The sequence below is a fragment of the Strongylocentrotus purpuratus genome, unplaced genomic scaffold (assembly GCF_000002235.5).
Source record: "Strongylocentrotus purpuratus isolate Spur 01 unplaced genomic scaffold, Spur_5.0 spur5_scaffold_20, whole genome shotgun sequence".
NCBI lineage: Eukaryota > Metazoa > Echinodermata > Echinoidea > Camarodonta > Strongylocentrotidae > Strongylocentrotus > Strongylocentrotus purpuratus.
Genome location: NW_022145606.1, coordinates 3,289,460 through 3,355,009, shown reverse-complemented (window position 1 = coordinate 3,355,009; position 65,550 = coordinate 3,289,460). Strand labels below are relative to the sequence as shown.

The window sequence follows — 65,550 nt, the reverse complement described above, 5'->3', positions numbered from 1 at the left end:
AAGGGAAAGGGGAAAAGGAGAGAAAGGGAAAGAAAGAAGAGGAAGAAGAAATGAAAATGGGGAAAAGAAGGTCAGGGAACCGAAAGGGCCTTGCCTCGATCCCCCATCAAAAAAATAAGAGAGAAGTCAAATAATGAGGTGTCAAAATTTGCTCATCTGATCGTAATAAAATTGCCTAAAACCCCGGAGCTCCTGGGGGCTCCGCCCCCTGGACCCCAAACCAATTTGGGATCTGCCAGTGTCGCAAATATCAAAATATGCTCATCTGACGGTAATTAAATGCCTATACCCTCTGAGATTCCAACCCTTGACCCGGCCCCGCCGTCCCCCCCCCCCCCCCTAGATCCACGCCAATTTATGCTACGCTCTACCTTTCGTAAATACCACCCCCAGGCAGAGATCCAGGATTTCTTATGGGGGCCTAAATTTTAAATAATGCGAGCCAAATATTGGTACGTAATGGTGACCAGCTAGCTAGCATTGGCGTAATGAGCAAACAAGTTTTTTTTTTTTTTTTGGGGGGGGGGGGGGGCAGACAAAAAAAAAAGTCTGCATCACCTCCCCCTCCCCCCCCCCCCCCCTTCTTACATCCATGCCCCGCTGAACGTTTTTCAAAGTGGGTGGGGTGAGGCTAAAGTATTTACAATCAGGTAGAGCGTAGCGAAATGGGCGTGGGGTCAAGGGGCAGAGCCACCCAAAGCTCAGGGGGTATGGGCATATTATGGTCAAATGAGCATATTTTGATACATTATTCATGACACTGGCAGGTCACTAATGGGCGTGGCGTCCAGAGGGGCTGAGCCCCCAGAAGCTCAGGGGTTTTACAGGCGCGGATCCAGGATTTTCCAAAGGGGGGGGGGGGGGGCCGGAATTCTTTTTCTTCAACTCAACATACCAATACTGACAAGGTCATATTAGAAGCACCATACCAGTACCTACAAGCAGGGGCGTCGCTAGACCTTTTTCAGTGGAGGGGGGGGGGGGGGTGTAGAGGCCACCGATTACCGAAAAAAAGAAGCCACCAATTACCAACAAAATATATTAATGCCAAAGTCCAAATGTCTACAAATTTAACCCTATAAACCCGTGGCCAGGAGTTTAATTATTTTTCAGTTCCCCCTCCCGCGCTTTGACAATTCATTACATTATTAAAGAAAGAAGACGATTCGTTGTACCGTTCTGGACTCTTAATCCTTGTCTGAATTAATTTCCCCCTCCCTCTTAATCCTTGTCTGCATTCAGGTCCCCCTCCTGCGCGAAGCGCGTAAGCTTTGACGTTTCTTCACATGTACCGTGTTTACACAGTGATCCGTCTCGAGGGTTGAAGCCTCCTTTTTTTCTGCTGTGTAAACACGATCACATTTGCGCGCTTTAGAGGCTTCAACCCCCTCGCGGCTTCAACCCGGCTTCAATCCTCGAGGCGGATCACTGTGTAAACACGGTAATAATTACTCTTAATCTTGTCTGAATTCAGTCTCCCCCCCCCCCCCGCCCGCGCGAAGCGCAGAAGATTTGACCTTTCATTAATAATTATTAGAGACAGAAGGCGATTTGTTGGACCATTCTCGACTCTAATTACTTGACCGAATTCAGTTTTCACCCTTCCGTGCCACCTCCCGCGTTTTGACATTTCATAGTTAAATTAAATTATTAGAGAAAGAAGATGATTCGTTGTTCCATTCTCGGCTCTTAATCCTTGTCTGAATTCAGTCCTCCCCCCCCTCCCGCGGAAGCTTAACGTTTCATTAAATTATTAGAGTAAGTAGACGAATTGTTGCATCGTTCTCGACTCTTATAAGCTTAATCCTTGTCTGAATTGAGTTCCCCCCCCCCCCGTCCATGCGAAGCGCGGAAGCTTTGACGGTTCATTAAATTATTAGAGAAAGAAGACGATTCGTTGTACCGTTCTCGACTTGTCAGAATTTAAAAAAATGTTTCTTTGTCTGCTCCATTTTCTTCCTATGTCCTCTTACTGCCCCTACCGCCCCTGGCTACGCGCCTGCTTTAAAGGGAAAATGAAACAATCATGATTGTGATAGCACACAATTAGGTTAGTAGAATGAAAAGGAAAAAAAAGAGATTTATTACTGTACACCAACCATGGATAAATCACGGCCTGGAGCGTCATATCATAGTTTTGTGTGATTGGGCGAGGGGGCGTAGCGACCAAGCGAGATTTTGCAATGTTGAATGCTGAAATTATGCATTCTAGAAAATCCCTAAGCCCCATATGTACGTTCTTTCCGCTTTATTTCTTTCTAGCTATATGTTTAAATTTACCGGGGGACGTGTCCCCCTAACGGGCCCCCTCGCCGCCCCTGTCCATGATTACTACCAACATGAGTTCAAATACAAGCACAAGCGAGTTGGTATGAGCTGAAGCCAAATGAAGGGCAAAATAAGAGTTGTGAAGCGGCTCCTTTACCGTTATTTTAAAATTTGTCTGTTTAGTATAATTATAGCTTCTATTTAAAAGACATCCAACATTTTGTGCCCTTTTCAAATTTCTCACTAAAGAGTGATGACCTTTGTAGCGCAGGGGATGTTTTTAACGTTTAACTTTAAATCCACGGCTCGAGATTTTATGCGGCCGGCCCCCTCTTTTCAATAACGTTTCCCAAACCCTCTGGAATGACCCCAAATCTCCCGATTACAGTTTTTTCCCTTATTTGTCGTTACTGTCACTTTCTATTTCCTTGTCTTCCCCTTTCTCACCCGACTTTTCTCTCCCCCACCCACTCAGTGTTATCTATAGGGTACGCACAGGGGTGGATATAGGGGGGGGGGGGTTCGGCGGTTTAACCCCCCCCCCCTTGGGTGGCCAAGTGGAAAAAAAGAAGGGGAAACAAGAAGAAGAAAAAAGAAGAAAAAAAAGGGAAAAAAGTAAAACAGTAAAACGGCGCGATTTTTGGAAAATCCTGGGTCCGCCACTGGATCAACCCCGCCCCTCTCCCCTTGGCAAAAAGCTAGGTCTGCCCCTGACGCGCATGCACGTCCCCTCTCTTTGAAAGCACCCCTCTATCTCCGGTGTGTCAGTACAGGCCGGATTTTTGTGTATTACGGGCCGGACTTCATTGCGTGAGTGGAAGGGAGGGGGTTTCTTCTTTTTCTTTTCTCCTTTTTCTCTTTGTTTCTTTTCTCTTCTCTTTTCTCTTCTCCTTTTTTTCCTCTTCTCCTTTCTTTTTTTCTCTTTTTTTTTCTCTTCTTTCCTTCCCTTGTTTTTGCGCCGCCAATAGGGCGGGCCGCGGCCGTTTCGGCCCCTTTCTGGATCCGCTACTGGTTTTAGGCATTAAATTGCCGTCAGATGAGCATATTTTGATACCTTATTTGTGCCACTGGCAGGATACTAATTGGCGTGAGGTCCAGTGGCCGCAGCCTCCGGAAGCTCAGGGGTTTTAGGCATTAAATTACGGTCAGATGAGCATATTTTTATGCTCGAGGCCCTCGAGTCCCGCCGTTCCGCGGGCCCTGACATGTAGGCCTCTAAATAAGCATATTTCTTGCCTGACTGTAAGTTTAGGAATCTGTCATTTTCCAACAAACTCATAAACAAGTATAATTTACTAAAAAGTGAGGAAAAAGTGAGGAAAATTATGTAATTTCAGCAACATTTGTAAATCACCGGTATTTAGCGGTAATTGGGGTGGGGGCAACTGCCCCTTGTTGGCAATAAAAATCGCAACTGATCTCCCCTCTTTCCCTTTCCCCTTCAATTCCTTCCCTCTCTTTTAGGCTTGATAGGAGAGGGAAGGCAAAGGCCTTTCGCCCCCCCCCCCCCCCGATCCACACGTTGTTGGCGGGATTAATCGCAACAGATCTCCCCTTCTTTTCTTCTTCCTCTTTTTAGTTCCCTTTTAGCTCTCCTCTTTCCCTTTCCCTTCCTTCTCTCTTTTTTGGGGGCGGAGGCGGGGGAGGGGGAGAGACAAGGGCCTTTTGCTCCCCCCCTCCCCCCGATTCACAACTTGTTGGCGGGGAAATTGCAACTGATATCCCCCTTCTTTTCTTTTCTATTTCCTCTTAATTTCCTTCCCTTTATCTCTTCGTTTCCTGTTTTCTTTTCCTTCCTTCTGTCTTATTTGTTTTGATGGGGGAGACAAGGCCCTTTCACCCCCCCCCATCTCCTTCTTTTCCCCCTTTTCTTTTCTTCTTCCTCTTCTTTCTTTCCCTTTCTCTCCTTTTTCCCTTTCACTTCTTTCCTTCTTTCTCTCTCTCTCTCTCTCTCTCTCTCTTTGTTGTTGTTGGGGGGGGGGGGGGGTCGCTCGGCCCCCTGGATCCGCGCCTGCCCACCCCCCCCCCACCTACTTATAGAAACGTTCATCAGGGCCTGCATGTGCACTACCTCCAGCTAGCTAGCTAGCTCCAAACAAGAATGTACGTACTAGCCGCTGATTATGATGCGCACATGTGTCAACTTATCTCGTGGCTGCACGAGATAATAAGTCGTGGCCTCGAGATAATAATTCGTAGCTTCGAGATACTAAGTCGTAGCTTCGAGATACTAAGTCGTAGCTTCGAGATACAAAGTCGTAGCTTCGAGATACTAAGTCGTAGCTTCGAGATACTAAGTCGTGGCCACGAGATACTAAGTCGTGGCCACGAGATACTAAGTCGTAGCTTCGAGATACTAAGTCGTAGCTTCGAGATAAAAAATAATTTCTCACATCGTTTTATGTCCCCTTAGGGGCTCCGTAATATTGTATACCATTATACTTGTTATTTTATTATTTTATATATATATATATATATATTGTAACATAACTAGCCCAGTATAGTAAGACGTAGAGGGCGTTATAGTTAATTGTGAAATATATATGTGTACATCGTGAGATGTCAGTCAGTTAGCGTTTAGCTGTCGTAGGGACAGGTTCTATATAGTTGTGATCTGTGAGTCAATGTTGAGCTGTCGTTGCGACAGGTACAAGAAACTATATAAAGTTACCCAAACTGCCAACACTCTGTAAGTGTTATTTCTTTAGTCCTGTCAGATATTCAGTGATTTCGGGAGTAAGTGGATGACAGCTAATCCACGTTTTTCTTACGCGATATACTTTTGTGAGAGCCCACTGAGAGAGATAATTGATTGTCAAGAGCGTGCATGGACCGGGTTTTGACAGACTGCAAGGCAGAACGCTACCCCGACAGAGCCCGGTTACGCCACAATATATCTGGGCAGAGGCGGTGGAGCCGGGAGTGCAGGGGGGGGGGGGGTGGGGGGCACAGTGCCCCTCCATTTTTACAAGTATCCCTAAAGTGCCCTTTTTACACTGTTAGAACAAGTATTACAATTTTTAATCAAGTTGGTTAAAATTTTAATCAACCACGGATTACCAGGTGAATCACACAATTGTTGGTTAAACTTTAACCAACAGCCTGTTGATTAAAATTTACCCTGTGGTTGATTAACATTTTTAATCAATTATTGGTTAAAAAAATTGCTCAATGTTGGTTAAAATGGTGTTGATTAAACTTTAACCATTTGTTGATTAAAACTTTAATCTTTTGTTGGTTATTTATGATTTGTTCGGGGCTGATTCACATGTTGTTGGTTAAATTTACATGGGTCGTTGGTTAAAATTGTAACCATTGTAGGTTAATTCTTTTTTGATTCACACGATGTTGGTTAAACTTTAGTGGGTTGTTGGTTACAGTTATAACCACTGTTGGTTAAACTTACGGGGGTTTGGAGGTCTTATCCTCGTGTTTGCAGGTAAGAAATTGTTTAATATGATTATCATCAATGCTAAGATTGGAAGGAAGAAGTGAAATAAGGTTCTTGCTCAAATTAAAAACGCTTTGTGTCCCGGCCCGTATGTAAGTGTAACGGATGACCTACCCAAATTGCATGCATGAAGACGTTTCACTTTATGATGACATCTTATTATATATAAAATTGTTTTAAAAAATTAGATACAATTAGATTTAGAAAATGAGATTATTATTCATGCATGCAATTTGGGTAGGTGATCCGTAATAGGCCTACACTTCTCCTTCTTTAATTGGGTCTGCCTCCTTCACGGTTGAAGATTCTTGCAGATTGATGAGTGTGTGTGTGTGTGTGTGTGCTTACGTTAGCCAGGTGCAGTGCAAGTAAAATGTTACTTATTGGTTGAGCTACGTACAGCCTAGGGGACACAAATCGTTTTTGATTTGAGCAAGAACCTTATTTCACTTACAATCTTAGAATTGATGATGATAATATTAAAATAATTTCTTACCTGAAAACACGGAGATAAGACCGTCCAAACCCCTATTTCTCAGGTCCTCGCGACAACCTCCATTGTTAATTTTGTCGCACGCGTAAACTGCATGTACTTTGCATGTACTTTATTTGTATGTCGAGCGATCGCTAGCTACGCGCTTCGATATCGTTCCGTTGGGTCACGTGACCAGTACTTTAATCAACATTGATTAAACTTTAACCGGAAGGGGGCTATCATTACTGTCGGAATTTTGTTTTTAATCCATGATGGGTTACAATTTTTGCAAACGACTTGGACTTAACCAACATAGGTTAAAAGGAATAATTTTGATCAACACTGTTTTTAACCAACGCAAGATTAAAAGTAAATTTTAATCAACACTACATTTTTAACCATGGTTGAGCGTTTTTTAATCAACAATTTTTTAACCCGCAGTTTTTTAATACTTGTTTTAACAGTGTACATAGAAAAACGTGCCTCCTTTTACTTCAGATAAATGCCCCTAATTGGGTGCCCACATTCTTTCATAAGTGCTAGCTCTTACCACCTTCACTAAGTGCCCCCTTCACGAATGATAATTGCCGCTATCCAAATCTGAAAGGTGCCCGTTTTTACTTTAAAAAGTGTCATTTTCTTTTGTTTTAATTAAGTGCCCCTTCCCTTCTGATAATGCCTCTTTTCATTTGACACGTGCCCCTTATCTTATAAAAGGTGCACTTTTTGCTTATGATAAATGCTCATTTTCTTTTTTTTAATAAGTGCCCCTTTCCATCCTCAAACGTGCCCTTATTCATTTCAGGTGATAATTGTCCCTTTTTCATGCCACTTACCACCTCTGATAATGCCTCTTCACCTGTTATATTTGCCTATTAATTTAATCAGGTGTTTTCAGACACCTAAGAATGACTAATTTTTCACGCCTGGAAATCACGGATGCCCAGCTTATATCAAGAATCCGTTTGAGTCACGAGATCATCACCGCGGAACTTATTGCAACTTTGATTACCATTTAAACAGATGTTTTAAGACTCCTAATAATTACTAATTGTTCACACCTAAATATCACGGATTCACAGTTTATAGATTAGTAATCAGTTTTAGCCACGTGATCATCACCAAGAAAGTTATGGTAACTTTGACTACCATTTAAATAGGTGTTTTAAGACACCTAAGAATTACTAATTTTTCACACCTGAAAATCACGGATGCCCAGCTTATATCAAGAATCCGTTTGAGTCACGAGATCATCACCGCGGAACTTATTGCAACTTTGATTACCATTTAAACAGATGTTTTAAGACTCCTAATAATTACTAATTGTTCACACCTAAATAACGGATTCACAGCTTAGATTAGTAATCAGTTTTAGCCACGTGATCATCACCAAGAAAATTATGGTAACTTTGACTACCATTTAAATAGGTGTTTTAAGACACCTAAGAATTACTAATTTTTCACACCTGAAAATCACGGATGCCCAGCTTATATCAAGAATCCGTTTGAGTCACGAGATCATCACCGCGGAACTTATGGCAACTTTGACTACCATTTAAAAAGGTGTTTTAAGACACCTAATACTAACTAATTTTTCACACCTAAATAACGGATTCACAGCTTAGATTAGTAATCAGTTTTAGCCACGTGTGTGTGTGTGTAGGGGAAAGTGGGGCATAATGGAACACTTAATTTCAAACTTGCAATATGACGTCATCAACGACACAAAACAGTAAAAATAACAGTTTCAGATAGATGTTGTATGCACTTTATTATGTCAACGAAAAACCGACAAAAACCACGGTAAAATTGCAGAGAAACTCGAAACGAATTTTACAAAAGAAAAATCCAACTTGCCCCATCCCTGGGGCATAATGGCACTCCCCCTGGGGCAAAATGGATCTACGGATCCGTATTGCCCCATCAGAACCCTAACGTTCTATATTGAGTAATGTACCTAAAGTAACTTTAAGCAAACTTGGTGGGCAGAGCTGCATAATGAAAGCCTATAGTAGTTTCAAACATTTATAGGGCAAAACTGGAAAGGTAATCGTAATAAAGCCTGGTTTAAAAGTAGAAAATGTAGACTTGTAAAATGTGCACTACACTCTCAATTTCTTAGACTGGAATCTGGGTCACATTTTCGTTCTGATACAACCACTAGTCACGTAAACCAATTGCTAGGCACATACTTTGAATTCAGCTAACTTATACATCTAAAACTGACTGGGAAACTAGAACAACTATCGATTCGTTTTATGAACCAACTACTTTCAGAATGGAACATGAAACATTGGTAAACAGGCCCCTATAAAAAGGGCGAAAACAGTATTTTTTTAATTTTTGTGAATTATTTTACAAGACAAAACAAAATTAGTAATGTTGATTTTTATTCCCTTTATGCATTTGTTGTCTCTGTGCTATAATGTCAGGCGCGGATCCAGGATTTCTTAGGGGAGGGGGCCCAACTTTTTTTTTTTTTGCTCCCGAAAATTTGAAAATCGCGCCGGCCGAAAATTCGCTCAGTGGGGGGGGGGGGGGGGGGGGGGGGGGGGGGGGGGGGGGGGGGGGGGGGGGGCACATTTTTTTTTTTTTTTTTTTGATCCTCAAAACAATTTCAATTTGCACCCCCCCCCCCCTTGAGCGCCAGGGGGGGGGGGGCCCAACCCCCCAAAAAGGTAAAAATCATGTGATTTTACATGAATTTTTTCTCAAGGGGGGGGGGGGAGGGGCCAGGGCCCCCCGGGCCCCCCAATGGATCCGCCACTGTATAATGTCACCATAATTAAAGCACCTACTGGCTCAACAATGAATGATATTTGGAAATAAAGAGTGGAGAACGTTTAACTTATACAAATACAACAAGAAAATCCAAATATAATGATAAAAATACATATATGCATACAAACAAGTGCACACGCACATTCACTCAACCATTCAGTCTTTAGGACCAACAGGGACACCATAACATGTGAGTGGTTTACTTTTTTACATTTTTATTTGAAGCCGTAAACCCTTCATTTGCTTAAGTCAAGCTTTCACAAGATATGTTATTTTCAATTGGGGCAAAACGGAACCCTGTTCCATTTTGTCCCGTACCTATATGGTCTATTTTGCCCCAATGACATATTTTTTAATAAAAGTTTGCGTAGAAAATACCTGAAGCATAGTTGGCAAGCAAACAGGCGAGTCTAACGTTGATATCTTTATGATTAATATATACAAATATTTGATTAGAATCGATACCAAAATTACCAAATTTCAGCCATATGAACATCCCCTTACTTTAGATCATGAGGCTGTAATTTTTTGGATGGGATCTTACTCCGATGTGCCTCGCTGTAACCGGATGAAAATTCAGTGCTGAAATTATTTTGGCATCTTCTCTTCTTCAAAGAATTTGCACAGAGGGCGACCTTTTTTAACATATGCTAATTTCAAAGTTCCATTTTGCCCCCCGGGTCCGTTATGCCCCACATTCCCCTATTGGGTTTTTACAGACGTGTATCAATCAGATATAATTATTTACGTCTAGGGACCAACCTTTAAACGTCACCATGCGAAAGACGTGACTCAGTTTCGAACCTGCGTCCTCGCCTAAATCAGTTTGTAACATCCACTGTTAGCTGGGTTACAGGCGCACGCCACAACGCCTAGTTATCATCACCAAGAAAGTTAAGGTAACTTTGAAACCATTTAAAAAGGTGTTATAAGACACCTAATAATGCCAAATTTTTCACACCTAAAAATCACGGATGCCCAGCTTAGATTAATAATCCGTTTGAGTCACGCGATCATTACCACGGAACTTATGGCAACCTTGACTACCATTTAAAAAGGTGTTTTAAGACACCTAAAAATTACTAATTTTTCACACCTAAATATCACGGAGTCACAGCCTAGATTAGTAATCAGTTTTAGCCACGTGATCATCACCAAGAAAGTTATGGTAACTTTGAAACCATTTAAAAAGATGTTTTAAGACATCTAATAATTACTAATTTTTCACACCTAAAAATCACGGATGTCGAGCTTAGATTAATGATCCGTTTGTGTCACGAAATAATCACCCCGGAACTTATGGCAACTTTGCCTATCATTTAAAAAGGTGTTTTAAGACACCTACGAATTACAAATGAAATGGGCCAGTTAATGGGTTGGAGACAACAAGTTCCAATATAAATGAAAACAAAAGAAGCTCGGATATACAGTTGAAATCCAGTTTAATAACTATATAAGTCAGCCGAAGCTCCAATCGTTACAAACGAAGAGTAATTATTTTAGAAACATTTTAAATATAAGCTGCTTCTCTCAGAGGCTGGGCGGCCCTATTGACAGTAAACTAGCAACACATCCTAAACATGATAACGGAATGAAATATATTCAACTTAACTCAACTAAACTAACCTCAAAATCCCGCACATGGCATTTAAATACTCCGGCACCCGAAGAGGCTTATACATGATATACCCAGCCAACCAGGAGGACCCTTACACAGCCAACCAATTACAATACGGGATATATAAAGTTACCCTTAGGTCATCCGACCAATTAAGAGAGGAGTTATACCTTTAATTAATTATAACCAATGACAAAGCATAATAGAAAAAGAGTGATTTGAACTAGTCACCGACAAAAATGGGAGGAGTCTATCTCTTCGCGAGAATGTCGCGTCCCCGGAAAAAAACAGTCTATTGTCTAACGTGTTATCGGAAATGAACACTTGTACACCTTGATGCAGAAATTCATTTCCAACGTGCTTATCGAAATGAACACTTTAATCTAATGCAAGAATTCAAAAACAGGGGTTGTTTACCCGATCCCGGCATACTATTGGAAACATAATTGATGCTATTTGAAGTTTAGGTGTATACCAAGTCAAACCAATAATCGTACAATTAATCAACCCAGCCCGGCTCTTCTATGGCTCTAGCGCCCCCTTTAGGTCAATGAGTTGCCCAAATCAGCGTACCACTACAATTATGTTTCACACCTGAATATCACGGATTCACAGCTTAGATTATTAATCTCCAGCTTGAGCCACGTGATCATCACCAAGAAAGTTATGGTAACTTTGAAACCATTCAAAAGAGGTGTGTAAGACACCTCAGAATTACTAATTTAATACAACCAGAGATTCACGGACAGAACAATCAGACGATTAGCCGGTGTAAGTAACGTGATTATTACCACCAACCTTGGATAACCTGTGAAACCAATCGATAAAGGTGCTTAAAAGACCAAATAATTACTTATTTATCACCACCATCGGTCAACCGATAACAAATTCGTTGCTTGGTTAAGTGGTTATTTGGTCATAAACACTTGATTTACAGAGGTTAGTGGAATCACGTTACTCCAGTCGCATGATAAATTGGTTGTTTTTTAGGTGAGATGAAAACGTGAACAGGAGTACCTTTACAAAAAATGAAGGCACGAGTTGATAACGTTTGAATCTAGTTCAAAAGGCACCATACTTTAAAATCATTTAGAATACACTACCAAAAGAGGTTATTTTTTAGTGTTCTGTTTATTGGGATGGCAGTGACAACTCGAGATAATAATGCTGAAATGTAATTCATTTCTCCGGGTCCCTGGTTCGTCTGCGGTACATACACATGATGAGGGTGGCCATCAAACAAACTCCCAACAAGAGGACAACGCCAAGAAAAATGAAGACTGTTTTCATGCTCTGTGTGCGATCATGGATGGTTCCTGGATGTGAGACAGATGGAGGGAAGGAGAGAGAGAGAGAGAAATAAATTACATACTGCTCTCCTTGCATTTCGACCGAAATTTCTTGAGACAGATTAAAATACTTATTGCATGATAGACCTAAAAATAAATTCTGGGCTGTTTTAGAAATTGTATTATATTAGTACTTTACAGTACCGCACATGTCGTTCCTTTTTTCACGAAGTGACGGTAATCAGGAAATTCGCAGGCGCTTGTTCAGAAACCTATCCTAAATTTCACCCGTAACTCCGGTGTGGAGATACCCTACTAAAACATACCCAAAATGAAGTAAATATTCATTAAATATTAAAATAAAGATCATGAATTAAAAGTCGTTATTTGTATTACCTGTTTGTATAAGTTTTTTTCCGGATAAACGTTGATATTAGTATACACTTTTTTACCTCGGCTAAATGTTTGCTTTTACTAAATGGAAAAATTACGGCGGGGGGTTAGATGAAATGGACATAATGAAAATAGCAGAAGTGATAATTGATAATTGATAATTCATGCTTCTTATCCTTCGTGTGCTTGACCTATAATCTTACAATCGCTTGGCAGACTGAGTCCAAAGTTTGACTTGTTTCACATTTGTATTATAGGCAATGGCGTGCTTGCAACCTATTTTGAAAAATTACGGTGGGTGAACTTTCAAAAGTCAATGAGACATGAGGGTTCCAATGAAAGAGCTAGTGATAACGTACGTCGGGGTGGACGTGCTTTTCGTATAAACAAAAAATGAATTTTTAACGATTTAAAAAAAAACGTCCATAGGCTAACATGTTAGGCTGCTGACTCTGACGATAGGGGGCGTTGTGAAATGAGACTAAACGGAGCAATTTGACCGTTTTTCCATGAAAAAAAAGACATAAAACAGGCTATAAAAAAAACTGTCAACACTTAAATGACATTTGTATTGCTTTGTGACAATTTCCATTCACCTAAAATGTAATTAAATTTATTATATAGTTGGGAGAATTAAGGAATCGATCAGATCAGTTTTTTTCAATTTGTACCATGAATAATGGTCCGTTTTTACTCAAATTTTCAGATTATCTATAATTGTACATCTAGCATTGAAGTCACTACCTTAGCACCACTATCTCTCATCTGGACAATGTTACCAAGTCCCTTTTAACCTCACAAATTTCGAACCACAATAACATCGAATTATGTCACTATGACGATGACGTAAACAAGAAAATACCTAGTAAAAGGATTTCCTGTTTTCACGAAGTGACGGCTAAGTACGCGCCGAGCTTACAGCCGGCCGTCACTTTGCGAAATTCTCGTCCGCTCATTTTCTGCTTTTATTTGTTTCACGAAGTGACGGGAGTGAAAATTTCGCAATTTGGAACAGTCACAGACCATGAAAAGGTGAGCTTGTTATAGTTTTTGTTTAGGTAAAGAAATGTGATACACTCTTTTGAGTCATTCTGATTCTTTGTAAGCCATAATATGTCCATGAGCGCAGAAATATATATAAAATGCACCGCCGTTCCACACATCGCCCCATATATTTTAATTTGCATGTAAGTGAATAAAGGAGTGAAGTTTGTGATGCAAAACTGAAACGACCAAATCATGTCTGAACAAACATACATCTAGACTAAATACCTTAAGTGGAGGGTCTTTCTTATCTCATTTCACATCAAGTATTGTTTTAATAAGTGTTTTTTTTTTTTTACATCTGCTAAATAAAAGCTAAGAATAAGAACGAACTTTTAAGCTTAACGAAAGTTAAACTTAGAGTTTAGACCCTACTTTTGTTTTAGTTTTAGTTTTACTTGTACTTTTAGTATTAGTAGTTTAGCTAAATATACATTTTATTTAGAGTCTATGGGTGGTATTCCGGTAGCGCGTACTAAGTTAGCGCGTACTTAGTTCACACTTTTATGGAGTGCCTGTTGCAAACTAATTTACCCTGTACAGATTATTTTAATCCTTCAATGAAAAGTGTCCAAAAAATTAATTTTGCAATGAAATAGGAAGAAAAAGATAATATGAGTATGAACTGAATTTCAACAAAGTCTTTGGTAGATTATCTTTGTCATGAATATTGAAGGAGGAAGATGAAACCTAGCATTCCATAGAAGTGTGAACTAAAATTCTTGTTTAGTCTGGACTTAGTCCCGGCTTAACTTATGAGAATACCACCCTATAACTCTAGATCATCATTTCATAATTATCAATTTATGTCAGCCACTAGTCAGTAATCCAGACGTGAGTAGATCAGGATCTAGACAAAACTGAGTCACTGTGACTTTACTTGTAAAGGTGTGCTTGGGGTGTAAGCAGCTTCAGGGCTCCAAGGCTAACATGGCCAAGGACAAGGGGAGTATGAGCTGAGATGGCATGGGATATTTAGACGAGCCTGTTTAACTGAAAGGGAATTCACTGAGTTGCCTTTGAAGCAAAAAAGGGACATGAATGAACAGTTATTAAACAAAATGAAATTCAAATAGTCTACGGTCCTACCCTGAAAATGACTAAATGGCACCATCCGAAAATGGGATACTTTTGTTTGGAGACTGAAGTAATCTCATGAGTAGTCTACCAGTTGGGGAACAATGTCCACACGTTTAGCTTATTTTCTTCCATTGTCTGTACTCAAGGTGTTTTAACGGCAGCACTTTAGTATCCTTGGTCACTTACCCTATACAATAATTTGTTTAAACAATTGTTCTTGATACCAGCAAATGTTGCCCAACTCCACTCCGTGTTTTAAGGAATTTTCCAAGCAAGCACTATACCAGATGGTGTACATGTCACAAAATTGCACAGTAGAATATACAGGAATAACCTACACTTCATGCAGTGGTAATGATTATGATGATGTTTTTGCTTTCACTTAGTTTCAGATGCAGTAGATACATTTTGCGCTTTTATGAAGGAAGCACTTGGACTGGTACATCTACTTTTCAACAATGTTGCAGGCCAGATACAAATCCAGGTGAGAATAGTTGTTATGGTCTGTGCAATAAAATCACACATTAGCAGCATATAGAGAGTTATGATTAATCATGACCGGTCTGTATAATGCCATCCATTGGTTTACGCTCATTACCGAACTTGCGATCGATAAAAATCAGTGAAATTCACTGCTATTATATATGATTGCTACTTAAGCAATTAAATATTAACAGGGAAATATAGATATGGAGTATGTAATGCACTTAGCAGACATAGTACAAAGCTGGACAGAAACGTGTTTCTAATTTTGGCGAAGGCTATATATGTACATGAACATGACCATTGGTATATAATATTTTCAGCTAAAGCCTAAGTCTTGATCATGTTGTATGACAAGTACCAAGCACACTCACTGCGTATGTGAATTGGGGGTGGTAGTTGTTTGGTAGGGGCAATTGAAAACGTCTGTTTGGGGTCAGTTATGCCTAGTAATTAATTTGATGTACAAAATATAATACTAGATTTATTTCTTTTCCTCTGCTTGCAAAAAAAGAAGGAACATAACTTGTACTGTCATTATTTATTTTATTCTACAAAATTGGTGACCTCAAAGTGGGTGCGGTATGGAATTGTTGAAGCAATTCACTAAATACAGTCAGAGCTGCAGATGTGACTTGGCATGGTGACATCAAAGTAGTTCATATGGCTTCGATGGCGTTTATGATGATGAGCTACTGTCTATGCTTGGGAAGAAGTCAAAAGGTATCTTCTTCCCTTCTTGATCGTTTCCCAATAGTTGACATTTTAGATATTCCTAATTAATTGTTGTTAATGTTTAGGTCTCTTAGTTTAAAGGTAATACAAAGTTTTGGTATGGGGTCATGGATTTGGTTCTAATGCACATATTGGAAGCGTATGCCATCTTACAATATTCAGTGATCGTTGTCGCGGTTGAAATCGAGTCTAAAATTATGAAATTGTAAATAATAAACTCTTTATGTTGTATAGCTCCCTCTCAAGGTCAAGATATTAGTTAAGCTATAAAACAAAGTTTCTTGACTAAAATCGACCGATTAGCTATTCGCGTTTTGGAAATTATATATCACAACTACTTATTCTGAGATTTTCATGGTCGCAGCTACCATTGTACGGCCGTAGGCGCTATTTAAGGTTTATCAAAATTTACCGGGAGCACCGGTAAATCTTTATATTCAATTTTTCTCGAAAGCAGAAGTGTTTTAGGGCCTGAATTTTCTAGTGCTTATAATACATCAACAGGGGCATTCAAATATATAACAATTGTTAAGAATCACTATCCACCCAATTTTCAAAATTTTCCAAAGCTTTGTAATACCTTTAAGGGAATGAGTGGTCGTATCGAGATCACCATCTAATTTTTTTTTAAATCCTTAACAAAAATTGCTAATACTAAGATTATACCAATTAAAGTATCTAATTTAAGGCCCTCTCTAAAATTTGGTACCAAAACTACACAAAATAATTTCACCTTATCATAAATATAATGCACTGTAAAGTTTTCCCTTTCATAATTGACATTCTGATAATAATAAATTAAATTAATAATAAATTGATTTTGACTTTTTTATTATGATTTTCCAATCTCTTATTTTCTTGTGCTTTCAAGCAGTCTAGATCAAGAATCTTCACTGCTTCAACCATTATCGCTTGGATGACATACGTGTGAAGAAACTTGAAGAACTTTTGTTGAAGAGCATGCTTAAGAAACTAGAATCAATCATATTGATCGTTGAGGCAATGCTCCAATGTTTCAATACCTAAATCTCTCTTTTATACTGTAAAAGAGTAATCATTTTGAATATCATAAATATAGAAAACTACACTCATAATTGTAATTGTGTGTAGAATTCAGTAATCGCAATGAAATGGATTGATTTAAAGTGAACTGGTAACTGTGTCCATGATTTCTGAAACAATGAACTGAATGGTCGAACCTGTGTCAGTTTTCTGTTACAGTATAGAGGGCGCTGTTATGCTGACGCCTACACTTATATTTTTACTCAGACTTTTTGATTTTTTTTTCACCTAGAATTTTACTTTTTCGTCAAATGTGTTACGACTTTGCATAGCTATTTGGGCAGAAACCAACGTTAAGAAAACCCCATAAACATACCTTACCCATCTGGCTATGCATTTTCCAACCAAAACATTTAATTCTTTTGAATATAAAAAATGTATTTCTATTCATATATTGTATAAGTCTAATATATAATTTTATTGCAAATATGGTAATACAATTCGAATTTCTGTACATGTACCAAGCAATTTGCCAAGGTCGTTGAAGCACAATTATATATCATATGTACAAAAGAATTCCAATTTTACTACCATAATGCTACCATGCATAATGTTTTACGTGTAATTTTACTTTGTCACTGATGTATACTTTGTAAAAGAAACTGCAATTCGGCTCTCGGGCCGCGAATGTTTTTTAATGAAATAAACCATTTTAAATTAAATTAAAAAAAATTAAAATATTGTAATGAACTCCAGCAAACATAAATCTTTGATATTCAAATGTTTAGCTCAGAACAGCTATTTATCAGGTAGGCCTACCTCATTTTTAGAAATCATTAATGCATATTAGAGTTTTTAATTTCAGTTCTATCATTTCCATGAGTTCTCATATCGTATCTTTGTATTGAAGAATTTGTTTATTTCTTTTAAATGTTTATATTTATATTTCCACAATTTGTTTTTTCTGTCAAAGCACAATGTTACTAGTTCACATTTAATGGTTTTATTTTTACTTCTCTAGTTATTCTCATCGTAATTGTATTTAGTACTTCAAACTATCATATAATCATAAAATATAATGTTGCCTTTTAAATGTATCTGTATGGTGAGAAGTAAAATTATGTAGTCAAAATGATATTTCCATGTTTATCATGCATTGTTCAGCTGATAATTGTTTAGTCAAAGATTACGTGTTTGCCTGGGTGAAGATAACCTTTTAGCATTGGTAAACTTTTGCAGATGCTCCCAGGCCTTGTCTCACCCCCGCTTGATCGATCCGCTCCCTCCCCGCTAAAGCCTCGCTCTGTCGCTCCATCGTTTTGCATAAATTTCACCCCATGCCATTTTGTCCCCCCCCCCGTAAGAAATTCCTGGATCCGCCACTGATGCCCATACCCTTTGAGCTTTAGGGGGTCCGCCCCTTGACCCCGCCGGGGCTTTGCCCCTAGACCCCACTTTGAAAAACGTTCAGCGGGGTCTGCATGTAAGAGTGGGGATGATGCGGATTTTTTGTGTCAGCCCCAAAAGGTTTTTGCTCATTACGCCACTGGGCATACATACATGGAAGTTTGGTCAAATCTTTTCTCCTTTTTCTCGTCATAATTCGAATTTTCGGGTATTTAAAGAGCAATTGTTAGCGGACATTTTCTACCATGCTATTCTTCTTCCAAACTGACTTAAATGTATTTAGAAAGAGTAAGCTCACACATTAACTTTCACCGAATTTTCAACCTTAATACCTGCTATGTATCCTGAAAGGACGTAGCCCAACCCTAGCATTAACTTATAGACGCTAGAGCCATCGGGGAAATTCTCAGGTCGAACTACCAAGGCCAGGAGGGGCTCCATGGTCATGTTCCCGGTAAAGAGCCCCACTCCGATCATAAACGAAGTCATCAACAGGTAAATGTAGGTTGCTTGGAAAGTTTGCAGGAAGCAAAACAGGCTGGCTGTGACGAGACCGGTGAGGTGGGCCTGCGGGCACCAGTCAGGGTGGTATCTGAGTACGATGGACACGAGGATTGAGGCTACAAGCCCACCGGTACCACCGGCGGTGGCGAGGAAAGTTGATTGAGCCAGGCTGAGGCCTTGGGATAGACCATATGAAACGTTAAAGACAGCCCATCCGCCCGTTGCAAGGAACAGTGTCAACTCGATTTGGAGGTATAGGAACGTAAACAAGGGTTCTTCCACTAAGATGTATACATGCAGACTTGTCAAAACTGACTGAAAGGTACTTAGTCCGCCATTGCTTGCTTGTTCGTCAATCAGTGCTAAGGTTTCTTGGTCACAGTCGGACTCTGGTAGATTCTGATCTTCTGGATCATGATCTGACATGGCACGGTTCTGCAGCAATGGAGGATCGCGCTCATACAACCTTTCAGAAGTGGCGTTTGGATCCTCCGTACTAGCAGTACCTTCATCCGAAGATGTAAGCGTTACGTTTTCAGAAAGGCTGTTCGACGCCATCTGATGACGGGTTCTGGGTTCCTTGAAGGTCAGACATACAGGAAATAGGTTGAGGACAAGCCCTCCTAAAACGAGCAAAGTGCCTGAGTATCCATACGCCTCTACCAGCTTCTCAGCGATCGGTGGCATTATCATGGATCCAAAGGGAATACCTAAAACAGTCACGCAACTGAAGAAGGCAAATTGGTCTGTACCTCCGTAGTACTGAAAGATGAGGATGGTGGCGTGAAGATTGATTAACGAGCAGGAAAATCCTGGAAAAAAGAATGGGATAGAATGAGGTATAGACTGTGTATAGGTAAACCTTGAGTACCTTAGTAAGAAAATGGGGGGGGGGGGGGCGGGGGGATTATCTCTTATTTTCGCAGCATTTTTATTCAAGTGCGACGAGCACGAGAATGTTCTCAATATAAATAATTTGAACACGATTTTCTATATTAAAAAAAAATGACATCAATATCCGAGTTTTTTTCTATGGATGGACTATGGCTCCCACGAGAAGATTTCGTACTTGGTACTAGGTTGGGTAAACCCTTTGGCAGCTCACTCAGGAAGCTATACTGGGATGGCAGGTGGGCGAGTAACTGCAAGGAGTGTCATGAAATGCTGGAATGGTGTGTGGACATACATAGGCTTACATACAAAAAGGGGTTGTAGAAGTTGGAACTATTTTAATCCCGCGAGCGATTGGCCCTTGGTAACATTTGGCTTGGGTACTTAGTTGCCCATGCGTTCAGCTGCCCGCATAGTTATGAGGTTACAGTTGCCCGAATATTGTAATATCGAATTAACCGGGGCTGGGTTGCAGTTCCGCATGTCGTATCTTATACGCCTATATTCATAAGACACGAATTCTATAATAATTTGTCTTTGTTATCAGGTCTGTTGATCACACCTGATAATCGTTTTAACATGGATATGATTTCGAACTCAATAACAGATAAATCAATGCAAGGCCGACACAAGAGGGGATATCAGAAGGTAGAGACACTCCTTTCCATTTGTGTCTCAAACGGTTTAAAGTATATGCATGCATAATCCCCACACTCCCCTTCCCTTTGTCGTTACAAAATGCTAAATTGATTTGAACATCAGTCAGAATGTTCATAATGCTAACTATGCATGTTGTACTATCACGACGTTGAATATAGAATTAAGGTTTCTTATTTTGAATTCAGCGTGATCCTCCTTGCATACGTCTTATATATTTCATGCGCTCAATTTGTAATTTTTAAATTGTTTTGTCATTATTTAAATGGTCCTTTATGACTTTATGGTGCAAATTATAAGGCACGCTATAACTTGCAAGGAAAAGGCGCTGCATCAAGTACTATTTGTGAACTAGGTGTACCGCACCCCTGAATTCCTTCTAACGATATCCCTTGACATTCTAGTAGACCGACAGCCCACGAGACCGGCAAAGTCTTGTGAACTTGTGAGACCGACACGTTGGTCCCACCCTGGGCCTTCGGTCATGCCGGTTTCGTGGTTCAAGAGATAACTTTTCAGACAGCTCTTGAAACCGAAATTGGCGGTCTTGTAGGTTGTCGGTCTTTTCAATTTGCGGGCTCATGGGGTCCTCAAATTATTGCTGACGCCCCTGTATCCACCCATACTCGTACCTGACAGGAAAAACAGAAAGGAGAGCGATATGACATTCCTTGAAAAGAAAGACAACACCAGTGCAAGTCCGGCACACAATCCACCGCAAGATGTCAGCAACCTCTGGTTTCCTCCAGACTTTAGAATCAGCATTGCAATGGGCGCTTGGGCGAAAGAAGAAAAAAATAACCACAAATAGTAATTTGACACCTTCCCCTAAATCCAATGGGGAAAAGTGAAAGGATGGGTAAGGGATTAAAGCGAAAAAACCTACGGGCCATCTGTTGCATTCATCGGCAAAGCTACGGGGTAACAGGGGTACTTGTAAATTAACATGCCCTTGCTTAGGTCTACATCTTAGGCTGTACTCATCATACATGATGGGGCCTTTAGGGAGAGATCTAAGGTTCATGAGGTTTGGTTATAATTCCTCTGCACCCGGCCAAAGGCATGAATGGTAAAGCCGTACGATTGTCAATTACTGACGGATTTATCAGGTGGGGGTACACCAGCTCGTTAACCCCCAAATACGAAACGCGGTGGACCTTAGGTACATAACAAACGAAATTAACAAAAGACTTAACTCCGTTTCGTTGACAATCAGCCGTAGACGAAAGACTTCATTCATGGCGGATTGTCAACGAAACGGATTTAAATCTATTGTCAATTCTGCTTTTTGCTACGGCAGGCAGCCAGTGAAAACGAATTTGTTTGCTAAAATTATGAAAATGTAAGGGCTACTTTAAACAAACAGAACTTTGTCATTCCTTGCTCATTTTTTCTGATTGAGGTGTCATATGAAAGGGCTCTTTGAAATTCAGATGCCGCCCTCCAAACGACTTTTCGGTTTCCTCTCTTCAAATCGATTTTAATCACTTATGCATGAAATATGCATCATAATGAGTTGCATCAAATGAAAGAGGAGGATCTAAGCTTTCCAAATATGTGTCATTTATCAATTATAATTGTAATGAAGTTATGATAAAACATAGATAATTCTCGGTTTCGTTTTATCTGGAACTCACTGTATACCATGCTCTTAATCGTGGCCTGTTCCGTTATGTTATTCGTTGTTTTCCTTCTATCATTTTCTCATTCTGTCTTTCCTTATATTATTCTTTGTTTCTTCCTTCTATCACTTTCTCTTATGTTATTCTTTGTTTTAATCATTCTACCATTTTCTCTTTCTGTCTTTCCTTATGTTATTCTTTGTTTCTTCCTTCTATTCTCATGTTATTCTTTGTTTTTTCCTTCCATAACCTTTTCTTATGTATTTCTTTGTTTTAATCATTCTATCACTTTCTCTTTCTGTCTTTCCTTATGTTATTCTTTGTTTCTTCCTTCTATCACCTTCTCTTATGTTATTCTTTGTTTTTATAATTCTATAGCTTTCTCCTATATTATTCTTTGTTTTAATCATACTATCATTTTCTCTTTCTGTCTTTCCTTTTGTTATTCTTTGTTTCTTCCTTCTATACTTATGTTATTTTTTTCCTTCTATCACCTTTTCTTATTAAATTCTTTGTTTAAATCATTCTATCACTTTCTCTTTATGTCTTTCTTATTTTATTCTTTGTTTATTCCTTCTATCAACTTCTCTTATGTTATTCTTTGTTTTAATCATTCTTTCATTTTCTCTTTCTGTCTTTCATTATGTTATTCTTTGTTTCTTCCTTCTATTCTTATGTTATTCTTTGTTTTTTCCTTCCATAACCTTTTCGTATGTATTTCTTTGTTTAAATCATTCTATCACTTTCTCTTTCTGTCTTTCCTTATGTTATTTTTTGTTTCTTCCTTCTATCACCTTCTCTTATGTTATTCTTTGTTTTTATAATTCTATAGCTTTCTCCTATGTTATTCTTTGTTTTAATCATACTATCATTTTCTCTTTCTGTCTTTCCTTCTGTTATTCTTTGTTTCTTCCTTTTATACTTATGTTATTCTTTTTTTTCCTTCTATCACCTTTTCTTATTAAATTCTTTGTTTTAATCATTATATCACTTTCTCTTTCTGTCTTTCCTTATTTTATTCTTTGTTTCTTCTTTCTATCAACTTCTCTTATTTTATTCTTTGTTTTAACCATCCTTTCATTTTCTCTTTCTGTCTTTCTTTATGTTATTATTTGTTTCTTCCTTCTATTCTTATGATATTCTTTGTTTTTTCTTTCATAACCTTTTCTTATGTATTTGCAATGACGAATATCGTCATTGCCTTGTTTTCGTTCACGTTCTTCCAAATGAATATTCTTCTTCTTCTTCCCAGGAAATCGCATTCGTTTTGCACGTAGTGTTTGTTATTCCTAGTTAGGTGCTTTCCTCATGTCCATTTCCGTTCAAATTGCATAGGCATAGTCTCTAGCATCTCATCAAGGTCACCTATTTTTTCGATTTTCGAAATCACTCATGCATAACCATCCAGGCGCCATTTTGTCCGTTTCTGGTCCATTTTTAGGCCTTTCTTTCTTCCTTCCTATCTCTACTATCCTAGATCCTACAAACTTCTAATAAATTCCTCTAGATAGTCTAAGAGATGTTCTTTCATCTGCGACGCATAACCTGCCCTTCAAAATGCCATCTTCGTACTCAAAATTCAAATCCGAAACCGACTCCATCAAAAATCTCTCAAATTCTTGAAAAATTGACCCGTATAAATCTAAAACTGCCATAACTTTATCATATAAATTCAGTTTTGTTTTAAAATCTCACCGTATCCTTATCCATAATTGCACATAGCCATGCCAAATTTCATGCTCCAATGGCTATGCAAAACATAAATAGCGCCCTCTAAATTTCTGGGAATTGGCTTTCTTTCTGTGGCCGTATCTCCATTATGGCTTGGCAGACCCGTACTCTTTTTTGGATTTAGATACCCGAAGATATCCCCTTTCAAGCCATATACGAAATTATATACCCTATCTTTGACCAAATTTGAGAAAATTGCTCTCCAAATTCGTCATTTTCAAGAAAATTGCAAAATAACTTCAACTTGCTCTAAAATTGCGATCATTATACCTACAACAATGAAACTTAGCAGACACGTGTATCAATACACGTGACAACTGTCCGCCAAGTTTGGTAAATTTCAATGACCTCAGCGCAAAGTTATCGCTAAAAATGATGAACTTACTATGCATTCGGTATAGCCACAATCAGGGTGCAACTATTCTACGTACAGTGTTACGCATCTCTCCTGAAAACACAAAGTCATCTAATCAAATGTCTTGTGGCCTGAAATGTTGGACCATATGAGTTCTTCATCAGGCAGCAACTTTCGTTCGAATTTCTTTTGTGTTGGTGGTGTGAGAAAGGTAATAGAGAGCCAAAAATGCCTCTTTTTGGCTGTTACTCATTTGCACTTCAAAAATGTGTCTTTTTCATAAGGTGTTACTGTGGAATTACACAAGATTTGCCATATCCTTTTATGCCATCTTATAGTCCTTTTTATCTTCCCTCAGTATTTTTTACGGCTTGAGAATTGACTCAAGAATTGCCATACAGTGGTTATTTCTGTGAAGAGAGACGAGCGTAACGCTTTTTTTAAAAAAACAGCTATGTGCATAATTTTGCCTCTATATTTCATATATTTTAGCACTATATTAATAGGTTATTGGTTATATTTTCTGAGTAACATGTTGTCCTATCATCAGAAACAAAAAATTAAACAAAGATACAAACGTTACAAAAATATATGCCCACATTCTGATCATAAATTGTGTCCGGAATTTCCTGTAGTGTCCGTAACGGTGTAATTCCTGCTATGTGAAAATGTTTTCAAAGTTCTTATATACTTTGATTTGTGCAACTACCCCCGGGGACTAGCTGTGGTATAATAATATTCAGCTAAGCATAACAGTTTTTTGTTGCAATTTAATGAATGGCATTTGTAGTGTCCGTAACGTATGTAGTGTCCGTAACACAAGTGTGTGATGGTGTTAATGGTGTAAAAATACAGCGCGATAACTAAATACTACTAATTTGTAATTCAAATTTGATTTGATACAGTTGCTCTTCTCAATGAATCAAAACAATTCTCTTTCCATGGGAGGTTTTCTCCTGGATATGATATTTCGCAAACTAAAAACCTATTTTTCATGAATTTAATTTTAAAGATAAAAAAAAAATTGACTTACAAGTAATTTAATATCTATATTTTATTTCAACAATATCAGTTAGATGTAATAAAGTATGAAATTAAATGCATCATTGTGTTTTAGCTTCAATGTTGAGGGTAGAAAAGAGTAGGAGCCAGTGTTACGGACACTACAGATCTGTGTTACGGACACTACAGGAGGAGTAATATCAAGGCCTGGAAGCCAAACTATACCTCCTTTTCTGGATAACAGTGTTCTAAAATAAATTTTAACAATGTTAAAGCTGTCTATGACATCAAATATGTATGATGCATGAGAAAATACAATATTTTAATCATTTAATTGCCTACCTACAAAATGTATAAGTCACTACATTGTAGTTTATGTCCACACCCACATACACAATTTGGCACACACCAGTACATGTATGACTAGTATCTGCTGAAGACTATGGAAACATACCTTCTTTTGAGGACACCCCCTTTGAGGAGATTTACATATAAATTATGAAATATATCATCGTCTTCGTTTTTGCTCACAATTTCTCTTGATAAAGTAAGCTACCTATTTGATAGAGAGAGAGGAAAAAAAAATAGACTGAGGTCGCTTTTGACTTCTTTACAGACATTTTTATATACATCTGAGGATTTTATGAATACTGGTTTAATTGCCACCACCAATAATGATCACCGAACATCTGAGGATTATCGAATAAACGTATCAGAAATGGTTATTGCGTACACCATAATTTTGTATATAGATTAATTATCACTGTTTTTCGGCGTACACTGTCTAAGGTTTTACAAGTATACCACTTAGTTGGTTGGATTACTCTTCATAAAGTACACACTGTGGTCTTTTTATGACCCCAATTTTTCCAACGCTATTTTAGCGAGCTCCTAAAAATGGGTTCTAAACATACTGAATATATCCTGCAGCACGGACGATAAAAGGACACAGTGGGAACTTTCTTTTCCAAACATATTGTTTTTTCGGCCTCACTGAACAAATCTTGTAAGGTCCTATGAGTTACTTCTCAAAATAATGAAGTACATCATATTTTTGCATTTTCAAGGGTTTCCATGCTAATGTCTAATAAGAGGCTCACCTTAATTATGCTACAGTACATGATATACAGTATTATCCTCTTTTTTCTGTTCTTCCTTATTTTATTGTATTAATTTCTGATTCTTATCCTTTTCTTTATTCTTCTTTTTCTTTTATTAAGTAGTTATCTTTTTATTCTCTTCTTCCTTCTTTCAATCTTTCTTCATGCTTTCCTTCTTTATATCATTTTTTAATGTCTTCTTTCATCTTCCTTAATTGTCTAAATAGTTATGCTTCTTTCATGTTCTTATGACTAAATTAGGCTTCTTTCAAATGTTTTAAGTGAGCAAAGAAGATGGAGAAGAAAAAAAAAAACACTACAATTGGGCCACCCCTAGAACTAAATAGAACAACTTGTGTTGTCTGTTTGTCAGATTTTTCTGCTTCTATTGAAAGGGTGGACTTCCTAAGTCCTATCCAAGAGACTTGGTAATGAGGATTTAAAAAGATACCCTCTGTTGGCCTCAAGATATTATGCAGCAACAACAATGATGGCAGAAAAAAAAGCAAATGGATTACTTATATATTGCATCAAAGAATAGCATGTATATGTATAAAATGTAGTGTCCGTAACAATGGGTAACATCCTATAGGATTTTGTACATAAGTTATTTTGGACAACTTATGATATGAAACGAGCCTTCCTAGCAACTTGATTTGTTTTTATATGTATACAGATGGGACTAAAGTTTGTAATTTGTCTCATTTATCAATGTTTGGTTGGCTTTTTAAAAAGTTTCAGGTTTTGAAAAAATGTAATTTATCAGATTTGACCTTGTGTTACCTCTGATGTGTATACTGCGTCTAATTTATGGACTGAAGTGAGTGTGAATTGTTTTATTTTGTACAAATGGCCATTGGCCAAGAAATCCCCCAAAGAAGTGCAAAATATTTGATAGTTTCCTCAAGGATGTTGCAGGGTATTAACCCCAGGGTATTGATGAACAATTTGGGGTTGATGAAACTGCTCTATTGCATACTTTATTTTTGGACCCAAGTGCAAATGGTTTTGCACCCTGATTGTGGCTATACCGGTTACGTAATAGCGTGTTAAATGCGTGCAGTACATTGCGCGCAGATGACAATAGTGTCAAACTGACCGCAATGAAGTGCCCTTTCGGATGATACCAAGTATGATACATGTTCACACACAAAATTGTGAGTTAATCGCATTTTAGACACCATATTATACTGTTTATGATAATGTTAGTATAGACGACCGTTAGTGCCAATTCGCCCGTCATTGCACGCATATCGTTGTGCCACGATTGCAGGTCTAGTTTTTTGTTTAAATCATTCTATCATTTTCTCTGTGTGTCTTTCCTTATGTTATTCTTTGTTTCGGGGGTTCACCCCGTTTTACTACGACCTATAGGTTTCTCATTGCACCGTGACTGCCGTGTCCAATTTGTTGACAGTTTACAAATCTGCGTTGTCTCACTTTCATCCCGTTTCGTCCACGGTGGCCTGAAACGTGGTTGCCGTGGCCGCCGGGAACATACGTTTTATGAATAGGGGCCCAGGATTCTGTAAAAGGGGCAAACTACAGCTCGGAAAAGTTTTCGAAGAGCAAACTAATATAGGAATTGTGATGTCAGTCACACCCACCATCACTACATACCTTGCATGCAATATATGTTAGCATTGTTGACAAAATTTGACTGTGCTGTTTGGTACTGCCGTAATTGCAATGACGATCTTCGGCATTGCTTTGTTTTCGTTCACATTCTGTCCCATTAATTGCAATGACCTGTCTCCAAGATTTTGCAATAGAGCTAGGATGTCGTCAAGGAGATCCCCTGTCAGCTCTTATCTTTCTATTATGCGCCAAAATACTAGGTCTTTTGTTTAGAAATTCCGATTCCATTTTGGGTTTGAGCTTAACTAATAGACATCTTAAAATAATTCAATATGCAGATGATACTCTCTTAACATTGAACGGGTCGGTAATGTAATTAAACAGTGCATTAAGCATTTTAGACAAAGATAATACAATGTCTGGTTTAAAAGTTAATATACAAAAGACACATGCGATATAGATTGGAGGATATATAAACAAGAAAGATGGTGTTCTTTTGAATAGAAATTTAAATTGGGTGTTGATGATTATTGCAGATATTTAGGTACATACTTTTGTACGGATTCGCCCAAATTGGTAATTCACAATTGTATTGAAAAATTGAAAGAAATCAAAAGTCAAATTACATCGTTGTTATAGTGCGGTATGGTATGTAATCCCGTATAATTTTTGTGCCAAAGTTGATTTTTTGGCTGTTTTGGCTTTGCAATTTGCAATCTTTCTTGCCTAAAGTAAACTGCAAGATTTAAAATTATATATGGGAAACAATTATTTTCGGGAACTGGCAGGTAAAACAAAGAACCTTTTTTTTAAAAGAAATGTCCATGGCCTATTGTACGCTCTTGTCCATGCATTAAAGGGATCCGGTAACTTTGTCTCAGATTCTGAAACAAAATCCGGTATTTAGCTCATGCTACAATAATAATGATAAACCTTTAGGTCATTCAGGAACTCCATGACTTTTACAAGCCGATCGCCTGTCTGATTATCAAGATATTTATGATTGAAATTACAAATTTTGAAAACCGTTCGCCGAACGGTTTTCATAACACTACAGTCTATCGTGGAAAACGAGTATGGTAAAACCGGTCACTCAAAGATTTTTACTTTGTTGAGGCACTTTTTGATCATTTTGAAGCGCGATTTTTTAGGGCTTCAATATTACACCATATCACAGATACTGATAATACGTAGGGCCGCGTATATCAGATTTAACATTGTTAAAAAATCCCTTTAAGATTACATTTGATTTTATTTTATTTCTGCATTTTTTTCCAAATATAACATAACTGAATAACAAAGAACATATAAGTGTAAGATATAATACAACATAAACAAACAATAATTTCTTCAAGTCAATTTTTTTTTTTTACATAATATATGTACATATAATAACTAAACTTAATATTTACATAACATATCATTAATCTAAAGTATTAATCCGAACTATTCTGTTGGAAAGGTGCAGGAGACCGTAATCATAAACAAAGCTTGGCAAGGATGGCGGCCTCAAAAAAAAAAAAAAAAAAAACCTTAAGGTAAAACTTAAAATGAAAAGTGTTTAAACAATCTTTGTGTATGAGTTGGTGAGCGTGTTGTGCAAGTTTGTGTGTGTATATATATATATATATTGTGTGTGTGTGTGTGTGTGTGCATGTGCACGCGAGCATGCGTGTTTGTATGTGTTTGTAACGAATAGTGGAAGTGCACGTAGCTCTGTGTGGTATAGTGGAGTGAAAACAAATAATAAAGGAAACCAAGAATACGAAAAAGAAAAAAAAAATTGCAAAACTGAGTTGCAATGTGACCAAAATTTGACAATTGCCCACTGCATGTTAAAATTAGTTATGTAGATATTTCGATATAAGAGGTTTTTTTTGAGAGATGCTTTAAAAAATAGAGAGATGAACAATGCCTTATCGAATTTGGTAAGGAGTTCCAAACATCTGGTCCATGATGTCTTACTGATTTTTGTACTAAAAGTATTTTAGGATTTTCTTAGTGATAATTTGTTGAACAACGGGTGAGGTATGTGTGAATGTTTGAGTTTAAACTGTACATATTGTGAAATAGGGATGGTAGTTGATTACGAGAATATTTATACATGAAAATTGCATGTCTGAAAAATGAGAATATCTTGTATTTGTAATGTTTTTAAATCCTGAATCCGTGTGTAATTTCTTATATCATGTACGTTGGTCTGTTTAAAATAAATGAAATTTGTTTTATTAAGATTTAATGACAATTTATTGGATTTAAACCACCTAGAAATTTTCACTAACTCACAGTTTAACCGCGTTATGAGCTTATCACAGTTTTTATGGGAATAAGAAATACTCGTATCATCAACAAAGATGATAAAGTTTAAAAGTAAAGAGGTTTCAATAATATCATTTATATAACTAATAAATAGCAATGGACCCAATATAGATCCTTGAGGTACTCCACATTTATTTGTTAATTTTGTTGATTCATGATTTTGGAAAGATACGTATTGTTGTCTGTCTTGTAAATAATTAGTAAACCATGAAAGAGCTTGACCTCTCACGCCATACTATTGTAATTTATGAATTCATATTTAATGATCAATCGTATCAAAAGCTTTTGACAAGTCCATAAATACAATATGTTCACTGTTCGCAAAAGCCTCAACTATTTTATTATACATATGCAAACTTGCGTAATCGGTAGAATGACCAATTCTAAATCCGAACTGGTTAGGAATCAATGAATTATTTTTTTTGTAAGAAAGTGTTAAGTCTTTTATATATTATTTTTTCGAGAATTTTAGGGATAATTGGTAATAATGAAATTGGCCTATAATTACTTATTACTCAGGAATCGTCAATTTTTATAAATAGGAATCAATTTACCGATTTTAAGCAAATGTGGGCATACACCCGTTGAAATTGATAAATTAAATATATATGTCTGGGGGGTTACGATATTAAATATTATTTGTTTCAATTAAAGTGAACACTTATGCTATCATGGCCACTAGATTTCGTAGAATTAATTATTGTAGTCTATGTCACCTGAATTAATATTAGCTGCTAAATTAGGGCCTACATCTATATAATACTCATTAAAAGCTTTTACAATTTTTATTGGATCTGTTATTTGTTGTTCATTAATTAAAAAACATTTGTTACTTTCTGTATTTTTCTTGCCTAAGAGTTCATTTACAGTTTTCCATAATAAATTATTGTTACTTTTATTACTTCCTATTTTGTTAGAATAATATAACTTCTTGGACAATCGTATAAGAGATGTAAAATGATTCCTATACGTTTTATACTTCTTAAGCTTGTCGTTACATTGACTTGTAAGGGCATCCTTATTCAACTTATAACGGGCGACTATGGAACGCAAAATACCCTTAGTAATCCATGGTTGTTTGGCCTTGTTACCCTTTTGACAAGGGGTATATTCTTATGATAATAATATAATACAATTTTCTAGAAATTGTTCATATGCTACATTTACGTCAGATACACATAATACCTCGACCCATTCTTCTTTGGCTAAATCAAACTTTAATGATTCAATATTATGTTTTGTTTGTTTTCTATGCACTTTACGATTATTTTTATTAATTTTTAACAAAGTGAACTTTAGAAATTATAAATATCGGTAAATGGTCAGAAATATCGTAATACAACAGACCATTTGTAAAATTGTTATGAGCTACATTCGAAAAAGTATTGTCAATGAGAGTTTGAGAAATAAATAAAATTCTTGTTGGTTTATCAATATGTGAGTTAAATGCGTAAGATTGCAGTGTACTACTAAATTTCACAATGTGGTTATCATCAGCGTTTAAAAGATTATGTTAAAATCGCCCATTATATAAACTTCTTTATTTTCTCGGGAAACAGTATCAAGACATTTATCAAAATTGTCCAAGAAAATTTCTACACTATGATTAGGGGGTCTATACATTATGCCAACTATTATGTTTTTGGTTTTATCATTTAATATTTCAATATATAAATCGTCAGCACCTTCAGTGTGTAAGTCAGACCTAACTTTAGTTTTAAAATGATGATGTATGTATAGCGCTACTCCGCCACCTCGACCGTGCTCACGATCAGAACGAAACATGTGATAGTTTGGTATATTAAATGGAGGTGGGGAATTTTTATGGAGCCAAGTTTCAGATAAGCCTATTATGGAAAACTGGAATTTATTTAATTGTAAAAAATGTTCTTGTACGGACTCAAAATTCGTATTCATACTTTTACTATTAACGGTACTATAGGCTGAAGTCAGGATTGGCTTGAAGATTCATGAAGTTTGAGTCGTCGTACATTTGATCGTTATTATTGGATAAATTAAAACTAAAATTAAATTCATCTACTGTATAATACTTACTTTGAACATTTCTCAAACCTTGGTCAAAATTTGCGTCAGGACAAATCATTCAGAATTCTGGAATATCTCAAATATACAATAGTGGGGGCTGTTAGGGATATTTCGGTGCAGATTCTTCTAAAAGCAACAAGTTTGCCCCAGAGGTAGATTATACCATACTATTACGATTTCTGCCGGACGCCAAGAAGGGCGCTCTCTGGGACTGCCATATTGGGCAAATCCAAAATGGCCGCCATCTGAGTTAAAGGTCAATCGTAGTTCCAAAAGGAAAAGCGCTTGTATGATTATAGTTTATATATTTATAGGGTTTTGGGGGTCAGAGAATCTGATTTTGATGTTCTTTCATTGATTTGAGGTCTCCTTGGGGCTGCCTTACTGGTCATATTGGTCAAATCCAAAATGGCCGCCATCTGAGTTACAGGTCAAGTATACGAAAGGAAAGGAAATGGGCTATTATAAAAGTTGATGAATTCATTGGGTTTCTGGGGTCGGATAATCTGATTATGATGTTCTTTTATCCATAAGCGAGTTCGTAATTGCACACTCTGCATGCGCCAAAATCGGGAACGAACTTTTACAAAGGTCACATGAACATAAAGACAGCTGAGAGAGGAACTGTAATTTTTTGTGTGTGCTGGCCTTTCCTTTGTGAATGATCACATCTGACACATCAGTCACCGAAAATCATTTCTGAATGTCGGAATTGGTTCTTTATAGTAAACTTGAAATCTGGTCATCGGTAAAGTATTATCGGCATTATCGTGATCCAAGTCGTCCCCAGGGACTCGACCTTTATATCTAGACGTTGCATAATGCAATTCGTGTTGGTATTTTATTCCATCTCAGAGTGATTATTGACGTTATTTTTTAAGGATAATAAAGATAAAGCTGTCTGGGTTTTTAAAGATAATGCTTCAAAACAAATCGAACAAGCTGTTTATTTCTTTATTCATGGTTTATTTCTACTGTTTATCTATTTTCATTGCCAACCATCGAAAACGAATTTATTATGCATTTCAAAGAGGAAGTTTGCATAGGAGAACTATGTTTTCTAATGGATCCGTACAATATGGCACAGCTTTAGGGGCCTGGGAGAGCCCCCACCGGGGGTTCCGGGGCGGAGCCCCAGGATGCTCTCGAGTTAATTTGACTTTAAAGAGCAAGTGTTTCTAAGATATAAAGAGAGATTATTTCTTCAATGAAGTGAAAGGACTCTTGAAAATAAAATAGCCCTTTCATTTCATTTTAGAAATAAACTCTAATCCATCCCTTGATATTTAAATTGCACTGCTCCTGTTTCGTGCTTTGTTCACACTCTCCCTGATCTATAAAGAGTGCTTTCTCTATTTGATCATCAACAGAAGCAAAATGCTAGGCCACGAACTTTTCGAAGCGTGACCAGATTCAAAGTATGCTTAAATGGGGGCATTGGTGTATGTAGAAAAAAAGGATTAAAATCCCATATAACGCTTCGAAATGTAAAGAAGAATGAGAAAACTAAAGTTGAGATTCGACCTTTATGTCTAGACGTTGCTTAAAGAGAAGGTTGAGTTCTGGGAAGAGGTGAAAAATAATTTGTGAGCATTACTCATTCTTATTATGCAAGCGTGGAAGAACATCAGTTAACCCTAATAAGGCCGGGCTATTTGAAGTCTTAGTAGGGCCGGGGGGGGGGGGGGGCCATTATGGCCCCCCCCCCCTCAAGATCTCGGCCGCGAAGCGGCCGATCGCCGCGAAAATTTGCACGCATGTCAAGTGAAGTGTAAAGAATAATATGATCATTTCAATTTTTTGAAAAATTCACTCATTTGCATATTTATGGTAATTTATGCAAATAAAGTCATAAAAATCACATTTTTACCAATAAATCATATATTATTCATATTTAAGCATTCTTTTTCACTAGATATATTCATTAGACCATTCTGAATAATAATAAGACAAAAAAATTGGAAGAGCCAGCTTATTTCTTATGTTATCCCTTGTTTTGATAATTTCTTATGTATTTCATTGTTTTTTTAACTTATGTATTTCATTGTTTTTGTTGTTTTATTTTATCTTTTACTACAATTCAACTATTTTGACTCCCAAAACAACCACCTAAGCTTTAAACAAGACCCAATAACCCATGTTTGATCTGCTTTTAGGAAAAATGACTTTGCCATACGTTTTGTACACAAATCACGAAAATGAGCGATTTTCAGGCTGACATGCGAAGACAAAAGGTCACGTGACCTTGTAACCGTAGGTCCGATTTTCCAAAAAATTATTTTAAAAGTTGCTCAAGACTCGAAAGAAAAAAGTCAGCGAGCGGCGGGGCGCCATCCATATGCGTTCCCGAGCAATCGAAAAAATTGTGGAGGGGGGGGGGGCCATAATGGCCCCCCCGGCCTTATTAGGGTTAAGACATGTTCCCTGAAAAGCATGGCTCTTCAAATGCCTTCATATTCTAAATATGCATGTAACATCGTAAAAATCGGGGGGCCGGTTTTTTACGCCACGTGTTCGTGTAGTCCCATATACATCTTTCTGTGCAAGTGTTTGCAACTTAACCAAGACTTGGCCAATTTTTTTTTATCATTTTGATGATTCCAGAACCTTGCAATACACACACATTCTTATATGCTAGATGATCAACCTTTTCTGGTCGGTTCCACACCGTTTCTTTCACAATGCAATCGCATGACCATAACTCAACTTTATCTTTAATGCATTTCGTATTGGTATTATCTCCCGTCTGACAGTGATTATAGACGTTATTTATATGGATAATAAAGATAAAGCTGTCCGGGTCTTTGAATATAATGCTTCAAAACAAATCGAACAAGCTGTTTATTTCTTTATTCATGGTCTGTTTCTACTGTTTATCTATTTTCCTTGCCAATCCTCAAAAACGAATTTATTATGCATTTCACAGAGGAAAGTTTGCATATTGATGAAACATATGGGCACAGGCCAAGATTTAAACCCACTCAAGTGTGAATTTGGCGCATCTTCCCCTCATCTTCTTCAACCAGGAAATGGACTTCATTGTAGCCTTAGGACAGGATGGTGAAATAAAATTGATAAAAGAACATCATAATCAGATTATCTGAGCCCGGAAACCCCATGAATTCATCAACTTTTATAATACTGGTCCTTTTCCTTTTGAAACTACGCTTGACCTTTAACTCGGATGGCGGCCATTTTTTATTTGGCCAATATGGCCAGTATGACAGCCCTAAGGAGACCTGCAATTGATACAAGCAACATCATCATCAGATTCTCTGACCCAGAAAACCCCCTTACTATATAATTTATTTATTTTTTATCATTTTAGCTCTTTCCCTTTTGGAACTACTATTGATCAGTAACTATCAGATGGCGGCCATTTTGGATTTGACCAATATTACCAGTATGACCTGATGAGATCTCAAATCGATGAAAGAATATCATAATCAGATTCTCTGACCCCGAAAACCCATGAATATATAAACTTTTATCATACTAGCCCATTTTCTTTCGTAACTACACTTGACCTGTAACTATCAGATGGCGGCCATTTTGGATTTGACCAATATGACCAGTATGGCAGCCCCAAGGAGATCTCAAATTGATGAAAGAAGATCATAATCAGATTCTCTGACCCCGAAAACCCCATAGATATATAAACTTTTATCATACTAGCCCATTTCCTTTCGTAACTACACTTGATGTGTAACTATCAGATGGCGACCATTTTGTATTTGACCAATATGACCAGTATGGCAGACCCTAGGAGACCTCAAATCGATGAAAGAACATCAAAATCAGATTCTCTGACCCCCAAAACCCCATAAATATATAAACTATTATCAGGCGCGCCGGAAGCAGTTTGGGATGGGGGGGGGGGGCAGACGAAAAATCTGCATTACCACCAGTCTTACACGTTACATGCAGGTCCCGCGGAAGGTTTTCAAAAGTGGAGTATTATCGATCAGGTAGCGCGTAAATTGGCGTGGGGTCCAGGGCATAAGCCTCGGCAGGGGATCAAGGGGCTGAGCCCCCGGAAGCTCAGGGGTTTTAGCTATTTAATTACGGTTAGATGAGCATCCAGGGGCCCTGTGCAAGGCAATTGACGTGTTCCAAGGGGGAAGAGCCCCCAGAAGCTCAGAGGTTTTAATATTTAACTACGGTCAGATGAGCATCCAGGGGCCGTCTTAGGGCCCTTGGTGTGGTCCAGGGGGCACAGCTCCGGAAGCTCAGGGATTTTAGGTATTTAATTACGGTCAGATGAGAATCCAGGGGCCGCCTTAGGGCCCTTGTTGGGGTCCAGGGGGCAGAGCCCCCGGAAGCTCAGGGGTTTTAGGTATTTAATTAAGGTCGGATGAGCATCCAAGGGGCCGCCGTAGGGCCCTTAGTGGGGTCCAGGGGCCAGAGCCCCCGGAAGCTCAGGGGTTTTAGGTATTTAATTACGGTCAGATGAGCATCCAGGGGCCCGCCTTAGGTCCGTTGGGAGTGGTCCGGGGGCGGAGCCCCCGTAAACTCTGGGGTTTTAAGCATTTAATAACGGTCAGATGAGCATTTTATATACCTTATTTGTGAAATTGGCAGGTCATTTCTCTTTTTTTCTCTTTAACATACTCTTTCAAAAAGGAGGGGGGGGGGGGGGGGGGGCTCGAACCCAGCCACTTTGCAGACCATGACATAAAGGCTTCTTAATAAGCGTATTTCGCCTGACTGTAATTTGGGAATTTCTTTATTTTCCAACAAACGCATAAAAAGGTATGACTTTTTGTGAGCGTGTGTACCTTCTTGTGTACATGGCTGTGCTAGTGCTAAAAATAAAAGTGTTGTAAGAAAACATAAGTAAAACAAAAAATGGCAACATTATCATAATTACTCGCAGGTCTCAAAAGCAAAGTGTTTGTAGCCTATGGGACACTAATACAGCTATTCAAATTAATTATGCGAGTATATCGAGTTATGTCTTTTGATATTCTCGTAACTTTAATATCATGAATTGTGAAAATAAAGAATCTATTTTTTTAAGTATACAGATTAAGCTCAATCTAATGCGCACTTTAAACATGAAATATAATTTATATTTTTAAATAACCTAATGTAACGTAATATGAAAAACTTTCTTTAAAAAAGAATACAGATCCTAAGCTTAACCAACGGAATGGTCTAATTTGCACTCGTGATTAGACTACACAAATTATGGGAGACATTGACAACATTCAGAGTTAGAGCAGCTATATTTACGAACCAGAACCTTGTTGGCATAATTAAAAAACACACGAAACCGAATCCAATGCACGAAGCCCAGACGAGCGCCCCGCCACAAAACCATCCAACCCACCCGCCACGAATAACTGCATCCCAACAGCCAGAACGCAAACCGCACACACTTCGTGCCGCCAGGCAAGAAATGCATTAATGCTTGTCTCACCTAGCAACCCTTACCAACCTTTATGGAACAATGATTAAATTAAAATAGACAATAGCTCAATATAATTAATATAAAATTGTGTTAAAAGGGAGTTCGTTTTGTCAAAGATATTTTAGAGACAAATGGAGATTTTTTTCTCGCGTCCAAGAAAAGTATAATATTCAAATATATTTTATTTTTTATCGTGGATTATGCGATGCATTTAGACAAGGGTTTAACAATTGTACTATTTTTTCAACGGCAATTCAATGGCAATTGTTATGAAACGTATTAAAGGTTCTTCACATATCTATGCCATTTATTAAAGAGAAGAAAAGGACTATGTAAAAGTTGTCTTATGTGGAAATGCATTTTCGGCCTGAATGATAAGAGTTGGGAAACATATTGTTCTTTTGAATTTAATTGTACCCTTGCTGTGGGCTTAGGATGGTTTCAGTTTAGAGTTTTGCAACGCATATTACTTACGAACGATCTATTGTTTAAATGAATTTAGTCCCAAGAAACGAACGTACATTTTGTTATGAACAAATTGAAACAGTTATACATCTGCTATGTGATTGTGGGCATCTTAAACATATTTGGGATAGGTTGGAGCACTGGATTTATACTGGAACCGGAAATAAATTAACATTTTTATTACAAGATAAATAATTTGGTTAAAGTAGTTCAAATACTTATACATTGAATTGTATACTGATTGTGGTGCGACAGATGGTGTATACTTGCACAATAAAGAAACAATTGCCCGACTTTGATAGTGTTAGAGTTTAGATTATGAATTACTTCAAAAACGAAAAGTATATTGCAAATTCGAATTAAAGAAATAATAAATTCACAAGAAAATTGTTTCAGTTCAGGAATTTGTTTACATAAAATTATTGTTTTCTTTTCTTTTCATGAATAGCAGAAGTGAATTATTTTCTCTTAAAGATGAAGTTGAGTTCTGGTCATGCGATTGCATTGTGAAAGAAACGGTGTGGAACCGACCAGAAAAGGTTGATCATCTAGCATATAAGAATTTGTGTGTATTGCAAGGTTCTGGAATCATCAAAATGATAAGAAATTTGGCAAGTCTTGGTAAAGTTACAAACACTTGCACAGAAAGATGTATATGGGACTACACGAACACGTGGCGTAAAAAGCCGGCCCCCGATTTTTACGATATAACATGCATATTTAGAATATGAAGGCATTTGAAGAGCCATGCTTTTCAGGGAACATTGTCTTAACTGATGTTCTCCCACACTTGCATAATAAGAATGAGTAATGCTCACAAATTATTTTTCACCTCTTCCCAGAACTCAACCTTCACTTTAACTCAACACTTCAGCAATACTCGTATCTTGAGAAGCCAATTTTATTTATGATATAAATGTAAATTACCTTGAATATATATTTGTTAATTTGTTTCAAATGGAAATCAATAAAATCCCTGTCGGGGCAAAAATATTGGAAACAAAATAATTGCAATGAAGAATATCGTCATTGCCTTGTTTTCGTTCACATTCTGCTCCATTAATATTCTTTTTCTCTTTAGTGTTTTCGTCAGGAAATCGCATTCGTTTTGAACTAGTTATGCCCTTTTCTCATGTCCGTTTCCTTTCAAATTTCGTAGGCATAGTCTCTAGCATCTAATGAAGGTCACCACATTCTTCGATTTTCGAAATCAATCATGCATAACCGTCCAAGCGCCATTTTGTCGATTTTTATCAGTTTTAACGCCATTTTTTCTTCCTTCCTCTCTCCACTATGATCCTAGATCCTACAGAGCTCTAACATTTTCCTCTAAATAGTCCTGGGACGCAGGCGCGGATCTAGGGGTGCCAAGCGGGCCTCCTCCCCCCCCCCCCCCCGCAAAAAAAAAATGAGAGAGAGAGAAAGAGAAAAAGAGAGGAAAAGAAGGGAAAAGGAAAGAGGAGAGAAAAGGAAATTAAGAAGAGAAAGAAGAAAAGAAAAAGGGGGAAAAGAAGGATATCGGGGGTAGGGCCTAAAGGGTCTTGCCTCCCAGCTGTCCCCCCCCCCAAAAAAAAAAAACCCAAAAATAAGAGATAAGGTAGAAAGGGAGAGAAAACAGGAAAAGAGGAGATAAAGATGAGTAAAAAAAAAAGAGGAAGAAAAAAAGAAAAGAGGGGGTGTCAGTTGCAATTTTCCCGCCTACAAATTGTAGTTCGGGGGGGGGGGGGAGGCCCTTGCCGCCCCAATCCCCGCCCCCAAAAAGGAGAGAAGGAAGGGAAAATGAAAGAGGAGAGCTAAAAGGGAACGAAAAGAGTAAGAAGAAAAGAAAAGGTGTTATCAATGTTATCTCCACTGTTTTAGGTACGCTATATTTCATAATGTACCACTCATTACTATGTTTTCGTTATATTGATGTAAATGTTCTTCACAAGCTGATTTGTATGTACTCTGATATGAAGCAATAAACTTCTAATTTTTTTTCTTTTTCTAAACAATGGTACAAAAGAAATCTTACATGCAAGGTATGTGGTTGCGGGTGTAAATGTCGTCACAAATCCTATTGTAGCATTTGAGACTTGGAACTGCTCTACCATCTCGGGGATCATTACGCCGAATGATTTGGTGATTCCGAGGTCCAGACAGAACGAGAAGAATCGTGCCACCACGATCACAAGACCCCACGAGTATACCTCCTGATCCATGCTTCCCTGATTGTATTCGTGCCACCTTTGAAATAATTATAATATTAGATTAATCATATTTTGTATTACTCTGATTTACATTTTTCCCCTTGTTAAAGTGTTCACTATAATAAATTAATGTTTAACTTTTCTGATTTTCATATCTTTTGTTTTTAATACCAGACCCAAGATGGAAGATACTTACAATACTGATATTGTGTATCCTGTATAAATACATGTATATTTGAGTTTAGAAATTGAATACATTGAATAAAAAGGTGATGTAAATGGGTACCTGGCAGGAATTAATTCATTGAAATGCTAGAGCGCCGTAGTGGCTGCATTGCTAAAGCTAGGGTAATAATCGGGGTAGCGCCAGAAGCTTCACAACGTGACGGACATGTGCGCTATATAATAGGCCACTATTATTATTATTATTATTATTAAAATAGACTGAAAACAAATCAGGGTTGAACGCGAAAGTACCATTGCAAAACGCTTCGTAATATAATAAAGGTCTGTAAGAAAAGGAAGAAAGGTTTAGGTGCGTGTATCCCAGTAGATACGTATATAAAACCAATAAATCATGTTTTAAAGCCTTTTACAAAATATTTACAGGTGTTTTTATTACAACAAAAATGTCACGATCCATCTTCAGAACTTCTAGTCTCGTCTCAAGACTAACATAATATACACACACCTCCCAGTCTTCAAAAAAGGTTTACATTCTTTTTCCACAAAATTACATAACCCATTATTGTTTACACTTTCTTTCGAACACACCACTGGATATTAATATTGGTTTCAATACATTTCGAAATCTTTGAAACTATCATCTCTCTTGCTCTGTTTCACTTCCCCCTCTTGTTCTGCCCCCTCTCCTTCTCTAGCTCCGTCTATTTATCTCTCTCTCTCTCTCTCTCTCTTCTATTTCAACCTCTCAATTTCTCTGTCTCTGTCTCTCTCTCTCTCTCTCTTGCTCTGCCTCCCTCTTCTACTCTTGCTCTGTCTTCCCTTGTCTCTGCTTCTCTCTTTCTCAACTCTCCCATCCTCTCCCTTTTCCGCCTCTGGCTTACGTTCTCCCTCTATTCTGATTCATCTTTTATTTTCCTGTTCGGCTCGTTTTTTTAGTTATATTAAACTATACCTCGTCTCCCTCTCTCTCCTTCTCTATACTGCTATATAATATATATCTCTCTCTCTCCTTTCTCTTGCTCTTTCACCCTCTCCCTCCCTCGCTCTGCCTCCATCTTCTTCTCTTAATCTGTCTCCCTCTGTATCCGATCTCACAAAAAAGTGTAGTAGGAAATTATTTATGTTTCGTTGCCTTAAAGGTACTTTGTCCCATTTGTAGCCAACATCAAATTCTGTAAAACTTTGCAGGAATTATGAACATGTCGCGTATGTGCAATCTGTGAAATGTAAACGTTAGCAGTGTCCTAGTATTCAAATTATGCAAGGAAACCCATTTACTTTCTAGACTTCACTGACGTAATTTGCTCCGATCATTGCAAAGTTTGTTCGGATGACTGACCGGGATTTCATCCTATCCACTTTTGAGAACCAGAAGCGACCTAGGGAACCCCAGAAGCAGCCGTAGGTAACCCGCTTCCTACTCCCCGGATGACTGTGGTGTGAACCTCCCTCCCACCTTGAAAGCCCGGCGTGGCCACCTTGCTGAGGTGGCTTACGAGTTACGCAAGGAAAACAAAAAAATTCTGCCATAATTAAACTACAAGGAGTCAAGATCGTCCTCGAGTGTAAGGAAAGGGGAAAACAACATGAACACCTCACCAAGAATGAACCAGTCCATCATCATTTCAGGTGACACAAACAATAATTATTCATCTTTTTAATTTGAGGTCCGCAAAACGAAAAGTAATATAAACAAGTAAAGTAAAAGAGAATTGACGAAATCATACTTTTAATAATTATATTGAAAGAAAGGCCAAATGATTCACTCTCAGACGCTTTGCAGTTGATGTTTGGTTATTTTATTTTGAAGGCAACAAAACAGCACCTGTAGAAACACAAGTGTAAAAACAAATGTAAATTAAAAACATCATAATATTCAAATAACCAATTACATAATTATATACTTCATGATCTGTATCAGCAACAAAGAAGGTGTTCAGTAAATAAGTTCATTATAGACCAGCTTCAAACATTGTATCAACTAAATAATCATCACTATTATTTTCATGACTTCAATGAACAGGTTAAATTAAATAATATATCATGTCTAATATAACGGCTGAAGGACAGTTAACTTTTCATTTCACAATATAATGCCTTACATCACTTAAGCAAAACCTAAATTACAATTGAAGTGTAAAAAGTAACAACAGATTCATTCAATACATAATGCAAACAATATCTTTTTTAATACAAATTGAAAAACAATAAGACTCACCGCCCACACTATATAAAAAAAAGCTTGACTTCAACGTACGCCCTTGTACAATACAGTCTTTGTGGTCCTATGAGGGATAAAACGTAATATATTACAATTAACATACAGCAAAATTCAAAGGTATGAATACATACAATTCAGTTATAATAGACCATTAATCTGTATAAAATCGTAAAACATCGTACCACCAATAAAATTAACAAGTGAGAGTTTAGGATTTCACTTTGTGGACATGTACATACGCCACTCAAATACTATAAAAAAGGATCGCATTGCAAAACCCCATCACACACTCAAATTCTGCCAATATCCATAGGAACATCACTAATTGTTCAACAAACATATAAGTAGGGTACATGTACATACATAACAAAAAATAAATGTAACATTTATAAGGATAATCGAATGATTAACTCACATGTAACTCAATTGCCCACTATGCACGTGCACCACTTGTGACTTCTCTGCAGTAATGTCTTCTCCAGTAATAGGGACTTTTAGATTGAGTGGACGAGAACATGACGAACGCCGACTGTTCATGCGTGTCAACGCACTCAACTGCCCATGCTGACTACAATTAGAAATCTTTTAGATTGCACTTGACGATATACATGCATGCAGTAAGTAACACTAGGAACATGACGGACAACGAAAGAGGACAAAATATACAGTTCCTCATTCTACCCTCAACAATAGGCCATTTTCGTAATGTAACCAAATGTAATGCATAAGTCTTTATGAAGTGCCTCAATACAGATTATTTCATTCACCTAATAAGATTAATAGTATTTCAATAGACAGAATCCAAACTGCATACATTAATTGTTGCCAGGTTGGACAACATGATGGCTTGACTTACCTAGCAACACTTAATATATGCAGTTGCATTTGTATTGAGGCACTTCACAAAGACTTATGCATTAAATGTGGTTACATCACGAAAATGGCCTATTGCTGTGGTAGAACATCCCTTCACTGCTATTATGTAAAAATGAGTAGAACAGGTGAATATGCATGTGACAGGGATGTTCCTTTGTCTACCAGAGGAACTGTATATTCTATGCGCACGCGGCATATACTAGTACTGTACTAGATTTAGGAAAATCAAGGTTGACGCATTCTCGGTCGCCGACTGAGACGACGTGACGCATGCGCAATGCCTTAAAATGAAGTCACACGTTGCAGTCAAAGCTGTCGATGTGCAAATCTAAAAGTCCCTAATGTGAAAGCTGTCACCTCCTGCAACCGAACCCAAGCCCAGTTCACTGTCCAGCGTGCACTCAAGCCATTGCAAGAGAGGCCTGAGTGCACACTGAACTATAGCCTGTACCAAACCCAGGTCCAGCCACAGAAGGCAACAAATCTCACATTACTACAATATAATATAATTGGTATGTAATGAGCATTGTTGTGTCTGTCTTTTTTTTGTTGGGGGGGGGGAGGGGCGGTAATAAAAGAATAGAATAAAGACAAGATATGTTGAGATAAAGGGAATAGGGACTGGGCGGCCAGCGTCATGAGTTTAACAGATAGGGAATCAAAGCGAATTTTCATATTTTTTCAAAATTTGAAGTAACTTGCGAATTCGAAAACGAGTTATAGTTTGCCTTATCAACGCGAATCCTTATAAAGACTTTACATTTCTTATCTGTCATAGTACATTCCCGCACAGGGTATCAAACCTAACCACTTGCCGATACACCATGTCTTTCTTACTACCCAATCCCACAAACATTCCCTAACCACTATACGTCTACCTTCAGAACTTACCCAGGTATTACAACATCCTGACAGAGTGTCAAATGAGGTCATGCATTTTGATATGGAGGTCAAAAGTGTTGATATTCTTTTCATCTATCCAATATGCCGATCTATTCAGTCCATTCGTTTCCATTGTTTGCTTTCAGCGTAGGCGTGCAATGGAATGTCAAATTTAGGGATTCCAAACCTTCACGTTCAAGGGATGTATGCCTCTCACACAGGCGCGTACGGGTCGACCCCCCCTCAATTTGTTGGTGTGTGTGTTTTGGAGGGAACCCCCCCCCCCTCATTTCGTTTTAATAACAAAACAAAACAAAAAAACAATTAAAGGTACTATGTCCCTTTTGCAGCCAACCTCAAATTCTGTAGAACTCCCTTCCCCCAAAATCCTGCGTACGCGACTGCTCTCACATATTTAGACAATATGAGTGCACACATATAGAAAGAAAGACAAGTGTAGGCGATTTGTGAATATTAGTGCGATGTATATTATATATCTGCACTCTTAAAGGTTAGACAAAGTTTTGGTATATGGTCATGAATTTGGTTCAAACAAACATATTGGAAGCATATGCGATCCTACAATACCCAGTGATCGTTGTCGCGGTTGAAATCGAGTCTTAAGTTATAAAACTATAAATAATAAACTTTTCATGTTGTATAGCCTTTATTTGTTTGTTTTATTTCGGTATAAAGAGACATCATGCAATCAGTAAAACAATAGCAAATAGAATAATGAATTTACAAGATAAAATAAACGGCTGGATAACCCATATTCAGCGGTATCGGTATGGTCAAGATATTAATTAAGCTATATAAAACAATGTTTCTTGACTTAAATCGACCGGTTAGCTATTTCCGTTTGGAATTTATATATCAGAACTCCCTAATCTGAGATTTCCATGGTCGCAGCTACCATTGTACTGCCGTAGACGCTATTTGAAATTTAACAAAATCTACCGGGAGCACCGGTAAATGTTTATATTCAATTTTTCTCGAAAGCAGAAGTGTTTTAGGGACTAAAATTGCTTAGTACACATCCACAGGGGCATCCAAATATACCAACATTGTTAAGAATCACTATCCAGCCAAATTGTCAATATTTCCCAAAACTTTGTAGTATCTTTAATATCTGTTTTACTTACATTATACTAACAAATCATTGTTTGAATAAATATATATATATTTATGTTTAATAGACACTGTCTGATGCCTGTATGCATAGTTAATTTAGTGTTTAAAGAGAGAGAGAGAGAGAGAAAGAGAAGGAGAGAAAGAGGGGGAGAAGGAAGAGATGAGAGGAAAAGAATGGAGGAAGAGAAAGAGAGAGAGAGAGAGAGAGAGAGTGTATGTATGTGCGTGTGTGTGTGTGTGTGTGTGAGAGAGATAGTGTGTGTATGTGTTTATTTGTGTTCTGTGTGTTTAAGTGTGTGATGGGGGCTTCCCGTTACTCTCCCACCGTCACATATTTCTGTTCTCTATAAATCTTCTTGCTATCTGTCCTATTTTCTTATTTATCGAAGCATTTTTTATCCAAAAATAGCTACTTCTAATCAGCGGAACACTCACTGCAACACCAGTCAGCAACCTGCCAATATTATCTGGCATACCACCAGCTCAGCTCAGACGAGATGCGCAGTATGCTAAGCTTGCCCAAAAGCATGACAGAGATAAATGCCTTGTTCCTGCCCCCTCTGCCTTTGAAGGACAGCGTCTCCCTAGAAGACACTTTGCAACACAGGCTGCTGAGCTGCGGCCTGAGAACCCCCCCCCCCTCCACCTTAGCCACTTGGATAACAAAACGCTGGTCAGACCAGTGGAATTCGTCCACTACCAACCTGAAGGAGTTCATCCCAAAGCCCTGTGCAAAACCAAGTGGCAGCGACCTCCCAAGAAAAGCCTGGGTCAACCTAAACCGTGTCAGAACTGGAGTTGGCCGCACACAATATTTCCTACATAAAATTGGAGCTGAATCATCACCAAACTGCGCCTGTGGAGAGATCCAAACTATGGATCATGTCATTGATGATTGTCCGATCTACAAATCCCCCCACGGCGCTTCCGGACTTCGTGAGCTCGATGATGAGACGATCTGTTGGCTCAATAAGGATCTTCCTATCTAGATGATGTACTCCCTGATATTCTTTGCACGAACGAACGAACGAGCTACTTCTTCATCCTTTCCTCATTCATCCATTTTCCACTCCATACTTTTCCACTCATTCCTTTCATCGATTCATCCTTTTGTTTTCTTCTCTATATTTAACTTCATTTCTATCACCTAACTCTGTCTCCTATATGTCTTTATCCATCTTCTCATCCTTTTTTCATTCTTACGTTTCTAAACATTTCTCATAATATTTGGTTAATAAGCCTTTGTTGCGTCCTTTGTAACATCACAAAACTCATCCGCGAATGGAGCAGAGATTATTTGTCGACCTTCAAGATCATACTTGAAGTATTTGGACTTGTCACGAGCCTTCGTACTGTATGCATTAACTCATTAAATTGGGATTGATAACGCACATGAACGAGTTTTGTTAATTTGATATTATAATGACATAGCAAATGACTATTTTAAATTAGTGAGTTTTTTTTACCTAATGTTGTGAGTAAATCGTTCCATTTCAACTAATTAGAGAGTAATGCTTCAATTAATCAGTCAGTCAGTTTATTAGGCTCATCACATGTGATTATATGGCAAATGAGTAAAATTGGTGAGTTTTTTAACCAAATGTTGTGAGTAAATAGGTGCTCTCCATTATATACACACAACAAATGACACATCTGCACATACATGTACAGGATGTTCTATGCGAGCTGGGGATCTTACTAAGTAGTTAAGATGAGAGAGAGAGCCCCGTATAGCCTTGCTTATGGGCCTCGCGATTGCAGGACTTCACCTTGCACTCCATACACTTCGGTCGTGCACAAGAAGAGCTTCAAAATGTCAGCACTATATCTAGATTCTATATCTAATCGGTAGCCTTAACTTGTTTTAGAAACTATCTTAATAAAATTCAAGCGATCATCTTCAGTAATATAACTACTAACTGATTCAAAATTAAGAAAAATCAAACCTACTTACACTTATTCTGTGGCTCGTCGGCCGCTAAAAACTTGACGATCGGGTACGTACGTACGATCATGAACGCGTACGAATATTCATCAGCGAAATATTTACGCGCATGCAAAGAGTAAGATAGCTCCTAAGACGAGTACAGCTTCGAAGAGACTGAGGTTGTTGGGTGTTTTACTCATCCAACGAATACAGAGTATGTGGCATATTAGGAAGCAAAAAGCCACTGTACACACTAGTGAATATTTTTACTCATTCGGTCACTAAAGTTGGAGAATACTCATCCAATTTTAACTTACATGTACTTTAATGAGTAAAAAGATTCATCGAGAAAATAATCGGATCAAATACTCGTTTTAAATATCATGTGTGTACACTTTCAGTAAGAGAAAGGTGGTGTATTCACCAAATGTGTAAAATAATGCATTTATTGGATATATTCTCTCGACTGAATGAGTGAGCTACGATTTTTACTCACCGTACTTAGTTCCGTTTTTGTTTGTGTTCCCCTTAAAATTATCTAATATATACACAAAGCACATTTGAATATTTTAATTCTGTATAACTCAACCGTAAAATATTTATGTCAAATAACTGGACACCCCTAGCCTGTATTTTGCTACCAAGACGGAGTCCATCATTCTTATTTGTTCCACTTTATAATTGTCCAATACGAAGACATGTTTGATTTGTTTGTTATTGCTTTGATTGCTTGGCTCTTTATAATTTTCTATAAATAACATATGAAATAATTTGTAATTTATTCATTAATTAAAAAAAATTGAGTTTGCTCTTTTATCATTGCCATATTGAGTGCTGCTATACTCTTGTTAGTTGTTACAATGTATTTATGTAGTGATCTCCCGTGAGTACTGCAAGTCGCAATTGGGGACCTTCACGGTTTCGGTGATTTAGTTTGCCTGCCCAATTCCAGGCAACTTGTAAATGCTCATGGGAATCACGATAATGTTTGTTTCCTAAAAGATTTTCATCCTTTGTTTTGTATGATTTGTTCTTCTATGTAATCCTCTGTATACATTTTGTTTTGCCGAATAAATAATAATAATACCTTTATATCTTACCCGAGTATTACAATATAGAGTGTGGATTCATGTCATGCGTAATGATATAATGATCTACTCAATCGGATAATCTATTCAGACTAGAATTTGCCATTTTCGCTTTCAGTTAGGCACGCAATGGAATGTCACATATGAACGGGTTTCCCACATCCACATTAAAGGGACGTATGCCTACCACATATTTAGACATTCCATTTAGACATTACATTCAATGGGCAAGTGGGGCAGCAGCAAATAAATACTTCAATCGTGACAAAAGTACTGTACAAAAGTACTATCACAGTGTGATTGTACGTTTGCACACCCTTAGCTCACGGCCATGAAGTGATGGTAAATCTATCATTGATCACGTGACTACGTTTAGACCAATCAGATTGCAAGATTCTTAGTATGTGAGATATAATACCACATATCCCGTAACATCTCATTACGTTATACCTTTATAGCTTTCCAAAGTATTAAACCATATTAACAGAGTGTGAAATTATGTCATGCGTCATGAAGAAGTCCAGAAGGGATTATATCTTTTTCATCTACTCGATTTAAAAATCAGTTCAGTCCATAATTTGGTTTATTCGCTATGGATGCACAAATAGAACGGAAGACAAATACGAATCTGATATGCTATAATGACTACTACATAATAACATTTGTGTATGTGCCTCTCAAACTGTTGACAGAAAATTATGGGCAATTTGCCAATGTGAAGATTGTTGTGACTAGATCTATGCGCTCTTTAATATATGTGTACATTATACCAAAACAAACTTTTTGATAAATAAAAGGAATGCGTGTATTCTTAACAAACCCTGTGTGTACTTAATAGACACTGCTAGCTAATGCCTAAAGTTGACTTTATGTTTGAAGAGGGGGAGGGAGAGAAACAAAGAGAGTGTGTGTGTGTGAGGGTGTGTGAGTATGTGTGTGTAACCTCCATTTTTTAAAAAAATTGTATGTATAATATTTGTTGTTGCTATTATAAGTGTATAATATGTACAATTGACTCATAAATCGTGTTTATGTACTATATTAAAGTTTACTTTCAATGCTTGCTCAGTTATATGTACTGCATATAAGTTTAATTAAGTTTATGTATAAGCAGTCAATATTGAAAAAGTTTATTTATTTTATTCAATTGTATGTTTGTAATACACTTTTGGAGGAATAAAACAAAATTATTAAATTGAAACAAAAATGTGATTGCGTGTGCGTGTTATAGTCAGGTAGAGAGATATTGGGAAAAAAGAAGGAAAGCTTAAGCTTGGGCAGGGCGGGTTGGATACCCCAAAACAATAAATCAATTAAATTCACACAAATAAATTTAATGGCTGGTATTTTTTAATACGTTCTGTCGTATTAGTATTCTAACAAATATCTGTATTTAATGTTTAAAGTGTTGATCAACCTCACCTTATACCAAGGGAACGGCCGTTCCTTATTAAAATTCTCATTGTACTCTATCAATACTCTATTTCATAGGTAAAAAGATAATTTCCAACTTCCCCTTTCTCAACATCTTTTAGCTCTTTTTCATTTCTCTCTCTTTCCATCTCTTTCCGCCTGCTCCATCACTGTCGCTTAAAGGGACATAATAACATTGTTCAGATAAGAGAAAATGGTGCTAGGGTAGTGACTTCAATGATAGATGTACAATTAAAGATAATCTGTACGTTTTAGTGAAAACGGATCATTATTGACGATATCAAATGTGAAAAACTGATCTGATCAATTCCTTAATGCTCCCTACTATACTATTAAAATTTAATTACATTTGAGGTGAATGTCAATCGTCACAAAGCAAAGAATTGGCTGTATATACCATTCCAGACATTTAAGTGTCGACAGACTTTTGTATAGCCTGTTTTATGACTTATTTTCAAGGAAAAACGGTTGGGAAAATTCAAAAGGTTAGGGAGAATTTACTGTTAATCACTGTTAAAAGGTGGCGCATAGTGACACCTTCATAGAAAACCATAAATATCTTTGTGGTTTGAGGATTTTCTCAGGATTTTTTGCCTGTTAGAGGGTGAGTACAGTACGAGGAATATAATAAGTAACATTTCGTACACAAATTATACAATTTTTTTTCATTAACCTTCACAAATGTTTAATACCGAGTCACTTTAAGTTATCTAGATCCACTTCCTATGTTATATCTCTACCTTATAGAGGGGTTATAGCAAATATATAAGTACTAACGCTCCCCTCTTTATTTTTCTCTCTCTCTCTTTCACTCTGTTCCCCATTCCCCTCTCTCCTCTCTCAATCCATTTCTCTCTCACTCTTTCTCTCAAAGTCTCTTTCTGTCTCTGTCACATACCCAGTCTCTCGGTATGTCGGTTATGCCATACACCTTTCTTCCTCTCATTTAAAATATTAACACTTCTAAAAAGGCAAATATTGAAGAAAGCATGAACTAACTTACAGAATAACATACCGAAGAAAAAGCAAATCTGTTATCAATACAAAGCTTGGCCCATATATGTACTTCATTTCTACAAGATTTGCTTTAAATACATAAATATTAACCCTTGAACATTGAGTTCATCAACGGCAATAATTAGAGAAAAGATCATTATTTCGATAATTGCCATTTATAACTGATTTGTTTAAAATATTTCTTCTGCTATTCCGATTATTCGTCAGTTCATTGACATTACAACCTATATAGAAACGGTTAAATAAAATTAAATAAATGCCAGGCAAAAAAAAGACACGCTGATCTTTGCTGTCAAACTATGCCGCGTCAATGTAGTCGTCACAACTATATACTTAAAACAAAGACAGCCATTACTTATCTAACTTCTTAATCGTGTCTCATATTAATCACAAGTATCATAATTCATGTAAGATCCGTACTTACGAGTATTTATCAAGATTATCCCGTTGTGATGACGACTTCTCTACGTTCAGCTAACGATGTAGTATAACGGGTTTCACTTTGATTATATGCAATTGACAAGATAGGTGCAGTGCGTATTGTGAAATATCGGGTATTATCCAGCTCTGCAATACCATGGATCGGTGCACAAATTGAACAAAGTTTCAAATCTGGTTCAAGGTTTACAGCATTGTGTTTAATTTTTCTTTTTTTACGATGGTTAGTACGTAGAACCTAGCTTCGAGTCCACCGTAAAACATGAAATTTATGATCATGATGTAAGCCGAACTACTCTCATATACATATTATCACATCCATCATCTTTATATAGCATTATCAAAATAATGAAATACATGTTTTTCCTCATAAACAATGTTACATCGTCAATATTCATACTCATCTATGTTTATTAACGAAAACATGTATTTATATTCAGGAGCAGAAGGGATGCATTGTAGTTTGTACAAAATAGATACTTATACAAATAGCTTGCGGGCAAGAGATTAAAACGTTTCAATGAAAGAAGCTTGTATTTTAAATCCAATGGAATGACACAACATACAGAGAAAAATGAGGCATATTGCTGTAATGAGCATGAAATCTGTGTGTGTGAAATTAATAAATATCACGTTTTTAAATATTAAAGTAAAGGGGACAGAGCGGAGAGTGTACAGAGTCTAATAGATGGAGAATTAGAGAGACGGTGTTTTTTTTCTTCTCTCTTTCTTTCTTTTTCCTTTCCGTGAAAAATTAAAAGTAGCATGCGAAGAGTGCAGTGTAAATACACATCATTGTAAAATCTTCAAACTTTAAAATTCTCATCTGTCACAACGCGTTCCAGTATAGAGTGTCAACACGAACCTATGCTCATATAAACCATGCCTTTCTATCTACCCAGTACAGCCACATATTCCCTAACCACTACGCCATACCTTCGTAGCTTACCCGAGTATTACAACATTGATACTGATAGAGTGTGAAATCAAGTCGTGCATTATGATATTGAGGTCAAAGGTGATGATATTCTTTTCATGTACTCAATCTGATAACATATTCAGACCAGAATTAGCTATTGTTCGGTTTTAGTCTAGGCACGCAATACCCTCTTTCCCTCTCTCTCTCTCTCTCTCTCTCTCTCTTTATTCGTCTTTCGTTCTCCTTATCCCAACCCCTCTCTCTATCTCTCTCTCTCATTTGAAATTATAGTTCATTAATTTTGAACATGACATTTGTGAGTGACATATGAGAGAAACAATGCATTTCTTTACCGTCCGATCGAGCCGGGAAAGGGGCGGTAGGGGATACTTATAATTGGTTTAGACTACGGGCGATCGTGCGCAGCTAAAATATCCGAACCTTTTGTTTTATTAACCAGGGACTCTTTGCATCAATGTTCATGTTTGTTGTGTTTTTAGGGATGTAACTCAGTTGTGGAGGGTAATGTACTTTGCAGTGTATTTAGATTTGTGCTTGTTAACGGATATGGGGGCGTGTGTGTGGGTGTCAGTATGTGAGTCTATTGAGAGAGTATTACAATGAAAGAATGGAGGAGAGAGAAACAATAGAGAGATGGGGAGAGAGAATGGAGGACAGACAGAAATAGAGAGAGGAGAAGGAGAAAGAATGAAAGACAGAGAGAGAAAGGAAGATAGAGAGAGAGAGAGAGAGAGAGCTGGATAGAAAAAATTAGGGAGAGGAAGAGAGGAAGAAAGAAAGAGGAATGAGAATGACAATTTTAGTGGAAAAAAGTGGAAGAACGATTGATGCATTAAAGCCATTATTGCCTGTTAGAGGGTTTGTACAGTACAAGGAATATAATAAGTAACATTTCGTACACAAATTATACCATTTTTTTCATTAACCTTCAAAAATGTTTAATACCGAGTCACTTTAAGTTATCTAGATCCACTTCCTATGTTATATCTCTACCTTATAGAGGGGTTATAGCAAATATATAAGTACTAACGCTCCCCCTCTTGTTTTCTCTCTCTCTCTCTCTCTCTTTCACTCTTTTTTCCCCATTCCCTTCTCTCCTCTCTCAATCCATTTCTCTCTCACTCTTTCTCTCAAAGCCTCTTTCTGTCTCTGTCACATACCCAGTCTCTCGGTATGTCGGTTATGCCATACACCTTTCTAGTGTCAACACGTGTCAACACGAACCTATGCTCATATAAACCATGCCTTTCTATCTACCCAGTACAGCCACATATTCCCTAACCACTACGTCATACCTTCATAGCTTACCCGATTATAACAACATACTGATAGAGTGTAAAATCAAGTCATGCATTATGATATGGAGATCAAAGTTGATGATATTCTTTTCATGTACTCAATCTGATAATCTATTCAGACCACAATTTGCCATTGTTCGGTTTTAGTCTAGGCACGCAATCCCTTCTTTCTCTCTCTCTCTCTTTCTCTCTCTCTCTCTCTGTTCCTTTTTCCTTCGGCCTCTCCCATCACTGTCGTCTGATCTAGATCCACTTCTCTTCTATAACTATACTCGATAGTCAATTATAGCTCAACAGATAATAACTATTTGTATACTTTTATCTAGATCTATTAGGATTAAATCATTGTCAAAATATTTCCATAAATTGGGGTAAAAAAAGTAATATTTTAACTAAATGAGCGACAGTGTATAATCCTACTTCAGTTATAATAATCAGCTATATTACATATTTCAGTCTTGAGCCTTGGCATACCTCCATAAGTATGTCTGTTAAATGAGTTCAATATCATTTATTATTCGGTAGTCTTACGAAACATTGTTTATGAACTTTGACGCCACCTGTCAGTTCTACATTTTATTCCCCTGCATCTATACGCTGTTCTGTAGACGGTGTTCTTCGCATTGTTGTAGGGGTGTACGTTGTGAATATCTTGTATGAGTAGAGGTATCTATGAATTTACTTTACTTGTGTAATATCAGTAAGTAAAATATAACCACGGTTGTGTGGTAAAGGTTTTTTTTAATCAAAATCCGTATTTGCCCCATTACAGAGCATATCGACTGATCATCAATTTCAAATTAAACCTGAACGACATATTGTGATTACGTTACAAGTATTTTGTGATCGTCTGCTAGCTAGTCATCTATTATTATGTCCGAGCGTTCAAGAGTGAAGCAGGGATATGTGAGTTTAGCGCACCATCTCAAACTCATTCATACATTAGTCAACCTATCTATTCGACAACATAGCAGAGCGTCATCTCTTGGCGAGACTTTAAAACAGCTATATCATGATTGGTATGGGTCGAGACCTATTCCTATGCACGCTGTTCTTATCTCAGTTCGTCCTTTGTACATTGTCTTACCTGTATAGATCAGTAATTCAGTAATTCAGTAATTCATTTATTTTCCACAATAATAAAAGTACAAAGATGTACATTACATATAGCAGATATATACATGTATATACAATAACAACAACAAATACCAAAACAAAATGTGAACATTTACAGTAACATTGACAAAGAGGAAAATGAGCATAAGTGATTGATTAAAGTGTAATGATATAGAACATGTTATTATTGCGGAAGGAGCCAACTGGAAGACAGGAAAATAGTCTTAAGTGCGTTGGCACCCATCATGATCAATTAAATATAATCTTAATACATTAAATAACAATTGAATAATTGCGTTAAACAAAAAAAAAAAGCAAAGTAAATTTGTATATAAAGAAAGAAAGGACGGGTTAAGAAGCTCTACTAACGTTGTAGTTGATTACGGTATGAATTTATCAAGTGTTTTTTTAATTTGCGTTTGAAAGATTGGAGTGACACTGAGTTTTTTATTTCATTTGGTAAAGAACTCCACAGTTTTGGGCCGGTAAAAATAAAGTAGATTTTGCATAGGATGTACGTATTTTAGGGAAATGAAAATCATTAGAAGACCGAGTTTGATAAGAGTGAATACTTGCATTTATAGGAAATAGATCAGTAATATAACGAGGGAATAAGCGATTTTTACATTTATACATGAACATACCAACTGCAGTAATAACCATTTCATCTTCAGCATGAGGACACAATATGTTGTTATAATATAAGTAGTACGCTAACATAACATATTAAGCATTACAGAAGGATAGAATCAAAGCTTATCAATGCCCATGTCCTTATAAGGACTTCGCTAACATAACATATTAAGCATTAGAGAAGGATAGAATCAAAGCTTATCATTGCCCATGTTCCTTTATGATTTTCACACATGGAAAATGAATGATTATTCATATTATAACTAGCCTCATTTGCTATCTAAAAAGCTTTTGACTTGTCAGTTTTTAATGAAGGTTGACTAAAGTTTTGTACCTCGTAAACGAAAAGGCCTATTTTTTTTTATTACTACCTGAGCTACTTATAACAATCAACAGGGTTATGATGAATAATCAAAATAATCATGTCTCATTGATGCATTATCTCATGAACAATATTCTTCAACCAACCGTTGTGTTTTGTATAGCTAGCGTGTTTTCAGGTCCAGTTCTCGTTTTTGTTCCTCTTTCTTATAATTACTGGTGTCACCCCACTCATTACACGCCCTTCTCTCTCTCTCTCTCTCTCTCTATCTCTCTATTTCTTTCTCTCTCTCTCTCTCTCTCTCTCTCTCATGCTCTCTCTACATTTCCTCTTCCTCACTTTAAACCTATTTCAACTACGCTTAATGATTGTACATTTTTCTATTTGTAACAAATATTTGTATTTTAAAGTTCTTTGATTTAAAAATTCATACTTAAAGAATGACAAAAACTGTAGTTGATTACATTCATATTAATTTTTTGAGCTGATTAAATGAAAAGCCGATTTGACATTGTTTACTTTGCATATGTTCCAGGTAATGAAATAATAACATATACCAGAATGAAAATGAAGAAAATATACATTACCACCAGTACTTGTCAAATACCGGAATGAAAATGAACAAAATAAAAATGACTTCCAAATTACTCTTCAGATACAAGAACGAAAATGAAAATAATAAACTCTTTAGATACAAGAACGAAAATGAAAATAATAAACTCTTTAGATACAAGAACGAACTACTCTTTAAATACAAGAACAAACATGAACGGAAAAAAATGACGGAAAAAAATGACTAACAAATAGCTTGTCATATATGATAATTAAAATAAACAAAATGAAAATTAACAACAAAACTTTCTCTTGAGATTCCAGTATGAAAATGAACAAAATAAACATGACTACCAAAGTACTTTTTATGGTAAGGAGTGTTTCGTCAATGCTTAGGAACTTCACTTTACAGTTTGACAAGTGATATTGTTTAACTAAATAAAATCAATCATTGAATGAAATTTAGCAGTTCATTTGCTGACAAATCATTACAATCGAGATAAATGTAAAGGCATACGTATTTCTATAACTGGTTTCCTCTTTATCAACTGCAGTTACGAGCCGAATTAATTGTTTCCATTCTAAATCCAGTGTAACCGCATTTGTTACACTTTCAAATGTCTAGAAAAGAAAGCTAGAACAAACTGAAGTTACATGTATATAGGCCTACAGCGTAATGTAAGATAATCATTGTTCCGTATCCCACGAAGATCGTTCAATGTTTTTTTTTATGAATAAAATCATGGATTTTAACATACATGCAATGTTGAATTGTGCATAAATTTACAATCATGACGTTGATATAACGTTAAAAAGCATACCATACGTAGAAATAAAAAGTAATACATTCAGTTCTAAAACAAATAGTCCTTACATTAATTATAATATGATTTTGGTTGAAATATTCTTCAACAGGAACAGTTCCAACATTATGGGTAATGTTAATTTAACAAAATATATTACTCAAATGAACAACTTATTGAGGTTTAAATGTAAAAGAGAAAAGTACGAGCCGATATAAATTTGATACCGGTATGCAAACTAATAACATAACAAATTCATACTAAAGTGCGATTCGATATAGATGCAAGAGATCATACGGTTTACTGAATCGCCTGTTCATTTATTTGTTTTTAGTACATACAACAATGTAACATGAATTCACATTGAATTATAATAATATCGCAATAAAAGGAACGAATTAATAACTGTATAAATCAATAATACATTAATATTGTGAAAACAATATCTCGGTTCATGAAATTGTCCACACAATTTCAACATATTGGGTCATAACCCTCCATGTTCCAGCTATCTGTACACATCATTGACAGTATATTGATACAACCTGCTTAAACCTAAAACGATTGGGGGGGGGGGGGGGAAAATATGCCCATCTAAAATCCTTCTTGAAAACTCACGAAGGCTTTGGAAATGGAAAACAAATCTTATAGCGACGAATTTCTTATCAATGTCAAGCTATTCTGTATTTTTAAACATAAAATGATATCAACATTTTATAGTGGCTAAGCCTGGTGAGACTTCCTATCGATCTTGTTTCCTTTTCTTCAGTTTTCAATCCATGCTTCATATAAATAAAATTTCATTAAAATCCAAATTAATCGTATATAAAGATTATAAACAGTCATATGATATTAAACATTCACATTGTTTACTTCAAACGCTCATTTAATTATATAAATTATCATATGAAAGCTTATGCAAAGTTTTGGGAAACTTAGACAATTGGAGGATAGTGATAATTTAACATTTTGGGAAAGATGTAATTTGGGAAATGTAATTATCAGGAATTTACCAGTGCTCCCGTCAAATTTCAAATATTTCCAATAGCGCCTAGGGCCATTTCATGGAAGCTGAGATTATGAAAATCTCAGAATATGCAGTTCTGATATATTATTTCCAAACTGGAATAGCAAATTGGTCGATTTGAGTCAAGAAACGTCTCGTTAAAGCTGAAGTCATATCAGTTTTTAGAGGGAGCTATACAACCTAGAGATTTTATTATTCACGATTTCATAACTTCAGACTCGATTTCAACCGCGACATCGATCATTAAATACTATAAAATCGCATATGCTTCCAATATGTAAAATATGTTCATTTGAACCTAATTCATGACCCCATACCAAAACTTTTTTTATCCTTTAAGCGATACAATATAAAATTATTGAAAGTTAAACAAAATATTTTATCACGGGTATGGTGTTAACAAATTTTTAAAAGTCACCGGGATTTCGAAGTAATATAAAATAAAATTCATATTGTTTGGTAGTCAATATGTTTTCCTTCGTCAAAAATACAGATGATTTAATTCAACTTTAACTGAGTTGTATGAACAATAAAATAATCCGATATCCAGTTGAGGCTTTAATTAAATTTGCAGTATGAGGAATAACAACGATTTCTTCAGATGACTTATACAATAAATATCTTCTTGTACACAAAAATCTTGTCTCCGTTACAAGCTACAAGGTTACCAGAAGGAGTTACGAGGCATGGGATTGTGTAGTCGCATCGGTCTGATCTCTTGTATTCCACGATCCTCCTTGCCTGGATGATGCCATCACATGACACCTGATCAACTGCGAAGATATTACGCTCGTCATCCCAGTATGTGATGTAGAGTGTGTCTGTCAGTTTGTCAACACGACACCGTACCGCGCTAATCCATGACGCGCGCCACTCATCACAGTGTATGACAGCCTTCTCTTCTCCTAATCGTGAGATGACAGTGAATATATCATCACCTGTCTTCACAACGATATCTCCTGATGACAAGGCTTGTATCTCGACTATCACCATCCATGCCATCTTGCCCTGCATCGTAATGGTGTTTACTATCTTACCATCAGCAGGGTTGATGACGTAGATAGTAGACTGATTGAACTGAGCAGCGAGGATCATCCCATCCCTGTCAACATCAACGTGCACCCATGCAGTATCACAGTTATTCCTCGGTATGCTGATGTCTCTAATCACCTTCCATTGTCTGTCATAGAGAGTGATGCATCCATCCAAGCTGCCATCTGTGCAGTCCCCTCTCCGCTCACCACATACTATTACGTTGCTGTCTATGGGGGCGCATGATGTAATATTCATGGTACTTCCTCCTTCAATGAATCTCTTTGTGTGTTCAGTGCTGATATTTGTAACATACATGACCTTGTTCCTTACGTCCGGCACACATATCTCATCGTCACTGATCAAACCAGGCACCCGAGGTTCTTTAACAATCGATCGAATGCGGATTGACTTGACAAGCTCCCATTTACCGATATAGCCATCAATTCTCCCGTAGTGTTCCCCACCTACTTCACTCTCGACAAACTTCACTCTCTGTACTTTACGCTGTATTCGGTCAAGGCAGTCGCTAACATCTCGATGAACATTTGAACTTAAAATTTCATCTAGGGATGCAAGTACTTGAGGAGCTTCATTCACTAATGTTTTATCATCTTGTTTGATTCGTGTGATCTTGGCGTCAATATTATCCAATGTGCCGACTGCATGCTGATTCTTACTTTTAAGATCTTTTATCTTTTTTGAAACCACTTCGCTAATTCCCTTTGTCTCTGACATAAGTTTTATTTCGCTTTCTTGGATGATTAGCTGCTGCTTTTCTATTTCAGCATTGCATGCTTTGATCCGGCCGTCCCTCTTCTTGTTGATAATACGAATATCCTCATCCGCCTCCTCGTTGATGAGACGAATCTTCTTTTCCTCATCATCTTTCACACTCTTTGATTTGTCTTTGTGTGTCGACTTAACTTCATCGTTGACTGTCTGAAGATGGTTACTTGATAAAGTAGCGGTGGGCTCTATTTTGTTGTCAAGTGTTTTCAGTTGTTTCATTGCCCTCTCAATCTCGTGCTGTTTATCACTAAGCTTCCTCCTCCTCTCCAAGATGACATCCTCGATGTCGTCTAGCTCACACGGTTTTTGACAATGTTCTTTGATAGCACATCGGTCACAGACGGGTAAGATGTGTTCTTTACAGTAAAAAGCGATTGGCTCAGCGTGCTTGTCACATGACCACTTCATGTCATGACCTTTTCTAGGTCTCAGTTGAGTCCGGTTTTCTGGAGGAAACCTAGACGCCATGGCGTGTAGTGTGTAGATGAAAGATGTAGCTGCAATAAATGAATAAGAATGGATACATAATACATTATGAGACAAGCATCAACACCGGAAAAACGGTAATTAGTACAATTAGCTTTAAACACTAACACCAGGGGCTGTATTCTGAAAACGATGTCTCTGTATGCTATGTAAAAATCATGTTAAACGTCCTAACAAACTTAAATTGCGCGGACCTAGCACTTACCATTGGCGATTGCGCTTTAATACACAGGTATCTTCTTAACTTATATGCGATTGCAGACGTACACACTTTGCGCAGACATGAAACAATGGCTTTTTCTTGAATGTTATGACCATTAAAGTGAACCGGTAACATTGTTTAAAGATTGATGAAAAAACTGCCTAATGTTAGTTTGAAATGTTACCTATTATATTTCGCCTACTATACTAAACCTCTAAAATGCAAACAAGTACCAATTTTTCTTTTCCTTGGACTATAAAATGTCTCCTAATTTTAAGCGACTAAGAGCAAATCTTGTCTTTAATTTTCACGCAAAGCTCACTCACCATGCTGACTTGCAATTCAAGATGATATAGTGTTTATCGTTAAATGCCATTTTATTTAGTCTTGTATGATTATATTGTGCTTAAAACCCGATCAGGATTATTCTAACTCGTTATAAGATATTTCTTATTCGAGCTGCGACCTTACAAATCTTAGTTGTTGTTATATATTCAGACCATCACATCCTAATGCAAAGTAATATTATGCTTAATCAGTGTCTTTGACCATGTAAAGCGATAAACAGACATTGAATTATTCTGTGATTACAAAATCTCAATGAAAGTGAATTTACCAATGTCTACAAATTGTATATTTTTCGATCTGAGGTTATACCTTTTGTAGGTGTTTTTTTTTTCTCTCCAGAAAGTGCCTTTTATTGTTTACCTTTACCCCATTACGCTCCGCCGCCCCTGCGCATCTTTATTTCTTCATGGCAAGGTTTATGATTTTTAAAATCACATCATAAAAATCGGCTTCAATTAAACATAGTCTTTCATTTTAAAGAAAAGTTTAAAAAACAGATAGTTAAAAGTTTAAAATTCAAATGAAATCAAACTTTATCTAAAAACAAATACATCAGCTGAAAATGAGAAAGAAATTAATTGTCATCATGTGCGTATTTGGGCCAATGGTATACCCCTCCCACATTATGAATCTTGCTGACCGTTGTAAGAAAATCGACCATCGGTCTCGGACTATAGTTGTCTGTTTATTAGTAATTCTCGAAAAGTACGACATTCGACAACTGATCGTCCACTGTATCTTCCTGCAAACATGTGACTTGGGCTATAAAAAGTAATTGAAGCTTTTTATTTTAATGAGTTCAAATATGAAATCACTACATCTAGGCCTATGCGAATATCAAATTGGTAATATCTTCAGTGGGTTGCGATCTATAGTCATAGACAATTTTCCACGTTTGTCATGTACAAAATATGAGCAAGGGTGGAGGAAAAATAAATAGAAAAGCAGATTGAGAAATCATATTATCAAGCATTTCCTTTAGTATTTCGTCTTCTATTACGATTGCTCGTCAGTTCAATGCTACTTATATAGTACCGGTTTAAAGAAATGAAAATAAATGCCAGGCGAATAATAAACGCTGATCATTGCAGTCAGATTATACTTATGGCGCGTCTCTGAAGTCGCCACAACTAGACCCAGCGAAAAGACAACTATTATTTTATTGAAGTTGCTGCTTTTGTGTCATAATAATGATTACAAATGGTGATTACAAGTATCATAATTCATGTAAGATCCGTACTTACGAGTAGTTAACAGGATTATTCCGTTGTCATGAAGACCTCTCTACTATCAACTAACGATGTATTATATCAGTGTATTGCTTGATTGTATGCAACTGGCAAGAGAGGTGCAGTGCGTATTGTGAAATATGGGGTATTTTTCAGCTCCGCAATACCATGGATCGGTGCACAAATCAAACAATATTTCAAAAAAGAAGGAATTAAATGAATGATCACGCCACTGGTTTAAGGTTTAAAGCGGTGTGTTTAATATTTTTAAGTACGGTAGTTATTGTGTAAAACCTAGCGTCATGCCCACAATATGACATGAAGTGATGTTCATGAAGTAAGCAGAACGACTCCATGTTAAATTTCTACATAAATCAATTTGTTTTATAAAGCATTTTGATAAAAATAACAATAGTGAAATACAGAGTTTTGCTGATGAACAGTGTTACATCGCCAATGTGTATACTCATCTATGTTTATTAACGTTATCTCAAGAAGAAAATATTCATGAGCAGAAAGGGTGCAGGGCAGCTTATACAAAATAGATACTTATGTGAATTCTTTGCGAGCAAGAAAACAAAACAATTAATTTAAAAATGCATGTATTTTAAATCCAGTATAATGATACAAAATGATAAAAGAGAAATAACTAATATGTTATGAGCATGAAGGTTGTGTGTGTATTTGTATTTTGCGTGTGTAGTAGAGTGATTGAATAGACTTGTTTAGTAACATATTCAAATTCATGGATATTTCTTTCCGGGGACTTAGTGACGAGTTATTACATTACATCTGTTATTAATGAATGAACTAAAATACTCGGAATCCAGTCTTTGAATATCTGCCAAGCAATGAATTCTAAATTTTATGTTAAAGTTACTATGTACCTTCCTGGTAATACCGCTATTCGACTATTGTAGTGTTATTGATCTGGTCGAACAGCTCTGACGGACTTTTAGATAGACTGTAACAACTTGTTAATAGGCTTGCAAGAATCATCCTTGCAACGCATCCAAGAACCCACATACCAGAGCGAAGTTTACGAATGCCCCCAGTATTTATGCCAACGTTTTACAAAACCCGAATACTCAGTCGAGACACGATCAGAAGCCACTGCCTCACTTCAAGAAAGGGTATTAATGTTGTCGAGAGCGGTAAACGAACCTTTCAGTACTTACAGTCGAAACAATGGAATCATTTAATATATGACTACCTGTTTTTGTGCTTTCCAGAGACATCACCGCGTAAAGAATGATCTATTCATGTACAGGTAAACAGCATCTCGCCCCCCCTCCCCCTCTCTCTCTCTCTCTCTGTCTCTTTCTGCCCCTCTCTCTCTCTCTCTTTCTCTGCCTCTCTCCCTCTATCTGCCCCTCTCTCTCTCTCTCTCTCTCACTCTCTTTCTCTCTCTCTCCCCCTCATTATCTTTCTCTTTTTCTCCCATTTTCTAATTCTCCCCAATTTTCCCTGTCTTCTGCAACCTACTTGCACCTTACTTGAACATCCATTTTAGCTGACTTGTGTTTTCTGAAATAGCTACATACTCCGTCGTTCCCCTCGCCACTCTTTCTTTCTCTTTCCTTTTTTTCTCTCCCACTCTCTCTTTACCATCTTTTCTTTATTCTTCTTCACTCTATCACCACTCCAAATTCTTCTATTTATTATGTAATTTTGCTCAGTACTTGGACAAGCTTATAAATTATCGATGATGTTTTGATCAAACTATAAGCAAGAGAAGGGACAGGACGGACAGGGTCGAGAGTTAAACAAATAAAGGATCAGAGCGACCTTTTTTTAAATATCTTTCTTTCCTTCTTTTTATTTGTCATTTTAGTTCGTGCAAAACTTGGAGCAACGGACGAACAACTCGAAACGATTCGGAAAAAAGTATAATGTGCCTCGAGACTGCAAATGTTAGTAAAGTATTAAACTTCTTGTCTGTCACAAGAGTATCAAACCACACCACTACCAATACACCATGCCTTTCTAACTATACACATATTGCCTAACCACTAGTCACTACGTCATACCTTCATACCCGAGTATTACAGCATGCTGATAGAGTGGGAAATCATGTCATGATTTTAATATGGAGGTCAAAGGTGATGATATTCTTTTCATCTACTCAATCTGATAATCTATTCAGACCAGCATGTCTCTTTGTTCGCTTTCAGTCTAGGCACGCAATGGAATGTCATAAGAACGGGTTTCTCACGTTCATATCCAAGGGATATCACTTAGAAAATATAAGTGCACAAAAAGAAAAATATACAAATGCGAATCTCAGATTTTATTTTCACTACTTAACTGTTTTAATACAGGGCAATGGACACGAAATCAAGTACAGGCGATTTGCTAATGTGTAGAGCCATGTGATGTACATTAGATCTCAGCGCTCTATAATATCTTTTTACAAAAATTATAATGAAATGAAAATAATTATGATGGATATAAGGAACACATGTATTCCAAACAAACAAGGTGTGTACTCAATAGACACTGTGTGATGTCTGTATGCGAAGTTGATTTGTAGGTTTACCTTCATCCCTCCTTATCACCACTGTTTCTTTTGTCTACTACATTCATCCAACGGTTTGACAAATCACTTTTTCCCCCGAGAGAAAGAGAGAGAAAGAAAGAAAAATACATAAAGAGGAATACATATATAGAGAGAGATAGAAAGAGAGAGAGAGAGAGAGAGAGAGAGGAGAGAAAGAGAGAAAGAGAGAGAGAGAGAGAGAGAGAGAAACACAAAGATGAATACATATAGAGAGAGAGAGAGAGAGGAAGAGGAAAACACAAAGAGAAATAAATATATAGAGAGAAAAAAAAAAGTTTGAGAGAGAGAAAGAAATATAGAGCAAGATAGAGAGATTTAGATAGGGAGTGGGGTGACGGCGAGAAAGTGATAGAGGGAGAGAAAGAGAGAGAGAGAGAGAGAGAGAGAGAGAGAAAGAGAGAACGAAAGCTTGAGCTAGGACAGGCGTGTCGGATTCACACAAATAATATTCCAATTAGATTTGAATATTGTTATGGGAAATCCAAGTTCAGGGCAGTTATCGGCTTAGATGTTTGTGCTTTCCAGTGACATTACCGCGTAAAGAATGATCTATTCATGTACGGGTAAACAGGATCTCTCTCTCTCTCTCTCTCTCTCTGTCTGTCTCTCTGTCTCTCTCTCTCCATCTCTCTCTCTCTTTCTCTCTATCTCTCACTCCCAGTATCTTTCTCTTTTTTTCTTAAATAGAAATTAGTAAAAATGAATTTACTATCAGATTTCAGAAAACCTTCCTAAAAACCTAAAAAAGGTTCCCGTGGATAAAATTCCCTTGTTTTCATAACGTTACAAATTCACAATTACTTTCAAACATTATGTGTTATTCATGGAGCCTGTCGCAACCCTAAGAATTGTTGGTGCTTCGATCCACTCATCCCATCTTTAAATTTAGAGCACAAGTTGTATTCACTGTCTTTAAACATTTATCGATACTGCAGAGAAGTGGGGCTTATGAACACGATCGCAACTACTTTCGAATACAATTAACTTGACGCAATTTCAATATTATAGCTCTTTAAATCACATGTAACAAGCGACCTTTTGCTGATGTATTGCGTAATATGAACGTGACTTCTATATAATATATAATAGGGTTTTTAAATTGTCATTAC

The 65,550-nt window shown here is 37.0% G+C and overlaps 1 protein-coding gene and 1 long non-coding RNA gene across 2 annotated transcripts; both read right to left on the bottom strand.

Moving 5' to 3' along the window:
- Positions 1-11,511: 11,511 nt before the first annotated feature.
- LOC100892130 (monocarboxylate transporter 12) lies at positions 11,512-51,117 on the bottom strand. The gene is made up of 5 exons (XM_003729041.3): positions 51,088-51,117; positions 39,724-39,935; positions 20,711-20,854; positions 18,359-19,342; positions 11,512-11,909 (listed from the first exon to the last, which is right to left on the bottom strand). The coding sequence occupies exons 2-5, from the start codon at positions 39,908-39,910 to the stop codon at positions 11,773-11,775; spliced, it is 1,452 nt and encodes a 483-aa protein (XP_003729089.1). The 5' UTR covers positions 39,911-39,935; positions 51,088-51,117; the 3' UTR covers positions 11,512-11,772.
- LOC115927167 lies at positions 41,845-42,792 on the bottom strand. Its single transcript, XR_004065466.1, has 3 exons — positions 42,721-42,792; positions 42,303-42,369; positions 41,845-41,909 (listed from the first exon to the last, which is right to left on the bottom strand). It is a non-coding gene; the product is annotated as an uncharacterized LOC115927167 (long non-coding RNA).
- Positions 51,118-65,550: the final 14,433 nt, after the last annotated feature.

Excerpts from the sequence above, each read along its gene's own strand:
- LOC100892130 (XM_003729041.3), bottom strand. The coding sequence starts at position 39,910 with ATGGATCAGGAGGTATACTCGTGGGGTCTTGTGATCGTGGTGGCACGA. Across the intron at positions 19,343-20,710 it reads CTTTCTGTTTTTCCTGTCAG|GATTTTCCTGCTCGTTAATC; the intron begins GTACGAGTATGG and ends TCTTTTTTCCAG. Across the intron at positions 11,910-18,358 it reads CCTTTCAGGATACATAGCAG|GAACCATCCATGATCGCACA; the intron begins GTATTAAGGTTG and ends TCTCACATCCAG.